The following is a 72,089-nucleotide window of genomic DNA, read 5'->3' on the forward strand; positions in this document are numbered from 1 at the left end:
CTTTACAATGGTGTGTTAGTTTCTGCTTTATAACAAAGTGAATCAACTATACATATACATATATCCCCATATCTCTTCCCTCTTGTGTCTCCCTCCCTCCCACCCTCCCTATCCCACCGCTCTAGATGGTCACAAAGCACCGAGCTGATCTCCCTGTGCTATGCTCCTGCTTCCCACTAGCTATTGGTTCTACATTTGGTAGTGTATATATGTCCATGCCACTCTCTCACTTTGTCCCAGCTTACCCTTCCCCCTCCCCGTGTCCTCAGGTCCATTCTGTAGTAGGGCTGCGTCTTTATTTCCATCCTGCCCCTAGGTTCTTCATGACCAATTTTTTTTTTTTTTTAGATTCCATATATATGTGTTAGCATATGGCATTTGTTTTTCTCTTTCTGACTTCACTCTGTATGATAGACTCTAGGTCCATCCACCTCACTACAAATAACTCACAAGTGCTTTTACACATTTTATCTTGTCTAAACTTTGAAATGCTCTTAGACACTACATATTTTATTTTACAGATGAGGAAACAGGCAGAAAGAAGTTAAAAATCTTCCCCAAGTTTGCACAGCTAACAAGTTGTAGATACTGGCTTGAACTTGGGAGGTCTGATCCCTGAGTCTGCATTGTTAACCACAATTCTGCACTTCCTCCTACTTCCCTCTGCCAGCACAGAGTGTAGAAAGATCATGTGAACATTATCTTGAATTTCCCCAATCTCCATTTTTCATCTTTTTCCATCCTGCCCTGTGAAGTGGAAGGATTATGGAATAGACTATATGAACAGGTTCCTATGTCCTCCAGCTACTGATTGGGTTTTGTCAATGGGGAGCACTTTGCAGAAGAAGGGAGAGAGACAGTGATGGTAGAGGGTTTATTTCTCTGGTCCTCTCCCTGCTGAGAGGCTAAGTGCTGTGTCAGTCTACTGAAGGGTACTCTTCCTTTCAAGGGGGCTTCTATGAGACTCTTTCCTTCCGTTTTCCAGTAGCCATCTCATCTCTTTGGGCCTAGGGATGGCTAACTGCTGTGCTGTCTTGTGATTCCCCTACCCAACAACTGTTAAATAGTCCCTTTGTAAATCAGCTCTCTCAGTCATCCCATTTTAAGTGTCCCAGTTAGAATCCAAACTGATACAAGTCGTGATACCTGTTTTCAAAAAGCTGACATTAAGCGTTTTGGGTATACACCACATGAACAGGAAAGTTGAAGCTAGTATAAGAATAGATCCTCTGTAGGAGTAAGGTTGATGGTTACAAACTAAGATATTTTACATTGCATGTTCATGGCCACCTTCACATTATTCTATTCTCCATTCCTTACTTTCCTCTTTTAGACAGATGGGCTGTAGAGATATCTGTAAAGCATGCTGCATGGTGATCAAAATGCTCTCTGAAGTTTTGCAATCTTGCTGTCATAAGTAATTATATCAAAGTAATTCTCACAGCAGTTTTCAGAGAAATTTACAGACCTTGTGACACACATGGTCATCGAATCATAGAGCATTTTATAGACAGCTCTTCATCTGGAACAGATTTATGAGGTCATTAGATAGGACCTCTGTAGAAACTGAGAAACAGAAAATAGAAGCTGAGACAGACTTGAGTCAAAACATTTGTATAGAGTCCTTATCTTCCACTCACAATAACATAAAGCATAATATAATAACACAGTTCTTTCCCTGCTTTCTCAGTCCTCTGATGTTGAGGACCTTCTCGTGAACTGTTGAACTATTTCACAAGTCTGAGCAGAACAGACATTTGAGGACTTGCAGAAAAGGTGTGTCTATAGCCAAGCATCACAAGTCATGACCGGGTCACTCTTCCACTCCCTTGAGGCAGCTGCCTTCTTCTTTTGTACCCAACATGATTGATGGTGATAACATATAAAAGTTTCATAAAAACAAAAAATAAATATATATTTTTCTAAATTTGAGGCAAGGAGAGAGGCTTTAATTTTCTGCTCTGACAGCTTAGTTCTGACTCACCCAGGAAGGGAAAGGGTTGGAGGAGGAGGTGGAGAATAAGGAGAAATTCTAGAAAGTTGCCTACACAAAAAAGGAACAAGCCAGCAGATACAAAGGTACAGAACATCTTTTAAAGCTAATGCTGCATCTGCTAGTTCTGTCTATAGTTGCTTCCTTAACTACATTCAGATCTGTGCTTTCTATAAAATGCACATAAATTCTGCAATACTTGGAAAGACTGATCTTATGAGAGTAATTGTGAGACTGGCCTGGTTGTCTATAATTGGTTGGCACTTAGTATTGGCACTGATTTCCATATTCCCAAGGTTTACAGGGTAACCAGGATCTTGTGGGAGAACCCAGCACTGCTGACCACTGTGGCCTTTACTCAGGTCTCAGTCTGCTCCCTTTCATGCCTTCTTTTCTCCTAAAGATCCCAGGGATTTAGCCTGGTTCTTCTCTTCTTTGGAAGATTCCTTCTGTATAATGAAATGAATGGTACAGACAAAAAGTGTAATTGCCCTCTGTCTCTCTACTTTAATAGCTCCTCTGAGTTTTTTAGTTTGTTTATTTGTTTTTTCATTTGTCTGGTTTTTGTTTTGTTTTGAACCATGAATCATTTTTAAAATGAGAATATGTTATAGAACTCCAACAGAAATTTGTGGAGTATAATGTTACAAGGGGTATAGAAGGCACTGCAAACAAATTGTTTAAAGACATAAGCACAATTTCATTGTTTTAAAATATCATGTAAGTGTATCACAGGACAACCACAAACTCAATAATAAGCAATATTAAAATAAAACAACAAAAGCATTTTCAAATCAGTAGAAGCCAAAGTTCTCGCAAGGTTTTATTTGGCCATACATGGTGGACTTCCCCATCCTTACCTCTACCCCGGCCACCCTCTGAATCTCCACCTGGAATGCTCCCCTGCCCCAATATTGACAGGGCAAGCTCCCCCATTTCCTACAGGACTCAATTGGCCCCTTCTTTGTGACAAAGTGAAAAATGGCCTGCTGGCAGTTAAACTATTAAGAGGGAATGGAATAGAGAGCCCAGAAATAAACCCACGCACCTATGGCCAATTAATCTATGACAAAGGAAGCAAAAATATACAATGGAGAAAAGACACTTCAACAAGTGGTGCTGGGAAAACTGGACAGCTATATGCAAAACAATGAGATTAGAACATTTCCTCACACCATATAAAAAATAAACTACAAATGGATTGAAGACCTAAATGTAAGACGTGAAACCATAAAACTCCTAGAAGAGAACATAGGCAGAACATTCTGTGACATAAATCATAGTAATATATACATATATTTTTAGATCTGTCTCCAAAGGCAAAGGAAACAACGGCAAAAAAGTGGGGGGGAACCTCGTTAAACTTAAAAGCTTTTGCACAGCCAAGGACATCACTGACAAAATAAAAAGACAACCTATGGAATGGGGAAAAATATTTACAAATGATATGACTAACAAGGTTTTGTTGCCTTTCTCCTGAAAACCTTCCAATGGCTTCTTATCTTGGTCAGAAGAAATAGCAGAGTCCTTCCAATTGGCCCCCGAGGCACCTCTAGGACTTCATGTTCTACCACTCTCCACCACGCGCATTCTGTTCTAGCCACGCTGACCGAATTTCGCTGACTAGAACCTACTAAGAATATTCCTGCCTCAGGACCTTTGCATTTGCTATTCTCTCATCTCAGAATACTCCTTCCCCAGTATCCACATGGCTCTGAGTCACCTCCTTTTTGTTTGTGCTCCGGTGTCACTGCATCAGAGAGTGCTTTCCCGATAACCTTGAACATAACGTAGCACCCACCTTCATTATCCCTTTAGTTTTTTACTGCTCTTCATAGCACTTTCCATTACCTCATTTTTTTAATTTATTCATGGTGTTTCTTCCCATTAGAATGTAAGCAGGAGAAGAGGGCTCCTGTTTGGCTACTATACCCCTAGTGTCTTAATAATGCTAGGCATTTTAGCAATAAAAATAAAATTTACAGCAAGATTGCTTTGCAGTAGGCACACCGCTAAGGGCTTTATACGTAGCATATAATTTCTTTTCATCTGTAGAGGCCATGTTTTCCGTGCTAGGCGCAGAGAGTGGCGGCCCTGCAAGACCCCTGGGGCAGAGCCAGGGGCAGCCACTAGGAGACCGGGCGGGTGCGGCCTGCAGGTGGAGCTGGTAATCGACTCCGCCGGGGAGGAGGCCGCCTGGCGCCGCACCGTGGCGCATGCTCCGCTTCGGCGGAGGACCCTCTCAGAAGCGGCGGCGGCGCTAGGCCTGGGCGGTGTCTCCGCGGCACTTCCCGGCGGCCGGCTGCTCTGATTGGGGACGCTGGTAGCCGGAGGCGGGAGCGGGCCCTGGCGTCCAGCCGTCTCCGCCCCCTCCAGGTCCCAGCTGGGGACACAGCCCCGCGAGCTGGCGCTGCGGCTGTGGACAGCGGCCTGGGAGGATTGCCCCAGGTGAGTGCCGGCCCCGTTGCACTGCCAGGTGCGGGTGCCGCAGCTTCGGCTTCCCCCCACCGGCTCTGAGGCCAGGGCCCCGCACCGCTTCCGAAGCTCATTCCCGCCGGCCCTGAGCCGCTGCACGCCGTCAGGACCCTCTGCGCTGGTCCCCGGCGCGTCTTACCTGGAGCACCTGCGGGTGCCTCTTCTGCAGGCGGCCGCCCGAGGCATCTCGCTGTGACCCAGGAATTGAGGGCTGTCTTGAATTTGCCTGCCCTTTCCCAGGTGCCCTCGGGCTTCCTGGGCAGGCGCGGTCGCCCCTGGGCTGCAGCGACACCCAGGATTTCTGATTCCCAGCTTCCCTCACCTCCTTCCTCCTTGTCCTTTACTCCCATTAAGTCCCCCAGGCAGCCTGCAGACCACTCTAACTTTTTAGTCAAGGTGTGGTCGAGAACGGTTTGACATCGGTCCTGGTGAATATCTTGGCGATCCTATTTAACCAGTTGACATTTTGCTTCCAGTACTTAACTTGGGTGAGGCTGAGTTTCCTGGAAAAAGGACTTAACGGTACTGCAGAGAGTTGGCGAGGCGTAATTAACATAATAGGTCGGAAGCGCTGCCTGCGGAAGTCTGGAGCATAGCAGGAGCTTAAATGGGAGCGGAAATTATTAGTGGTGGTGTTATTATTAGAAAGCTGAATGACAAGCTGCTTTGGAGCTCTTCTTCAGCCACTGAACTCTGGACCGCCCCAATCCCATTTTTCAAAATCTGTCTTGTGCATCTACACTTTGCTAGGTCCTGGGGGTTCAGAGTTGACTCAGATGCTGGCTCTGCCCTTGGGCTGGGGTAAAATGAAGACAGACAAGTACTTAATTGGATTGTTACAGTATAAAAAGGATTGAGCTAAATAAAAGTTGCTGAGAGAGCCCAGCAAAGCACATTGCATGCATCCTGGAGGAGGCCTTTTCTCTTCTGAACTTCTCAATCCTCATCCTTATGACAATTAGTGGACTAGTAGGTTGAAAAACTTACTAGTGTTTTGTTGGAAGGAAAAATCAACTGGGTGACATTTCCAGTTGAGTGGCTTCAGCTGTTATCTTCCTGGAGCTTCCATTGTGGACAGCTGGTCCAGGTCGCGGAGGATAGGCCTGAGTGGAAACGCAGGTACTGCCAGAGGCTTCACTGTTTGAAATTGTGGTTACAGACTTTCACTTTTCCTTTCAATATACTCCTTATTCCCGAGGAATAATGGGCTTTTGGAAGGTTATATTTATGATAAAAGGTAGCCCGGAACTGTACAGCCCTCCCCAACCACTGTAGAGAAATACAAACTTGTGAGTAAGCACAGTGGGCTTGCTTTGCCAGTAGAGACTCAAGATAACATCCCCTCCTGTCTAGAAGTTCCAGGTTCACCACTGCTGGGAGAAATCACTGTAGCACCATCAAGAGGTGCATCGACAGAAGGGAGTCAGTTCACTTTTGCAATCTTCTGAGAACCAATTTCTTAAGACTTGTGGAATACTCAGTTTAAGCCCAAGTCTTAAAAACAGCTGTATTGTATTACTGACGTACAATAGCAGGGCATATTTAGAATGTACAATTTTATGTTTTGATATGTATACACATGTGAAACTGTGATACGCTCAATATCATTAACCTGTTCATCACCCCCCAAAGATTTCCCTTTGCAATGCTTAGCTCCTGGCCCTCGTCTCCCCAGGCAGCCATTGATCTGCTTTACGTCAATAGAGATAAGGTTGCATTTTCTAGAGTTTTATAGAAATGAAATCATACATATTTATTTATATGGTCTGGCTTCTTTTACTCACCATAATTGTTTTGAGATTCATCCATGTTATTTTATGTGCATTCCTTTTTATTGCTGAGTAGTATGTATATATCACAATATGTTGACCCATTCACCCATTAGGGGAATTTGGGTTTTTCCGGTGTTTGGCTGTTGCACATAGAGCTGTTACAAACATTTTTATGCAAGTCTTTGTATGGGTATACACTCATGCATCTTTTTGAATGATTATATCTATTTTAAAAAACGTGGGAGGCCTGGGCTGTTGTCCCAGCTTTGCCTCTAACCATCTGGGTGTCCTTGGAAGAGTCACTTCATTTTGCCTTTAACATCCATCCTCAAGGTCTTTGCTACACTGTGATTTTGTGCCATCACTGCCAGAAACTAGATGGTCTTTGTTGATGGCTGGAGGGTCTCAGAAGCAAAGAGGGGTGGTCTCCTTTCCCTCTGTTTCTCTTGCAAACTCTCTTTTCTTTCATGACACTTTTTCCCTTGGGTGTAATTTTATGCAGGAAGGGAAGTGAATAGCTAGTGGGAGCAAGAGCTCATATCGCTGAACTTAAAAGTGTTTAAATTGCAACTAGGAAAAGGTGGGAGGTTAACAGGCTCCGGAATTTGGGGGATCTTCCTTTTTCTCAACCTATTCTCTTCTGAGTCCTCCTTTCTGCTATTTCTCTGGGAACATTATGTTTAACCACCTGGTGAGGAGGTGAGTGGGTGTTCTGGGCTCCAAATGTCACATATGAACTGGGAGTGGCAGGTGGGAGGTTTCCCAGTAAAAATGAATTCCTCAATTTTTGCTTCGAGGTATGGCTTGAGTCATTTGTTCTATATTTGCCCTTTACCTAACTTTTACCTGACCTAAACCTGGTTCAGAACTTTGTATGGGAGCATTATTTACCAACATAATTTTGTGTAGTAAAACCTTGTGTAGACAAGTAACAACAGACTGTTTTATACAGAATGAAAATGTGGCTCTGGTGTTTGGTGGTCTGTTTGGTCCTTGGGACCCTGCATTCCGAGGTATCCAGAGGGAAGCTGGCACCTGTGGATCCTGAAACAAATATGAATGTGGTAAGTTTCTCAAAGTCATCTGTTTTTTAAAAACGCATCTGTGATCAATGTTAATTATTTTCTGAAATCCAGTTATGTCGCTACACGAAGCCACGAACTCTATTCTCTTTATATCTCATTATGTTTTTCCTGTTCTCCGAATCTTAGATTCAGCTAGCTGGACTTTACCTAAAAGGTAATGTGTATTTTACAAGCCTCATTTGCTGTTAAAACATATACTTCTTAGTAAGATAAGTGATATTTTTTATACATTCATTTCATTTTTAAGTCTCACTGAATTTGTTTAAACAACAATAAAAAAAAGTGTCAAAACTTTGGAAGAATGTTAATACTCAATGTGCTGAACAAGGACAGATTACCAATGTCCATAGTTCAATACAAAAATCAAAGTATCTGAAAAAAATTTATTAGAAGAAATAAGCAAAAATAATCCCTTGAGTAATGAAAACATTTCAAAGTTATTAATCTTACATAAACAATTAAATCTGGAGATACCTTATTTAGGCATAAAATATCAGGAAAGTACATGTTGCTACAGAAAACAGCAGTTTTAAAACAGATGATGCATGAGGCTTCCCTGGTGGTGCAGTGGTTGAGAGTCCGCCTGCCAATGCAGGGGACATGGGTTCGTGCCCCCGTCCGGACAGATCCCACATGCCGTGGAGTGGCTAGGCCCGTGAGCCATGACCTCTGAGCCTGCGCGTCTGGAGCCTGTGCTCCAGAACAGGAGAGGCCACAACAGTGAGAGGCCCGCATACCGCAAAAAAAAAAAAAAAAAAAAAAAACAGATGATGCAGTGACGCAACTGAAGAATCAGGCAACTTTGGAGATGGAGATAAATTTATAGAAAGCCAAGAGAGTATGACCTGATATCAGGGTCTTAAGGTTACATTTTATTTCTTGTCCCAAATCTTTTCTTTTCAAATTTTTTTAAATTAAAAGCATTTTTATTTTTAAATCTTTTTCTGTAAGAATAATAAACTTAAATCCTTTCAAGTGTTTGTGGTAGAGAGAATAATGAGTACTTATTTACATTAAGTCTTCTGGATAATTGAGTTATGCATATGCCACTGAGCTCCCAATTAAGAATTGCCCCATGGATTAATTGGTACAAACTGCTATGTATAAAATAAATAAACGAGGATAAGTTATACAACACAGGGAATGTAGCCAATATTTTATAATAACTATAAATGGATTTTTTTTTTTTTTTTTTTTTTTTTGCGGTATGTGGGCCTCTCACTGTTGTGGCCTCTCCAATAGTGGCGCACAGGCTCCGGACACGCAGGCTCAGCGGCCATGGCTCACGGGCCCAGCCACTCCGCGGCATGTGGGATCTTCCCAGACCGGGTCACAAACCCATGTCCCCTGCATCGGCAGGCGGACTCTCAACCACTGCGCCACCAGGGAAGCCCCTGTAAATGGAATTTAACCTTTAAAAATTGTGAATCACTGTGTTGCACACCTGAAACTTATATAATATTGTACATCAACTATACCTCAGTTTTAAAAAAAAGAAAACAAAAAACAATTGCCCCATGGATCTTTCCTTATGGAGTAGTGAATTTGATCATAATTCCTTACTTTTCCTCTTTTCCCTCCAGTTTTATTGAGATATAATCAACATATAACATTGTATTAGTTTAAGGTGTACAACATAATGATTGTAAAATGGTTATTGTAAAATGATTACCACATTTTATTTATTTATTTATTTAACATCTTTATTGGAGTATAATTTTTTTACAATGCTGTGTTCGTTTCTGCTTTATAACAAAGTGAGTCAGCTATACATATACATCTATCCCCATATCTCCTCCCTCTTGCGTCTCCCTACCACCCTCCCTATCCCACCCCTATTTACAATAGCCAGGACATGGAAGCAACCTAAGCATCCATCGACAGATGAATTCATAAAGAAGATGTGGCATATATATGCAATGGAATATTACTAAACCATAAAAAGAAATGAAATTGAGTTATTTGTAGTGAGGTGGGTGGACCTAGAGTCTGTCATACAGAGTGAAGTAAGTCAGAAAGAGAAAAACAAATAGCGTATGCTACCACAATCATTTTATCTTTTCTTGTTCAACTCTAGCTTGACATTCTAGTGTAGTTTTATTGGTCCATTGGTTAAAAACAGATTAATACTTTTTATGCTTCATTTCCCAGGATGGGGTCTCTTAAAACAAGGAAAATGGTAGATTACAGTATTACCTGGCATATTTAGAAAAGAAAGAAAGAAGTGTTTATTTGTACCTGGGAGCCAGGATGGAAACAAAGAAGCCCAAAGCTATGGTAAAATAAGACACACTTGGTGTAGAACATGTTAAAATGGTTTAGCTGGACATCTATGAGTAGAACACAGAGGTAAAACAAGTGGAGGATTTACTTTTACGATGGGTTGTTGGCTACTAGGTTGAGCAGACTGAAATTTCAGTAACAATTCATTTCTTAAGTAAAACCTGGAGAATGTCATTGACACTTTGTCTTCTTCTGTGCTCCGCAGAGTGAAATTATCTCTCACTGGGGATTCCCTAGTGAGGAACACCTAGTTGTGACAGAAGATGGATATATTCTTTGCCTTAACCGAATCCCCCACGGGAGGAAGAACCATTCTGACAGAGGTATGGCTGTTTTCTGTGGTGAGAAAGGAAAGCTCTGAAAATTTAACAGCATTGCTGGAATTTGGCTCTTTTTTTATATCAGTAACCAAGTTCAGATTTAACTTGAAAACATTGAAATGGGATTATTTTTTAGACCAAAGTACTCAACACGTTACATTTATGCAAGGTGTATAAAAAACACTTCTTCTTTTAAAGAAATAAGGACAAGAGTCATCTAATTTCATATTTCGCTTAAAGGTTCAAAGGTCAGGTTTGTTTGAGGATATGCTAAAATCTCTGCTTTCTTTGTTATAAGGAAGCATTTCATTTAATAAAATGGTTTGAGCATTAAGTAGATAGCTCTTGCTGTTTGAAAATTACTTAATTTTTTGAGTAGGTAATGTATTCACATAGTTCAAAAATCAAAGAGAATAAAAAGATACACAGTGAAATACCTCCCTCCCATCTCATTCTCCACCTCCCCCGTTTTTTATGTATCTTTCCAAAATCTCTTTATTTTAAATTTCTTTCTCTCTAAAAAAATCTCTTTAGAAGCAAACATGAATTATTGTTTTTCCCTGCTTCCCTTTTAATATAAAATATGGCTTATAATGCACATTCCTTTGTTCCTTGAATTTTTTACTTAATATTTTGGAGATTTTTCCATACAATACAGAGAGCACTTCATCATTTATCTCTGCTGATACATAGTATTCCACTGTATAACTGTACCATGATTTATTTAACAAGTGTCCTCTTGATGGGCATTTAGACTATTTCTGGTCTTCGATTAACAAATATTGCTGCTGTAAGTAACCTTGTATGTGTGCAAGTTTATTTATAAGATACATTTTCAGAAATAGAATTTTTGGGTCAGAGGATATATGGATTTGTGATTTTGAGAGATATTGTATAATTGCTTTTCCCGTGGTCTTGTTCTGGTAATTACTCTCATAAGCAATATATGAAAGTTCTTATAGTTTTGGCTTAAAATCTATAGATATTTTTTCTTTTTCTCATAACTCAAGCAAAACTGTGGTTTCCAATGCAGATTGAGGAATTTCTAGATAGCTTACTTGAAATTGTTAGATATCAGAATAAGGATCTGATCCTTAGTCAATCATCTCTCCAGATGTAGCTTATTTTTTTTCTTTTAACATTTTCTGATTTTAGAAACTTTCCTTAGGAAATTAAGGTGAGATTAAGGTAATTGGATAACTATCTCTTCTTGAATTAAAATTTTATGTGAGTAGAAAATTTTTATTCAGAGCGAACTTAAAAGCCCTCTGTGTTAATGTGAGCTTTGTATCATTATCTGTTTTTCTCTTAATATAATCTGATTTGTCCATGTTGTTCTGCCATAAATTCTAGCTCTAATGAGCCTTTCAGTAATGTTACCTGGTCAAGACAGCCAATGCTGTTTTTGAAATTTATTTCTAACTCTTGAGAGTTTTATGATTTACAGATCCTCTTAAAAACATGTTTCCAAAATGAGCAATGAGTTACAGCAAGGGCTTCTATTTTTTCTTCTGCTCAAGACACACAAAACATATTTTATTTCAGAGTGAACATATGATCTTGATTTCCTTCCTTTTTTTAAAAAAAGTAAACCCTGTGTACAGATTTCGGATCCCATATAAAGAAAAATAGGTATTGATATTATTTCTCTTAAAAGTGGTTAGTTGACTAATAATTAGTAGTGTGAGCCATTGTTCAAAAATGCAGGGAACCACAGTAAAAACATGCTTAGGGAACGTGCCTCCTCATCTTTTTCTATATCCACCTCTAGGCTTCTCTTTCCTACAGCAGTTACAGCAAATAGTGCCAGATGCCCTATGGTATATATCTCAACCACTGCAGGTGAAGGTGCTGTGCCCTGGGAAGTGAGCATCCTTTTTGATTTGCTCTCAGGTGGTAGGAAGAAGAATGAGGAGAATTCCACCTGCCCCTAAATACTTCTGTGCTTTCTCCTGTGTAGGCCTTGGATTCTTCATCTGTAAACACAGTCGATTGGCTGGGATGATCTCAAAGTTCCCCATTAGTCTTTATCACTCTCTGGTTCTACGGGTTATATTCTATATTCATTCATTCATTCATTCATTGTCAGGGGTGTGTGGATTGGGGCAGTGGATACCCTTGGTTTTCAGAATGGGGAACAGACTGAATGCACTCTAAACTAAGTCTGGTGATAGCATTAAGTCCCCACCCTTTTCCTCTGTCCTGAGGAGGCCTCCCTGTAGAGGATCAGTGGTACGTATATAACACCTGCTGTGAGCTAAGCTCAGAGGCGAGTTTTGGAGGAAACCTGTGACAAGTGACTTAGTTATCTAAAGGAATTTGTGATTCTCCTGAAAACTGCATAGGTGTTTCTCTGATGGTTTGCATTTCCATGGTCCAAGGCAGAGTGCGGAGCTGAGGCTCTGCACTGTCCTTCACTCCCATCCAGGAGCAGTGTTGTCAGTGGTGCTAATTTGGCTTATTTAAGCCAGCTAGACAAAAAGAATACACACAATCCTTCACACCCAACATGGAACCCAGCTCATCCATGCCCCTTCCTCTCCTGACTTCCCCCTCTATTAATCACACCCTTGTCCTCCTGGACCTAGACCAGAAACTGCATAGTCACTCTTGACCCCCATCCTGGAGGAGCTGTCAGGTCCTCTCTAGGCTCCCCTGTTATATGGCTTCAGTTCAGCCCTTTCTTCTCTTTGCCAGGCCACCATCGTACCTTATGCTCTTGTGACCATTTACTTGGCCATCTGAAATAAGCTCAGAACCTGAGAGAGAGAAAGAATTTCAAAACAGGAATAGGGAAATTCAGTCTGCTTATCTTTTAAGAAATTAATGCTTTTAAGAAAATAATGCCATATATCTGTACTATTTATAAGTCATTACAAGCTACGTTAAAACATTATTCATTTATCAAGAAATAAATGAAGTGAAGCTATTCCTCTTACCCTTCTTAATGTAGTTTTTCTCAGTTTTTGTGTTCTTCTGGGATGCTGTAACCTTACCCCTGGGCTCAGGGATGCTAACAAAGGCATTCTTGTCTGTGGATAGTTGCTAAGTTGGAGTTTCTGTGAGGGGGCTAGGGCTGGGGATCTCCTATTCTGCCATCTTGCCGATGTCACCTCCGTTATTTATTTATAGGTACCACATTCCTTATGGGACCTTAGTTTAAAGCTGTGTGGTGAGCATCTTTCAGTCCTGTCTCAGTGACCCCCTCTGATTGTATGTAGAGCCTCACTTGCGGGTCATTGGAAGTTTTTTATGATCACAGGACTTGGCCACATGGCTCCTCTACCCATGCCAACTGCTCTCCTTTCTGCCAACCTCCCTGTTCTCATCCATCTTATGTAGTTTTGCAGGATTAAGCTTCGTAGAGCCCAGGTATAATTATATGATATTGCCACTCAGCAATCTTCATGAACCTAATAAATGAAGATAACACCATTCCTTAATATTTTGTCCTAGCTGTTGTCTTTACTGTTCACCCTCATTTTATGCAGCAGTGGACCTTTGAAGTTCACCATGGATATGTGCAAGAACTTCATGATTCCTCAAACTAGTGATTACAGTTGTAGGCTGTGATGTCTACGGTGACTTCTTCTGTAGAATGGGATAGAATACCTCTTTCACAAGGTTTATGAGGAGTGCTTGAGAACCACTGGTTGCCGCTGTGTTTACCCATCATCTAAGAAACATTTATCATTTGTCAACTGCACAGGTTTAAATTGGCACCATAGCCAAATTGCAAACGGTATAACTGAAGTTGTGTCTGTGATAAGTATCAAAGAACTGCTCTCTCACGTGCCGAAATCCAAATGAGTTATTTCCCTTTCGCTAAATTCTCCCTGGGCCTCAGCTGGTGACACAACCCTCTGGATTGGTGTTCACCCTGCCCACCATCTTTATTTCTATACATTCCTAAAAACATTTTTTTTTTCTGTCCTTCCAGCCCCACCCAGCTTAACTGCCAACTCTCCATGTTGCTTGAGCATGAAGGAGACACACTTCCTCCAAACTCCCAGATGCCTTGCTAACACCCCTCCTGAGGTGCTCTTCTTCCTCTGCTTCGGGGTTAACTCACGCGTGTACTTCTCTCTCCCCACCATCCCTCCCTGCAACCACTCTTTGAAGGCAGAGGCTGTGTCTTTGTCACCTCTGTGTTCCTCACAGCAACCAGCAGCACCAGGTAGCCTGCGTGTGTGGCCTAATTAAGAGATACATCGGGCAGTCTTCAGAATTGGGATTCTGAAGTGCATGAAGGGAATGGATCCTCTGTCTAGTAAAATAAAATAGACACTTGTGCACACACAAATTTTATATTAAGATGCAGAGGGTGTGTAAAGAATCCCCTGATTTATTTTTATTTAAAAAAATTTTCTTTATTGAAGTAGAGCTCATTTACAGTGTTGTGCCAGGCTCTGCTGTACAGCACAGTGACTCAGTTATACACACATAGACATTCTTTTTTCATATTCGTTTCCATTATGGTTTATCACAAGATACTGAATATAGTTCCCTGTGCTCTACAGTAGGACCTTGTTGTTTATCCATTCTAAATGTAATAGTTGGCATCTGCCAACCCCAAAGTCCCAGTCCATCCCTCTCTCTCCCCTTCTCCCCCTTGGCAACCACAAGTCTGTTCTCTATGTCTATGACTCTGTTTCTGTTTTGTAGACAGGTTCATTTGTGCCATATTTTAGATTCCACATATAAGTGATATCATATGGTATTTGTCTTCCTTCTTCTGACTTACTTCACTTAGTATGATAATCTCTCGTTGCATCCATGTTGCTGCAAATGGCATTATTTCATTCTTTTTTATTCCATTGTATATATGCACCACATCTTCTTTATGCATTCATCTGTCGATGGACATTTAGGTTGTTTCCATGTTTGGGCTATTGCGAACAGTGCCGCTATGACCATAGGGGTGCATGTATCTTTTTGAATTATAGTTTGTCAGGGTATATTCCCAGGAGTGGGATTGCTGGGTCATATGGTAATTCTATTTTTAGTTTTTTGAGGAACCTCCAATACTGTTTTCCATAGTGGCTCTAGCAACTTACATTCCCACCAAGAGTGTAGGAGGGTTCCATTTTCTCCACACCCTGTCCAGCATTTGTTATTTGTAGACTTTTTAATGATGGCCATTCTGACCTCTGTGAGGTGGTACCTCATTGTGGTTTTGATTTGCGTTTCTCTAACAATTAGCGATGTTGAGCATCTTTTCATGTGCCTACTTGCCATCTGTATGTCTTCTTTGGAGAAATGTCTTATGAAGGTCTTCTGCCCGTTTTTCAATTGGGTTGTTTGTTTTTTTGTTGTTGAGCTGTATGAGCTGTTTGTATATTTTGGAGATTAAGCCTTTGTCTATTGCATCATTTGCAAATATTCTCTCCCATTCCGTAAGTTGTCTTTTCATTTTATTATGGTTTCCTTTGCTGTGCAAAAGCTTGTAAGTTTGATTAGGTCCCATTTGTTTATTTTTGTTTTTACTTCTATTGCCTTGGGAGACTGATGTAAGAAAACAATGGTACAATTTATGTCAGAGAATGTTTTGCCTATGCTCTCTTCTAGGAGTTTTATGGTGTCATGTCTTGTTTTTAAGTCTTTAAGCCATTTTGAGTTTATTTTTGTGTATGGTGTGAGGATGTGTTCTAACTTCATCGATTTACATGCAGCTGTCCAACTTTCCCAATACCACTTGCTGAAGAGACTGTCTTTTTCCCATTTTATAATCTTGCCTCCTTTGTCAAAGATTAATTGACCATAGGTGTGTGGGTTTATTTTTGGCTCTCTATTCTGTTCCATTGATCCATATGCCTGTTTTGTACCAATACCACACTGTTTTAAAGAATCCCCTGATTTAGGCAATCGTTTGCCTGTCTGGTCAGACCTCTACTAATTAGGAAGCTTGAAATGTGTATTTAGAAAGCTGTTAGTGACCTGTGGAGTGTATGTGGGCTGTTTCTCAATGTTCAGCAAACTTCTCTATCAAGTGTTGAGCTACCCCTACTTTGCACTAACTCCAATAAGGGAATTGAAATTCAGAAATCCATCCTTTATAGGGAAGTGGTTATATTTTAATCTGCTCAGCTGTATTTCAGAAAGTCACGGGATGCTGGCACTAGAAGGATCTCAGAGTCCTGCCTGGGCCGGCAGTTTGGAGAACTTGCATTTTTTTTTTTTTTTTTTTTGCGGTATGTGGGCCTCTCACTGTTGTGGCCTCTCCCGTTGCGGAGCACAGGCTCTGGATGCGCAGGCTCAGCGGCCATGGCTCACGGGCCCAGCCACTCTGCGGCATGTGGGATCTTCCCGGACCGGGGCACGAACCCGTGTCCCCTGCATCGGCAGGCGGACTCTCAACCACTGCGCCACCAGGGAAGCCCGAAATTACATTTTTAACATAACTCCCTAGTGGATTCCAAGGGAAAATCTTGGGTTTGGGAACCCAGGTTCTAGAGCAACACTCTCATTTTACTGGGCATGACAGTTAGGTTCAAAGAGGGAAGGGGATTTGCTTTAGGTCAAAAGATAGTGGCCCAGCCAGTTTGACTCCGGGTTCAGTGTTCTTTGAACTGGAGTGCGTGGCCTTTTGTAATAAGTATTGAGCAACTTGATCCTATGATAGTCAGCGTATTTATTTTAGTTGGTTAAAACAAAGAAATAGAGAAAGGCCTTGCCTAAAATACATAAAATAGCAACAGTAACAGCGAGGCCGACTTACTTCTGCCTAACTAGGAAATAAACTGTAAAATAAAGCAATCATCAAAAAAAGCACCAAACATGGAACGTTTATATCTGAAAAGCAGTATGTGTCTGATGGCCTGGTGAGTGAAGTGCATTCTGGAGTGTGAGTAATTGCCTTTGTGCAGAAACAGGGTTTTTGAACTTTGCCGTGGGGTTTTGCCCATTGAACTTTTTGAGTCATAATTGAAAATTCACAACCTGGCTTGTGAGTTAGGTTTTGAGGGGAAAGACCATCAGGCTATATGGTTTAAAAAAAAAATTTCTTTGTTTTGATTATATGTTTTAGGTTTCTGACCAATTTCTGGGTTTTCTGTTCTTCCCTTGTACATGGTTCCTAAGGAAAGCATTTCCTAAATGCAGTGCTCTAACAAGCTAAACAGAGGCCTTGATCAGCTGGGATGTAATTCCTCGCCTCCCAGTGGCACTGGACAGATGTAGGGCCATTAGTCAGCGCCTGGGCTTGTTCACTCTAGCTCCCTGAGCTCACGCCCAGGCTCGCTTGGACCTTGATGGCATGCTGGGCAGCGGGCTGTATTCAGACTCTCTGTGTCACGGAGCACCACAAGGCAGTGTCAGCTGCACAGCACAGTTTGTCTCGTATTGGCAGGTTGGAGCTGGGGCTAAGAGTCAAGAGTGGGAAGGAAGAGAGTGCTGTGCTGGGCACCCCTCCCTCCTCCAGTGCTCCCTCTTTTCCTGCTACCTAACCTCGATGTCGCTTCAGGGAGGAGCTCCCCAGCTCTCACACCCGCTCAGGGTGGCCCCTGGCCACATATTCTCATAGCTCTTTGTGTGTTTCCTTCATAGCAGTTAAGACAGGTAAGATAATAAATAATAGCGTATTCTGTCAGTGATGATGCTTATAACCTCGGTCCTCCCCACTAGACCATGAGCTCTTGGAGAGCCCAAACCTTTTCTGATGACTCGATAATCTCTCCGGCCCAAGGCTTCAGTCTACCTGCTTCTACAGTCCTGGTCCTCCTGGGGACCGGGTTGACCAAAGCATCCGCCCTTTCTAATGTTCCTTGCCCAAGACCACATTGAACTAAGGATCCTCCTGAGCTCAGAGGCACCGTACCTCTGTTTGAAGGCAGGCTGTGGTCGCAGAGAAGGGCAGGGGAAGCAGAAAGGCAGTGTGGCATGGAGATAACAAGCACTTTGGTGTCACGTGATCACATGGTTCCCAGTTCCACCATACACTAATTGTACTTACATCCTTGGGCAAATCATTGCTTTTTTCTATGCCTCAGAGTCCCCGTCTGTAACGTAGGAAGGATAACATAAATGGCGTAGTGCCATCCCGGATACACAGTAAACTCTAATTAAGGCAGTGCCCTGGAAAGTGCACATGGTATATGTGGGGTGGGTATCTCTGCGTGTGTGAATATGCACTGTTGTGTGTTTTTTTATTTCTTTCCTTCCTTTATTCCTTCATTGTTGCTTTTATTCATCGAATTTGCCTGGAGCGAGCACCACGTGGCAGACTCAGCATTGGGTGCCACGGAGGCTGCTGTGAATGAGACAGACCGATTGCTGCCTTCTTGTTGCTTAGTGATCAAAGTGACCACCACTGCTGCTGGTGGGGCGAATGGCATCCTGAGGATGGGGTGTTTTTCTTCCCTGCTCTGTGATCCCAGCACTATTGTGTTTCCTTCTGCCGAGGGTCACCCCCTTTCCAGCAGGGTGACTGTGAAATGTGAGTGCAGTGATCTGGGCAGTGGCAAGGTCTGCATGCCTTTCTGAACGCTTCCTGTGGGTGGGCCATGTGCTGCACTCTGTGTGAACTGTCACATGACTTGTCACACAGCTGTTGGAGGTCAGGACTCTTACTACCCCCTGTTACAGAGGAGGAAACCAAGGTTACACAGGTTAATTAACTTGCTTATTATAAAGTAGCTGGTGGTTGGTAGTAAAGACAGGATTCCCATGGCTTGTGATGGCATGTCTGCCCGTTGGGCTCTTAGCACTGCAGCAATGTCTCTGATCAAGGGACACTGTGCAAAGTGCTTGATTTAGATAACCTGCGTACCAGCTTCCATTGCTTAAGTTCCTGGTGATGAGTGCTTTGGAGATAAGCCTCTCCTTATTTCTTCCTCCAGTGAATATAAGGTGTTGTGGCCGAGTCTTCCCATTAATGTTATTTGTTGACAGTGTTTTGGGCTGTTTTTGAGGCCAATTCTTCAAATTAGAATTAGACTACAAAAATTCACCCAGTCGTCCCCTGTTGTGGATAAATGAAAGTCTGCTTTTGATAATTCTGGAGTAGGAGGCCCTAGAATTACCTTCAGGGGCCTCTTGGATGCTGGACCCGGGATCTCCGCGTCTGGTTGGCCTTTTCTCTGGGCCAGCCTGGTGCAGCAGAGGGCTGGACATGCTTCCCTTTTAATGAATCCACTTTGAACACAGCTATGGATGGGCTACGTCAGGAGAGCTGAGGGAGCTTGCTGAAAATAAATATTTCCAGGCTCCATCTCTGGACTTCCTGATTCCCTAAATCAGGACCAAGGGCAGAAATGTGCATGAAATGCCCCCAGATGATTTTGATATGTAGCCACTTTTAGGAACTAGTGCTTGGCTTGATTTGAAGTGGCCACGTACAAACGGAATATTTATAAGCACTCCCCCTGCCCCCTACCTCTTTATTTTTGAATGAAGTTTTCTTTAGAGTAGTGGTTACAAGCAAGGACTTCAGAATGTGGCTGACTTGGGTTTCAATTCTGGCTCACTGCTGAGGTGATTGTTCCAGGGCAGGTTACCTGACCTTTCTCTCCAGGCATCGGTTACCTCATCTGTAACATGGGGGTGGATCTTAACAGCTCTCTTGCAACAGTGTAATCTATGTGAAACGTGGTGCATGATAGGTAGCTGTTACTGATGAATGGTAATAATAACAATAAATCCACCAGATGCCACAATGCTGGCTGGGGTTTGTCTTAAGCAGTCAGGGCAGATTCAGGAAGCCCCCTGGGCCCTGGCTCTTTGGGTGATCGACAGCCTGTCCTTGGCGTGGTTGAACCAGCCCTTGGACTTTGGCTTTGTCCAGTCCCATGGATGGCTGCAGGGAGGTCTAAAGTGAGGGGTGATCCTGACTTTGCATTACTCAGTGTGGGGTGCCAGGGATGCCTGTGCACCATAAGCCAGCTCCTTGTTGCCATTTTGTCTAGAACCTGCCTTTGCAGAGGAGATGGGGGGCCCTTATGCAATTTACAGCCTGTCTTCTAAGCTTTTCTAGAAGATTTTAGGTCATGCAGGCTCCTGCCAAACTAGCAAGCAGCCAGGTCTCTCTCTTCTTCAGGCCCAGGAGACATCCTGCCCGCCTCTGAGTCCTGGTTTGGGATTGGTGGCTGTGCAACTCTGCACAGGCTACTTAGCCACACTGTGCCTCAGAGTCCTTATCTGAAAAATGGGGGTGCAAACTCGTCCCCAACTGTATTAGTTTCCTACCGCTGCTGTAACAAACTACCACAAACTTAGTGGCTTAAAACAGCATAAATTTATTACCTTACTCTTCTGGAGGCTAGAAGTCCTAAGATCAAGGTGTTGGTAGGGCTACCTTTTGGAGGCACTTGGGGAAGATCCATTCACTTGCCTTTTCCAGCATCTGGACGCTGCCCACATTCCTTGGCTTCTGGCCCCATCCTCCATCTTCAAAGCCAGTAGGGTAGCATTTTCCAATCTCTCTCTGATTCTGACCCTCTTAGAAGGAGCCCTGTGATTACGCTGGGCCCACCCGATAGTCCAGGATGCTACCCCATCTCAAGATCCTTAATCACGTCTGCCAAGTTCCTTTTGCCATTAGCCTTTTCTCGGCTAAAGAATGCCACTTCGTCTTGTCTTTCTTCACAGAGCTTGCGTTCTAGTAATGATTTATTATTACATTTGTACATTTATTATTACTGTGAGTCACTATGATTTATCAGCCATTGTATCATCCCCACTTTAGAAAAGGACATCGATACTCCAGAGGGATTGAGTAAATTCTGAAGGGTTTCATATCCAGTAAGAACCAAAGTCTGTTTCATGTCAACGCACGGATCTTTGTGATCTCCTCCTCTTCCTCCTTCTTTTGGTTCTTTGTTGGACCTCAGCTGATTTCTCACACCATTTTTGAGCATGGTGGAGGCCTGTCCAGACACTGCCCTGGTAGAGAAGGCCAGGGCTTGGGAGGCAGGAGGAACTTTCCCATGCACCCAGTTATCTTCCTCTTGTGAGACTGTGGGCTCAGCAGATTCATTTTTGGAGGCTGAGTAATCCCCTCCTGGCTTCCACCCACATTTGGCCCCATCCGGCAGGCAGCGCCGTGGCGGCCCGTCACTGGGCTGCATCTCTTTGCTGGCTCTGTGCAAACTACGTAGGTGACTGTGATGAAGTCACTTGCCCTCTCTGGGCCAAGGTACTTTTAGGCTTTTCCCTCAGCCCCCAGCCCTCGTACAGCCAGTTTGGACAAGCTAATTGCAGGGTACAGCAGGAAATGCAGCCCTTGTCCTGACCTGTTGGTTTGTTGCTCAAAGACAGACCAGGCTGCAGGTGCTGGAGTGTGTGGGCTAGGCTGGTCCTTGGAAGAATTGCCTGAGCAGGCAAGGTTGCATATCGTGGCCTGGCCTCCTGTTCTCTGTCTCCTCCATCCATCTACTAGAGATTCCTTTCTTCCAAGCAGTTGGTCCAGCTCCCTCCAAAATAGCTTTCTCTCTTTGGCTTGTCATTCCCTGAGGGCCTCTGTATGTTGTAGAATGACTCTCTCTTGTTAGCCTTTCCCGTAGCAAAACCGCTAAGAGCATGGACCCTGGCATTAGACTTAGGTGGATTCAAATCCCAGCTCCCCCACTTTTTAGCTCTTATCTAATCTTGTGCAAATTACTTGACTTCTCTTAGCCACAATTTCTTGTTCTGTTAAATGGAAATAGTACTAACTTCATAGGATTTTCAGCACAGTGCCTTAGAGCACAGGGGTGCATAATAATATAGCTAGCTGTTAATTCAATCGGCTCCTCTCAGCAGGATGACAAGAAACCTGATTAAAGTAATTCACTGGAAGATGTGAATGGCAGTAGGTTTAACCCTCCTAGAGAGAAACTTCTTTTTCCAGCAAATCCTTAAATCCTTGATTGGTGGCGGGATGGGAAAGATGACATAATGCCTTCCTTTCTCCCCACTCCCCCCCTCTTAGGAGCAGGTGGGAGAAGCTGGCAGACATGTGGGTAGGCCCGTCACAGTGCCCTTGTCTATTCTGTTGCCCTTTTGCATTCACGAAATGCCAGAGGGAAGGGACAAGCAGTTTAGCACTCATTTTCCATCCCAGGACAGGATTTGTTAATATTTTCTCTTTGTTGGTGGCCCATCATGTCTAATGGAATCACGGGCATGGGAAGCCCAGTGGGTTGTATCCTCTGCAGCTTCGTCCTTAGAGGCCCTTTTTGTTCTGGGAGGAAAGGGAGCTGGCCACACCTGCAAGGATGTGCACCCCTGAAGGAAGTCCTTCATCTCCCCTCTGTGCCCAGGTCAGACAAGGCACCATGCCCTACCAGCGGTTCCCCAAGCTGCCTGTGCATCCTATAGGGAGTGTTTACATTTTACAGTACACTCTGGGGTCCCATCTGGCTGAGGCCTGGGATGCAGTGTCAGTTCTCTGCCAATCCAGGCTGCCGTTTCTTCACCTGAACCCTTTGTGGGGCAGTCTGTCTCTTACTTAAGAACCAGCTCGAATATTCCTCCCCTGGCTGAGTACTTTTCTCTTTCCTCTGGGCTTTCCTGCGTGGTGGTCTGGTCTTTTCCACACTGGGCTAGAAGGTAATCGTGTGTCTGTCTCCTTCACTAGAATGGAGCTCCGTGGGGGAGGGAGCATGGCTTACCCACTTTCGTGTCCCTAAATCTAACACAGTGACTAACACATAGTAGGTACCAGGACAGGTTTATACAAAATGTGACGTGTGTTTTGAATCACTCGATTTTTTTTAACTTCTAGTGCACTGCTTATTATACAGTAAAATTCTCAGTAAAAACTCTTCAGATGAATGAGTAGGACCCAGCTGAGATGCCTGAGGTTGCTGAGGTGCCATTTCTCAGCCATGTGCCTTCCCATGCCAGCCCCTTTGCTCCCCTGCTGGCATGTCCCACGAGCAAGCCGTGGGGTCTGCCATATGCTTTGCAGTTCTTGGCCCGGATCCTCCAGATTTGAAAACACCTGGCTTTTCAAGAACAGATTCACTATTTTCTTCCTATGTGGTGCCATCTTTTATATCTGTTCATTGAGCTTTCATATTCAGCTTGAAGTGAGGGATGGGGGAATCCCAACAAACAAAAAGAGAATTAGAAAAAAAAGTGACTTCGATCCTCTCCCTTCCCCCTTGACAGGTGTCTTAACAAATCACTGAGTTTTCTCCACCACCCCCTCCCCCGACACACACTGGATGGCTTTGCTGTCACCCTGGGGTCTGCATGGTCTGGCTGTGCGCGCATGCGCGCGCGTGTGTGTGTGTGTGTGTGTAGCTGTGTTCTCTTTGTCCTTGTGCAGTTACTTTCATTTTGTAGGTACCCAGCTGATTGTGGCATAGAGTTAATGGATGTCCACAGATTACCCTTTAATGTAAACAGTTTATTTAAATTCCAAAGTAATTAAACATATTTTCTTTGTTTCTTTTTCTGTTAAACAGAGACTCTTTATAACCTGGATTGCAATAGTGGTTGTTTTAGGCAAAGCCAAGTCCATGGAAATTCAATGTATGGGGCAAATATAGGAACTTTGGGAAACCCTTCTATGGAGTGTAGGGTGAGGGGTCTGGGAATGTTTTAAGCCTCGAGCAGGGGTGAATGGTAGGTACGGGCTGCAGTGGGGGTATTTGCAGGTATTGTTGGAAGCCCCTCAGCCACCATAATTGGCACGCGTGCATGGTGGGCACACATGCATGGTGGGCACATGCCTGAGTTGGCCGCCTGCACTTTCCTGGGCTTCACGCTCACCTCCTGGGAAAGTGTCAGTGGCTCCTAATTGCCTGTGGGAATCCCGAAGTTATTTATTGGCTATGCTTAAAGAATTTCCTGGTATATCTTCAACTTGCCAACTCCCAGATTTCTCCCTTGAAGCCTTCTGTGGGGTTAGGGATGGAAGTGCAGAGAGATTTCAGGGGAATTTGAAATATTTCCCATCAAGAAAAGGTAGGCAGAGAAAAACAAATACCGTGTGCTAACACATATATATAGCATCTAAAAAAAAATGGTTCTGAAGAACCTAGGGGCAGGACAGGAATAAAGACGCAGACGTAGAGAATGGACTTGAGGACATGGGGAGGGGGAAGGGTAAGCTGGGACGAAGTATGAGAGAGTGGCATGGACATATATACACTACCAAGGGTAAACTAGATAGCTGGTGGGCAGCAGCCACATAGCACAGGGAGATCAGCTCCGTGCTTTGTGACCACCTAGAGGGGTGGGATAGGGAGGGTGGGAGGGAGATGCAAGAGGGAGGGGATATGGGGATATATGTATATGTATAGCTGAAACTAACTTTGTTATACAGCAGAAAGTAACACAACATTGTAAAGCAATTATACTCCAATAAAGATGTTAAAGAAAAAAAGAAAAAGAAAAGGTAGGCAGCTGACTCCTGGTCCCTGAAAACTGGCACCTGACCCCGCTTCCAGCTCAGTCCTGGCCTGGCTGCCCCACTCTCTATCCTGCTCTCCCCTCCTCGGTTCTCCCACCCCCACTGAAACCCGTCCTCCTTTCTCAGGACTCTGCCCTGTGAAGTCAGCTGCACAGCCTCAGGTTTTCCACTAAGTGTCTGGAGAGGCACAGGTTGGAACCAGCACAAGGAATCTGGCCCCCAGCGTGCTCTCCTTCTGCCTTGCTCTAACTCTGCTTTCCCTGGCAGAGGCCACCGCACTGCCGACGCTCCTTCTCTCTGACTGATGACCCGCGGCAGCGCCTCTTGGAACAAGGCAGTCCTGCCCTACTGCTCCCCATATGTTGCCAAGGTCTCTTCTTGGTTAGCTTGACTTCCTGGTCTTTTAAGGTCACGTCTTCTTCCTCATGGCCCAGCCCCAGAGCACCTTGGATGGGTAAGAAGTGTCTTAATGTGCCCAAGGAAAACATACAGCTCCCAAGCGCCCTTCACACAGTATATATAGTACAGTTACCACGGAATGATAATGCTACCTCAGTCTTTTGTTTCTGTTTCATTATTTGCTTTGTGATCTTTTGTGACTTTTCTGATTAGCAAGATATCATGTTTGTTTCGAAGCTTAGTGCTGCTAACTCCTAAACATGATTGCTTTCCAGGTCCCAAACCAGTTGTGTTCCTGCAGCATGGCTTGCTGGCCGATTCCAGTAACTGGGTCACAAACCTGCCCAACAGCAGCCTGGGCTTCATTCTGGCAGATGCAGGTTTTGATGTGTGGATGGGGAACAGCAGGGGAAACACCTGGTCTCAGAAACACAAGACTCTTTCAGTTTCTCAGGATGAATTCTGGGCCTTCAGGTATCTTTGAATTGATTATGACGGGGGGATCTTTTTCCTTGGTACGCTCAACGTAGACACTGGGGAGGCAAATAGTTGGGAAACTCAAGATCATATGATGGGAAATTAATGGTTTATGAAAGGTTTTATACCTTGTTAGGAATTTAATAAATAGCAGTAAGGTAAATTATAAATAAATGATTACATTTATGGATTAGATTCAATAAGGGATTTTTAGTTATTTTGACATTCCTGGTGGTGTGGGTGTCGCTGTGTAAATTGTATACCATACCCTTCTCCCTTCCTCCATAAACACGTTCTGAAAATATTCACTCTTCTTATTCCTAGAAGTTCTCCTCTTCTTTCTCTTACTTCTGGCTATACCAGTGGATCACTGCATGATATCAGGCATGTGGCATAAGCCCTGTGTCTGTTGCCTTTTTGTAAAATGGGGCTAATAAATACCTTTCTCATAAGGTCACTGGGGGCTTAAAGGAGAGGATACAAGGAAAGAGGCTGGCACAGAGCCTGGCACAGCGCAAGTGGTGGTTACAGTCAGTACACATGTGTACAGGTTCAGGGCTGTGTCTCTGTACCAGGCATTAGAGAAAGTCAGCACCATGCCTCCTTCAGGCTTGCTTCCCCATTTGTAAAACCAGAACCTACCCGAGGCCGTGAAACACAGGAATGAGAGCTTTTACCAAAGGCATCTCCAAGAATATACTTGTTGTTACACTATTTGTAATAGCGAAAAATTGGAAACTACCAAATGCCCATCAGCAGTGAGTGAACAAATAAAGTGTCATGTATTTACACAATGACCAGCCGACAGCTATATGTGACGGCAAAGATGAAGTCAGATGCAGAACGATACATGCTGTTTGATCCCATTCATAGAAAAGTTCCCAAATGGATCAAACTAATTTATGGTTTAAGAAAGGAGGATAGGGCTTCCCTGGTGGCGCAGTGGTTGAGAGTCCGCCTGCTGATGCAGGGGACACGGGTTCGTGCCCCGGTCTGGGAAGATTCTGCATGCTGTGGAGCGGCTGGGCCCGTGAGCCATGGCCGCTGAGCCTGCGCGTCCGGAGCCTGTGCTCCGCAACGGGAGGGGCCACAACAGTGAGAGGCCCGCGTACCGCAAAAAAAAAAAAAAGAAAGAAAGGAGAATAGTGGTTATTTTGGGGAGGCATGGTTAGCCAGGAGCCCAGGGAGGCTTCTGCAGCACTGGTAATGTTCATTTCCCTGTGCTCAGGGCTGGTTTACCCAGCTGTGTTCACTTTGCGATAACTCATCAAGCAGCACACTTGTATGCTGTTGTATTTGCATGCAATGTCTCAATGAAGGATTTCCTTTTTTGGATTACAGTTATGATGAGATGGCAAATTATGACCTACCAGCTTCAATTAGCTTCATTCTGAATAAAACTGGCCAAGAACAAGTGTATTATGTGGGTCATTCTCAAGGCACCACGATAGGTATGTATAAAATAAAGATGAGAGGTTGATGTAATGTTTTATTACAGTTTGTATTCATTCTTAAAAGTGAAATATAAAAATATAATGTTCAGATAGAGTTTTGTGTTTGTTTTTTAATGCCAGGCAGAAATAATGAATAGGGCAAAGAATTTTGGTAATATTGAGTCTTCTCTGGAAATTCAGACAAGCATAAATAGATGAACATGATGTATGGTTCCCTTGATTGAAGGAATCAATGTAAACCACAGCCTATTACATATTTTCCTAGTTAAGTGATATGGGGATGTAAGAGAGTAGAAAACAGAAAGTTGTGTAAGTGCAGAGACTTCTATAAAGAAAACAAGGAAATACACTGATTTTTTAAAGTGAAGTGGAATAAAGCTAGCTACAAGGATGCCATAGTACACTTTATTTACAAATAATATTTAAAAGTCATATATATTTTTAATTTATGCTGATGATAAAAGTATTGTGTGTTCATTGTAAACAGAAACAGAAAATTTAGCAAAGTTTAAAAAAAATAAAAATTGCCAGGAGTTCTCTGGTGGCCTAGTGGAGGACTTTGAACTTTCACTATCTTGTCCTGGGTTCAATCCCTGGTCGGGGAACTGAGATCCTTGAAGCCACGCGTCGTGGCCTCCCCCCCGCCAAAATGCTCATAATTCGAGCAAACAAGAGTTCCTCTGATTAGGGACTAGAGACCTGTCCCATAATTTATTTAATTCCCCCGTTAGTGTTTACTATGACTAATATCTTTGTGTTCCTATCACACAATCTTCTTAGAATACATTCCTAGAAGAAAACTATGATATGAAAGGTATGAATGCTTTAAAGCATCTCCTTATACGTGGTTAAGTTGCCTTGCCCTCACTACCACTCCTCTTTGTCAGCTTGAGAGGCTTCAAGCAACAAGAAACATGGACGTAATTGCCCTTCTTATTAATGGATTTAAGCATTTTTTTCATCTATATTTGTTCTTCCATGACTTGTCCATTGGTGTCCTTTGCCCCACTGCTTTCAAAATTGACATTCTGGGGCCAAGTTTAAGGCAAGAAGTGACCTGAGAGGAAGCTAAAAGATATTTTAAAACTAGAGGATACTAAATGTGTAAGTTCCTTTCGAGTCCTTGGCGACTGCTTTGAGCACGTTCGTACATCATTCTTGGTGATGGAGTGGGGGCAGTAGGGGATGGACACAGTGGGGTGGAGCTGTTAGGAAGAGTCTTCCATTCCCTGGCTTACATCATTAAAGGAACGGGGAACATCTTCTGGTTCTAGCAACCCGGATTTCTTCCGGTGCATATATATGTAGGCTGAAAATCGAAACAAGCACTTAGCAAAACTTGATTTACTGGTTTAATCAAATTCAGTGTTTGTGTGCATAGGAGTTCAGAGGCCCTCGTTTCACGAGTTTTGCCTCCTGGCATCGCTTGCACAGTTCTCAGATTGCCACTAGAAGGCGACACGCATGCCTGCCCTTGCCTCTTCAGAGAAAAGTCCCAGAAGATGGAATTCTGTTACTTTCCTTTTGTTCCCACAGGTTTCATAGCATTTTCACGGATCCCGGAGCTGGCCAAAAATATTAAAATGTTTTTTGCCCTGGCTCCCGTGGCCTCAGCCCAGTTCGCTACTAGCCCTTTAGTTAAATTAGGACGATTTCCAGATCTTCTCATTAAGGTACTTGGATTCCCCCCACCTCTACTCCCTTCCCTCACAGATTTCCCTTTTGGTTCTGAAGAATTGGCCTTTAGAGGAAGAAGGTGTGCCTTCCTCCCCTGTGTTTTGCTTTCAATGGAACAGTGGGTTTTCCTCTGTCCGTGGTTTTTCTTTCCCCCTTCACCCCTACTTCCAGATCCGGGGGAGCCAGGGAAGGTGTCCTTGACTCCACACTGGAGCTCCCTGTTCTCGTGGCTAACACGTCAGTGCAACTCCCCACCCACCTTACAAAGAGAGCAGCACGAGGAAGGCCGGGAGAAGGCAGCTTAAACCTCCCTGAATTTGCCCTTTATTCCATAGGGTGGGTCCGTGCCTAGGAGTAGGCAGGAGATGGGAGACAGGCGATGTGCTATTCCACATGCCCGACCCTGACCACACTGAGGGTGATCTATTATATGGCCCCTAAACAGAGGCCAGTAACTTCATCGGAGCTCAATGTGTGAACCCTCCAGGCTTTGCTCAAGGAGGAAGCAGTTTTTTTTTGTTTTTTGGGGGTTTTTTGCGGTACGCGGGCCTCTCACTGTTGTGGCCTCTCCCGTTGCGGAGCACAGGCTCCAGACGCGCAGGCTCAGCAGCCATGGCTCACGGGCCCAGCCGCTCTGCGGCATGTGGGATCTTCCCGGACTGGTACACGAACCCGTGTCCCCTGCATCTGCAGGCGGACTCTCAACCACTGCGCCACCAGGGAGTCCCAGGAAGCAGTTTTTTTGAGGAGTTGAGAGCCAGCTGAGGCCAGATGGTCCGTTATGCACGCACTATCTATGTTTTATGTATGATAGGTTTGTACACACACATATGAAATCCTATACAGAAATATATACTTAACTTATACATATCTCTTGGCCATTTAAGAAATATGTTCACTGGACATATAGACTATATACTCTGACCTCAGAATCTGACTCTCACCTAAGATGGGATTCTCTGTACCAGTGATCAGACAGGCAGGTAAGATGTGGGCCCCTCTAACCACATTTATTTTAAATACCTTGGATAACAGAACCTTCGATTTTCATTGTATACAATTCGGAGATTACAAATAAAGTACCCTTCAACTACCAAGGCTTCTCCTAGCGCCTTCCTCAGAATTAAGCACCGTGCTCAGCCTGGGGTCTTTTCCTATAGGCCTTGTGTGTGAATTTATATACCTGTATAGGTCCAGAGAGAAATGTATTGTTTTGTTTCAATGTAGACAGTATCCAACTATGTAACTTGAGTACCTTGATAAAGACCCTATTTCCAAATAATGTCACATGCTGAGATACAGGGAATTAGGACTTCAACATATCTTTTTCAGGAGGGACACAATTCAGCCCATAAAACTGCCTTTGTAGGCATTTGAATTTTTCACTCTGCTTGTCCCTCCAGAGGGTAGGCATCAGCGAAAGTGTAAATTATAAGGAGACAAATTTGGGTTCACTATAAAGAAGATCTTTTTCCTATTTCCTATTACACATGTACACGACGATCTGCCTTGAGGGCATAGTGGTTGCCCCAGAAATACTTGAGCACAGGTCCAGGGGCCATTGGTCAGGCCTGATGTACACCAGGAGTCAGCCAACGTTTTCTGTTAAAGGTCCAGATAATAAATATTTTTGGCTTTGTGGGTCATATGGTTTCTGTTTCAACTACTGAACTCTGCCTTTGTCTTTTTATTTTTGGCTGCGTTGGGTCTCCGTTGCTGTGCGTGGGCTTTCTCTAGTTGTGGTGAGCGGGGACTACTCTTCATTGCAGTGCATGGGCTTCTCATCGCGGTGGCTTCTCTTTTTGTGGAGCACGGGCTCTAGGCGCGTGGGCTTCAATAGTTGTGGCACATGTGCTCAGTAGTTGTGGCTCGCGGGCCCTAGAGCACGCGGGCTTCAGTAGTTGTGGTGCACGGGCTTAGTTGCTCCGTGGCATGTGGGATCTTCCCGGACCAGGGCTCGAACCTGTGTCCCCTGCATTGGCAGGTGGATTCTTAACCATTGCACCACCAGGGAAGTCCTCTGCTTTGTCTTGTGAAAACAGCCAGAGACAATGTGTATAGAGAAAAGCATGGCCGTGTTCCAATAAACTTTATAAAAACAGGCAGTGCTGGCAGAGGAGGCATGGGGAGTTATTGTTTAAATGGGTACAGAGTTTCAGTCTGAGATGTTGAAAGAGTTCTGGAGATGGATGGATAGTGGTGATGGTTGCACAACAATGTGAATGTACTAATGCTGCTGATCTGAACACTCAAAAATGGTTAAAATGGTAAATTTTGTATTAAGTATTAAAAAACCCCAAAAGGCAGTGGGCAGGATTTGGCCCACTGGCCAACAGCATCGGATCAGATGTATGTGTCCTAAGCAGACACATTGCTGACCAACCACAGTTTCAACTCTTTCTCAGAAGTCACTAGCAATCCATCAGAGTCAGATGAAACTTTGGGAATGGCCCTGGGATCAGGGATCATTCAGGCCCCCTCCCACTGTAGAAGTCTTCTGTGGACCTATTTGATTTTTTGCCTTCTTTTTTTCATTTGACACTTTAAATACACATCTATAACATCTGCTATTGCCTTAGTAAACGTATCGCACAGGTGTCCTAGTTTGAATGCCCACTGGTTGCCATTTCTCTTTCTGAGGCCGTCCGTAGACAAGGTTGGCATGTGTCTGCTTGTGAGGTGGGACGTGGAGGCCATACACCAGAAGGAAATGCTGAGATATTCTTTTTATTTTGCAGGACTTATTTGGGGTTAAAGAATTTCTTCCCCAGAGTATGTTTGTGAAATGGCTGAGTACACATGTTTGTACTCATGTCATTCTGAAGGAGCTTTGCGGAAATGTCTTTTTTGTTATGTGTGGATTTAATGAGAGAAATTTAAATATGGTATGTATGTTTACAATAACACTTACTTTAAACTGTCAGTGATTTATTTTATCTGTGAATGTGCTTCTTTGTGTTGGAGGGTGTGGGAGAGGCAGGAATGACCTCATTAGAGCTCTAAAGGCTCTTTCATTTAAGGGGTATAAGAATCAACCTTGGCAGGTACCTGGAACACCATTTGTGGGTAACCTCAGGCCAGCCATTGTCAGCTTCCTACATTGTACCTATGTGGAAACTATGGAATGAGGAGATCGGTCATCATTTAAATTGCAATATTTATATTTATTCTAGTGATCTTTTTCTTCAACATAATTACTATAAATGTGTTTAAATTTGGAATGGCCATTTACACACAAACACAGGCACATACCCACCCAAATATATATACATTTATTTATTTATTTTATAAAATGTAAACCCTTGGCCAGCAATGTGCTGGCGTTTCTAAATGCATTCGTAGTTTGTCATGTTGTATTTTGAAAACAGGTCTTAAAATTCTGGAATGAAGGCTCTAGGGAATTTTTAAGGGATGTTAATTTTTCTTGTTTCTGATGAATAAAAGCAAGGTATGATTGTTATATAAAATTTTGGAAATTCAGAAAAATATGAAGAAGAAAATAGAAATGAGCAGTAATCTCAACCAATACAGCCCCATGGTTACCATGTTGCTGTATATCTTTCATGTGTATTCTGTGTGTGTATGTGTGGTTATTCATATTTTTACAGGACGTATTTGTAGTCAAAGAATTTTTTTCCTGCTCTTAATCTCACGTATTTGAGATTGTGGCTCTGTAGTTTTTAATGCTTCAAGGTGAGAACTGTGTTTATTATCAATGCCTCCTTCAGGCTGTTTTCATTCTTTATTTCCACATGTTTATTTTGCAGTCTAGAGTGGCTGTGTATGCCACACACTCTCCTGCCGGAACTTCTGTGCAAAATATGTTACACTGGAGCCAGGTACGCATTCCAGGAGTACAGTGGAGGGTTTGTGGAACATCGGCCTTAGAAAGTTCTGTGCATTCCATGAAGCAAATAGAAACATAGTCTACTTACACATCTGAGCTGCTTTCCTTCCTGAGTCCTGGGCTCCTGTCACTATGTTTATGTTGCTTGTGTTATCCTCCCCGGGGCAGACTGTACTAAGGTGTGAGTTCACCAAACAGCTATTGGGGTTGACTTGTTTGTTCTTTTGTTCCCCCTCCCCTCTGGCAGTTTTTCACTGAGTCCCAGATTTATTTTATTTCTGTGTTGCTCCAGAAAGCAAGATTTTAGAGCAGCTTTGGAGATAGAAGCTGCTATTTTAGCATTAACCTATGAACACTGTATGCCTGAAACATCAGTGGAGAAACAGAGCCAAATCAGTCAAGGATATAAGTAAGAGACACTAAATTTTAAAATAGAGTTTTGATTGTATGATCACACATCACAAAAGTATGCATGTTCATTCTAGAAAATTTATAAATTACATATGGGTATAATAATAAAAATTCTCATAAGGTGAAAAATAAAATTGTTCTGTAATCCCACACAGAGATGGAGAATGTGTACCAGGGATATAAAATGTCTCTACATTCTACTCCATGTCTCTTGCTGCGTATCATTTCAGAAAGAAGTGGTTAAAGATATAGATAGAAATCATAATTGTAGAAATAGATTGATTACTTTTCTTCTTACTCTTTTATAGCTGTTTTTTTTCACCTGACAGTATGTCAGGGACTTTTTCTACCTCAGGACATGTTTTTGTATAATTTTTCCCCCAAAATTCTTTTTTTTTTTTGCTGTACACGGGCCTCTCACTGTTGTGGCCTCTCCCGTTGCGGAGCACAGGCTCCGGACGCGCAGGCTCAGCGGCCATGGCTCATGGGCCCAGCCGCTTCGCGGCACGTGGGATCTTCCCGGACTGGGGCACGAACCCATGTCCCCTGCATTGGCAGGTGGACTCTCAACCACTGCGCCACCAGGGAAGCCCATTCCAGCCCTTTTGTCAAGCAGCTGACTGGGGTCAGAGGCTGCTGGCTGTGGATCAGAGCACCACTCTCAGGCCCAGTGGTGACCATGTGGTTTTAGGTCCTCACCGCATTGCAATGTGTGCCACGAACGTTTCTGAAGCCCAGATTCCCTGCAGAAGTCAGCCCTGCCCTTTGTTTTTTCTGCTCCCTGTGTCATCCCTTTGTTAAGAAAATGGTTGCTTTGTGCAGTTGTTTCATAGGATCTTCTTGATTCTCCCTCCTCTGGGCTGTTGGCCAAGGGCTGCCAGCCAGGGACTGCCACTCTCTGCCTACCCAGGACATGCTGGGGCAGCAGCCCTGGTCCCTGCTGGGAGAGGCTTCCGCTGAGGGTGTGCAGGGCCTGGATGCTGGCAGGCTTGAGGGCTACAATTCAGATGTGAAGTTGGGAGGTTTCTGTGGCAGGAGTTTGGGGGTGCCCTTAAAGGCCATTCTATTCAGAGTAAAATTTGAAATGGATCTTTTGTATAAGTAATTAGCATTCAGCATTCTCGAAGTTCTAAAACCTAGTACTTCACTGGGTTTTTTAAATTTAGCTTACAAATCTTCTTCTTCTCTTTATAAGCCTCACACATTTCAGAAACCCTCTGGAATCTCTAGCCCCCTTGCCAACTATGCCCAGAGCCCAGCTACTTGCTCCTGTTTGAAGAAGGCCGGTCCTAACATATCTTTACAGTGCTGTTCAGAATTACTTAGGGTGCTATAAAAAAAATACAGTTTCTTGGGTCTACCCAAGACTTGTTGAGAATCAGAATTCCTGAGGGTATGGCTCTGGGATCTGCATTTTAATAAGCACCTTGTAAGATCTGATGTTCTCTATTGTTTGAAACCTGCTGCTTAAAAAAAAAATGCAAAATATACATTAGCTAGGCTCTTCAAAACACTGTAAGAGACATTTAGTAAAATTTTTGTTATACATATATGTTCATTATGAAATTTAAAAAATATGTGAGTACAAAGAAGAAAATACATTACCTGTATGTCTGCCACCAGGGATAACTACGATTAGCATCTGCGTATTATAGGGGAGGTAAAATTTTTCCTTTACCCTCTTTGGGTTTCTGACTGGGACTGCCATAGGACAAATTAACTGGAGAAAAGCATATGGATTTTATTTACGTGTACATGGGAGCCCTCACAGAAATGAAGACCCAAAGAAGTAACTAGGCCTAAGTGCTTATATACTAGGTTGAACAAAGAGTAGCAGTTTTAGAAAAGTAACTAAAATATATGGGGAGACTTACAAGACATAAGAGTTATTTTTACAAGGTCTTTTTGTATAGATTTCTGTCAGCCTCCTCTTTTAGACTCTGGTGATGAGCACGCTTCTTCCTCCTGGTATAGGGAGGGCTTCTTTCACATGGGAGTTTTGTGTTCTCCTTTTAGAAAGAAAAAGGAAGGTCAGCATCCTCTCCACATCTTCTGTTTTTCAAGTGCCTTTAACTCAAAATAATCATTATGCCACAGCGGCATATTTTGGGGTGGCATGTCCTGAACTCTTACACTGTAATCTTATAATTTTTTGGTATAATTGTTTCCATTACAGAAGAAGGATTATGCTACATTCACTTTTTAATAATTTTATTTTTTATTTGATTAAACAGCATTGTATTTCTGAGGTGCAGGCTAAGTTGCTGTATCAAAGACCCTAAAATACAGCATCTAAATAAATAGTTTTCTTCCTCAGAATCCAGTCCAGACATCAGTGGCACACAGTTGTGGAGGAGTTGTGACTGCTCCGGGAAGCCATGCAGTGACCCAGTCCCCTCGGCACTATAGCCTGGCCATCTCTGGGGCGCTGGCCTCTTCTGCCTGGTTGAAACTGGGTCACTTTCATGGCAGTTCCAGCCCCCAGGAAGAAGGCACATGAGGGATATGGTTCCTACCCTGGCAGCCATGTGCTTAGCAAAAACTTTAGAAATTTTATTACTGAAAGGAAGAAGGCAAGAATGGGTACTGGGGGGCAAATAGCAGTCTCTGCTATAATCAAAAATGCTTTTCTAGGTCAATAACTACACTTAAAAATATTTGTAATTGAGGACAACTTTTTATTGTTTGAATTTATTATTATTACTATGATAGGTTTTTTTGGCAATGAAACATTCTGGGATAAATATTCTTGAATTAGAGATCTGTTCTTATACATTAGGCAGATGACTTCCTTAGGATACAGTCTTAGTAGACTTAGTGATCAGAAGGTAGGCATCTCTTAAAGACTTCCAAATACGTATGGTACTTTAGAAAGGTTGAACCTATTTACATTTTCAGTACCAACAAGATGTTAAAATAAATTTTTAAAATAGTTTAAAATTAATTTAAACTTAAAATATTCATATGTGGATAAAGGTCAGGTGGAAATGCTTATAATATTAGGAGAGACTTTAAAAACTGTCTCTCCTAGTATTATAAGCATTTTCATCTGACCTTTATCCACATAAGATTACCACTTAAGTATAGCCATAGTGCATGTTCAATTTTACTTTCTGACTTTTCTCTACTTAGTATTATTTATAAACAGTTTTTCTTTCTATTGTATTATATTTACGACAGTGGCATACCATGTGTATATTGATGTAATTAATATAATGTATTTAACCAAGTATCTGTCATTGGATGTTAGCTTATTAGCAGGTTTTTGTTACTATAAATAGTCTTCTTCACATTTCCCTCCTTCTGAGATGCCCCTTCAAGGGCGTAGTTTGAAGTCCTATGACGCTGAGCACAAAAGTCAAATCTGAAGTTTAGCCTGAACTCTCGGCACGTCTTTCCTTTGTTTCTACACTCACTCTGGGTGCTTTATATAAAAGCCAAAGACATATGTGAGAAAGTGACAAGCTGATGTCTGTCTACGGGGGCAGAACAACTTGCATTGATATTTTCACTGGCAATTAGAGCTAGAGAAGAGATACAGTAACAGGTCCTGTAAATTCATACCTTATTCTGCTTGTTAAATGTGCTGCAGGTATTAATATCTGTCATTTGCAATGGCAAATGCAGATGCTAAACATTCCCCTGTAGTACCTCATCTCACACTGTTGTTTATTGTATAAAACAGTAGAAGTTTATGCATTTGATAAGAACTGAAGCCAAAGGCAGTTCTGACAAAGAATGCCTAGGTTTTTCCTGTTTACCAGGCGCCACCCTCTGGCCAAAGCTTAAACAGTTTCCAATTCGTTTGGTTCGCCAATTTTGGATTTAATTCTTGACATTTTTAATTGGGGGATATAGAGGAGGTATGTATTTGCATTATTTAAAAATTTATGAATAAGTGACTTTCTGTTAATATTTTTATATCATGCTATCCTAAATAAGCATACATTTAAATTTCATATACAATATCATTTCATGGCTCTAGTATCCTCAACTGATTAGAATTGTTCAGTGTGCAGTACAATTTGGTGATTTTACTGGTACTGGTACTCAAGAAAAAGTGTTAAATAAATTAAATAAGTAAAATATTAAATAATATAACTAGTCAAATCGGATGGATATATAAGAAATATGATGGAGATTATATGTAATATAATTACATATACAATTTATTTCCATACTAATATAAATATATTTATCCATATAAATACACATTAATATATTAATCCATATGTTATATGTAATATGTATTTCTTTCCCAAGTGAGATAGTTAACTCTTTGGAAAAGTTTAAGATTCAAATTCCAATAAAAAAAATCAGCGTAAAGTTTATCCAACGGATGCAATGCTGATCCAGGATCATTTACGGCACATGTGTGTAGCTGCTTTATTGTGTCATGTAATAGCTACTTTCCCATCATACAGTGAGGAATTGAGTCATTTAGGAAAGGAGAGCAAAATTATGCCGTTTTATTTTAAACTGCAGTTTGGAAATTAAGAGTGAATCTGGGTATCGGTGTAAACTTGGTATCTGAGAGGGTGGCTAACTCTTGCAACCTGTGATGCTATATCAGATTTCTGTGTTAGATAACTTTATTTCTCCCCCAATTATCTTCTGTCTAGCTTATTAAATTGCAGAAGTTTCAAGCCTTCGACTGGGGAAGTAGTGCCAAGAATTATTTTCATTACAACCAGGTAAAGTCTTCAGAGTCTTTAGAATTAAAATGGGCCCTGAAAACTCATCAAGGAAGCCAGCCTGAGTTATGAGGATTCTGGCTGGGCTCAGGTGCAGGGGGAAATGGTCGGGAGGGTTGACTAGGTAGCCTTTGTTTTCCCCCAGTCAATCCTAGAACAACCTAAGCATCCTGGTTCATGCTTTGGACCTTGTCCTTTCCCTGGCTCTGTATAAATAGTCATCTCTGTCATCGGTCATGGATAGTGATCAGGTACACAGACCTTAAGAGTCAGACAAGCCTAGGGCTGTTACCTGGTGGCTGGGGGGCCTTGGCCAAATTGCATTGCCTAAACCTTTTCTTCCATATACAAATGAATTGACCACTTTTTGGGTGCTAAGGGCTCTAAAATGTGAGGCACTCTGCTCATGTTTTTCTTATTTAATTATCAGAATATCCCTGTGACATAGATGTGATGATGATTGAAGAGGAAGAAACAGAGGCTTAGGGAATTTCTGTGACTTGTGTCACACCCCAGAGGGAGGGGAGGTGTGGGTATGACTCCAGAGCTCCTTCCCAACCACTTGGTTTGGTTCTACAGCTTGGCATCAACTACCTGGGAGAATGACGCCTTCCTCCCAGGGGATGAAACTCGTTACCTTGCCCAGCACAGGGTAACAACTCGATAGCTAGCAGTTGTAATGGCTAGTATTCTTTTCTTGTGGGTTAGGTAGGCTTCTTTTTGTTCTGGTAATAGCAACTTAAAAAGTAAACAGAGTGATTTTCAAACTTTAGTCTTTGATTCTCAGATGAGATTTACTAATCAGTGTTTACTGGGGATTGTATTTTTGTCAATTAAAACAACAAAGACAAAGCTTTCTATGGGTTTTCATTACAGAGTTACCCTCCCTCTTACAATGTGAGAGACATGCTGGTGCGGACCGCTGTCTGGAGCGGGGGGCAGGACTGGCTCGCGGACGTCAGCGACGTCAATATCTTACTGACCCAGATCTCCAACCTGGTGTACCACAAGCACATTCCTGAGTGGGAGCATCTTGACTTCATCTGGGGCTTGGATGCCCCGTGGCAGCTCTATAATGAAATGATAAATCTAATGAGGAAGTATCAGTGAACGCCAGACTGGAGACATTTACTGTCAAGTCATGTTAAATTTGTTTGCTTAATTTCTCTAAATATACTTGTTCTCCTTTCCCAGGCATTTTGTGCTTTTATATCCAAGAAAATTTTGCCGTTGAAGATGTCCAGTTCTCTCCAGTTAGGATAAATGCTTTCGCTTTTTCTGTTCAATCAAACAAACTGCCCGCAAACCTTTGATCCTCTCCCATGGGGAGGAGAGTGGTCTTAAACCTAAGGAGGGGTGGGTGATGGTTTGGAAATCCACAGTTTCCACTGAGCGAGGCCGTGAGTGGAGACTGATCCCTGATTAGCCCATTTGAAGGTAGTGGCTGTAGGTGGGACCCTGGATTCAAGGACTGTCCATCAAATGCTCTCCTTGGACAAATGAAGCAACCAAAGCTGGCAGAGGCAATGCCATAGGGCCCCCAAAACATAGATTTAGGGGTCTAATGTGATTTCTCCCACTACTCTGTAAGCTTGAAGATATATCTTACTTATCTCTGTATGCCCAGAATCTAACACAAAGCCTGGAATATTAGTGAGTTAATAAATATATGCGGACTGACAGAATGTGTGACAGGCGATGGACTTTGTCGTTTAGCTATATGAAATTAGATGCACAAGTAACATCTGGGAGGGTCTGAAGTGGAATCTGATTTTTCATGGCAACTAAAGTGAAATTGTAAAGAAAAGAGTAAAATTGTGCTAGATGTGAAGGATATACGTCCCCAGGAGGATGCCACTCTCCCCACTGGCCTTATGTCCCCCTAAAGAAAGGACAATTCTTTCTCCTTTGACCAAGGCAAACTGGTTTGGCCAACCAGGTACAAGATTCTTGGGTCAGGGCCAGAAAGAACAGGACAGTGAGTGGATTTTTTTTTTTTTTTTTTTTTTTTTTTTTGCGGTACGCGGGCCTCTCACTATTGTGGCCTCTCCCGTTGCGGAGCACAGGCTCCGGACGCGCAGGCTCAGCGGCCATGGCTCACGGACCTAGCCGCTCCGCAGCATGTGGGATCTTCCCGGACCGGGGCACGAACCCATGTTCCCTGCATCGGCAGGCGGACTCTCAACCACTGCGCCACCAGGGAAGCCCTGAGTGGATGTTTTTGTTTGTCGTTTTCCAGTAGTGGGAGAGAGCTCGTCAGAGAATGGCTTCTGTGTCGTAGGTGACTTGGTTTCCCTTCTTTGGTTGCTGCCATGGAGTCTCCTTCAGATGTCCTTGAGAACTTGTGGTCAGTAAATCTGCCACTCAGACCACGGGAATGAATGAGCAGGGGCTACATTCTATAGAGTCCACCTGTTGTTGGAGTGTTTTTCTCTTCACCTCCTTCCCAAACTTTTCTTTGGGGATTTTTCTTCAGTATGTGGGCCAGTCCAGAAGTGGAGATGTTGCATGGTGGGTTTTGCTACAGTTGGGCTACACGGTGTATTTGCCTTTATTGCTGGCCTCTTGCTCCTGATGCAGCTTTGTAGGTTCTTATATCCTTACAACCCCAGCTGCATTCACAGTTTTGTTTCACCGTTGGCTGACAGTGCAGAGCAAGATTGGACCTTGTGCCTTGAGAAGTCCTGTAACAGGTTGGGAGGAGTTCTGACTCTCTTCTTTTCCACTGGGTTTGCCATATATTCTTTTGAGCAGAACACAAAGATCTCCACAGACCTCTAGGGCAAGGAGAAGACTAGTTAATATTCCGTCAACTTGGAACTCCAAGATCTTGTGTTTACTTGGGTAAAGCCACTACATGAAGTCACAATTGAGAATGAAGTCATTTTTTTCATTCGCCATAAGGGGGCACTCTTGGCTCTGCTTCCTAACCTTTTCTGGGCTAGGCAGAGAACTTTGCTGATTTAGGAGCCAGCTGGTAATTTGAGGACTGGAAGACCAACCATGTCTGTGGTCATTTCTGTCCAGGATTATAACTAATTCTTGCCTAATTCGTAATATCTGAAAAATGTTCTCAAAGAATAACTGTGCCCCAAATGGGACATGAAAATAAAAACTTGCCGCATAGCTAAGAATGGTCAAGAACCTCAGGCATGAGGAGGAAGTGCGGAATGCTTTAACCAAGGCTTCACACTTATTAAAGACTATTGATATTATCTCCAAACGATTATTTTGTGTTTGTGGGTATGAAACGCGTTAATTTGTTAAATGTATACCTTTAAAGTATCCTGTAATTTTAACTCATCATTTTTTTTGATATATGGAGAGATTTTCAAAATGTGACCCCTGAAAGACAACATCAGGTTATCATAATTCTGATTTTAAAAAAGTTTGTCAGTGATTCATTTAAGAGTATTTTTTGAGTATTTATTGTACTGTGCAAGGTATAGATTTCAAGATCAATTCCAAACTAAACAAGTAAAACCTTCTCTACCAACTTGGTTTAGTAGTACTAAAACAAATACCTCGCATTTTTACACTGTGCCTTCTGGGGTTTTGAAGCCTTCTCATAAGGCTTTGATCTTTACAGCACCCCTTTGATGGGTAAGGTGAGTATTTTCTCTGCTTTACAGGCAACGGTATGCCTTTTAATGGGGATGATTTTATATGCTTTATATATTTTAAGCAGGTTGTCGAGAGTTCCAACAATGTCAGTAGAAGCACCCACTTACATGTGACACAGATGGATCAAAATATAAAGAGAACACTTTTAAAGCCAAATATGTATCAGCATCTGTGTCAAATAAGGCCATCAAGGACTCTCTTGGGGGAGCTTATACCCTCCCCCCACCATGTTCTTCATCAGCATCCCCTACTGTTTTGGTGTTGATAATTATTGTTTTCTGAGTCTTTTGTAAACTGCCCTATAAATGCAACTTCGATGCCCCACTCCAACACCAAACTCCTCCTGAAGAGGTACCTACCTTGAAATTGACACTGACCAAGTTCTGCTCTCAGTCTGGCCCTTACTTCCTATTGAACCCTAGCTAGTCTTGACTTTTCTGAGACTGAGTCTTCATTTTTACAAGGAGGGATTAGATTTTGATCTTTGAGTTTGCTCCACCCTCTATGCGTTTTATGTGTTACAGCTGTAAAATGTTCAAACACTTCTCATCTCTGATACCCAGGAATAATCGTTTCGGTTAGATAGATGCCAACACAGTCTCACCTCATTATGGAGAGAAAAAATAATCGTAAAGGCCATGCAAAAAAAAAGAGATTGTGGGGCTTCCCTGGTGGCGCAGTGGTCGAGAGTCTGCCTGCTGATGCAGGGGACACGGCTTCGTGCACCGGTCCGGGAAGATCCCACATGCCACGGAGTGGCTGGGCCCATGAGCCATGGCTGCTGAGCCTGCGCATCCGGAGCCTGTGCTCCGCCACAGGAGAGGCCACAACAGTGAGAGGCCCGCGTACGGCAAAAAAAAAAAGATTGTGTCATTGGTAAAGGGTTTTTCCAACTACATCTATTTTTTCTTGAGGGGGGTGTGGGGGCATTACACGTTGTCTTTTGGTGAGGTGGTACCAAATAGCTTTGAGATTGTGTTAAATATGCATAGACCTGATGGGTGTACTCTCAGAAAAGTGATTGGATCTCTGTCAGAAAGACCACGCCAAGATACAAATACACAGAAGTCAAAACCAACTGGAGAAGCACAAGAAATAGTGTGGCCAAAATCCTAATACCATCACAAGTCAGTAAACACCCCCTTCTATGGAAAACCATCCCAGTAATCCCAGTAAGTAAATGGACTTAAATGATATCAACCAGTGCCCCAGAAAAAATGATTCCTTTTTAAGCCTCGATTTAAAGCCAATATCTTCTAAAATGAGCACTGAGTTCACAGATATCTTTTGAACCTCATTATGTGCAAGGTATGATGCTTGACACTGTGGGAAAAAAAATCCTAGAAGATAGACTCTGTGCCCTAAAAACACCTATTCATCTAGCAAGCCATTAGCTAAATTTTGTGTAAGTTTAAAGTGTTTAAAGGTGCATGTTTGCCAATGCAGGAAATAGCACCACTTAAGGCTAAATAGGGCTCAATTTTATTTGTGTCCATTAAGTGATGCTGGTTTTGATCGGTCAAAACGTTGTGCCTACTGTTTCAGCATCCTCCATGAGAGAGAGTGGACAACTGATGAGATTTTAACTGACCACTTTCCTCGAGACAATTGCATTTGTAGATAGGAGGACACAGACTTCTGTCCTGGAGGGCTTCATGGGCTGGAAAGGCAGAGAAGCTGGTGGCTATTCTTCAAAGTGCTACTGCAAGTAAGAGGGGAGAGCCTGGGCCAAGCAGGCTGAAGTTGTGGCTTTAGGTCTTGCTGCTCAGGGTTTTATGGAGCATATTCTAATAGGCTTAGGGATAGAGGATGGAAGAACCAAGTAAGGAAAAGAACGTGTTGGTTGGGGCTGGGGCCTCAGAGGAGGCAGTCCTGATAGCAATCTATTAGCTAAATCCAAATTAAGCAAATGAAGCCACCCACTTAAATCTGAGAGAATCCAAAGCATTCAAGCATGAGAGCTGAAACCAAAGAAAAGAACAGCATGTGCTGAATGGAAATTTGAAGGTTGACTTAATTTCTGTGGAGGGCAAATATTAGTAAATGGCATAAGAGACATTCAATTGTGTGGTGTAATTCTCAAATAAACTTCTTCTTAAAAATCACCCCGGGCTTCCCTGGTGGCGCAGTGGTTGAGAGTCCGCCTGCCGATGCAGGGAACATGGGTTCGTGCCCCGGTCCGGGAAGATCCCACATTCCGCGAAGCGGCTGGCCTCGTGAGCCATGGCCGCTGAGCCTGTGCGTCGGGAGCCTGTGCTCCGCAACGGGAGAGGCCACAACAGTGAGAGGCCTGCGTACCGCAAAAAAAAAAAAAAAAAAAAATCACCCCACCCGACCCCAACACCCCCCAAAAAAAGTAAAGGAGAAAAAACTCTCCTCTTCTCTCTGAGATGCTGCTTGAGTTATACAAAATTCAAAGGTAGGGTGATGTCTACCAGGAATGGGAATGAAGAAGGTGCCTGGGTTGTCCTAAAGGTGAACTGCCAAGAGCAGTGGAGGAGGGGGAAGATTGAAGAGAAGCCTAGAAAGGACAGGCTGTCTAACTGGGAGAAACCCCCCGCAGGGAAGCCAAGGGCCTGCATGGTACCTGTCTCTACTACCATCCAGATATCCAAGCAACATTAGAAAATTCACCCCCTTTCCTTTTTTGCATTGGCTGTCAAGAAGCTCAAAGCTGCTTCTGAACATTTATCTGATCAAGACATAAGCAGAATATCATAATATTCTTATGGCCAACTGAGTCTAAAAAAAATTAAAAAGGCTGCGGTAGGGCCAGAGGCTGGGGGTTCCAGAGAATGAGCATCTAAGGAATATCCATATTCCATTAGTGGCAGTTCAAGGAGGTTCTGAATTATGAATTGACCTATTATAGGGAGGTGTGTGTGTATACATACACATAAAACATCCCATATATATCATATATTAATATATATGTTATGAATTGGACTATTACATATATATTTTAGGCCCATATATTGGTCTATATTTTTGTTGTACTTATTTCCTCATAGTATATGGCTTTATATCTTTTATTTCTCTTTACATAACTTTATTTGATTTTAAATGCAAACTTCCTCAATTATTCTTTAGGTAAAAGGTGGAGTACACATTTAAAATAATATGTCTCATTCTGTAACTCTGTTCCAGGCACTATACTTTTCCTTCTGTAAGACCATGGCAATAATAATCTTGGCAGTGTGGCAAACCCTGCTCTTCTAAGGACTGGATGAAATCACTTCAAGTAAAACAGTTAATGCCTGGCAGACGTTACATAGTAACTTTAACATTATTATTATTGTTTTCTCATTTAATGCTTGCAGTAGCCTCATGCGATGGCTGCTATTGTTATTTCCCTTTGGAAAGGAAGGGGTGATAAGAATACGCAAAGCTTCATGGAGAGAGGCGCTGGCCCCAACCTCATGGTCTGTGAGGCAAGAAGAGGCAAAGCTAGGGGTAGGAGTGATCCCTGGCTTCGAAGTTTCCGTCCCAATCTTCTATCCTCTAGGCGCCCCTTGTGTCTGGCCCCCGGGGTCAAACGCAGAGGTTTCTTTTCATTCAAGTTCCGGGGTCACACCCTGCCCCCGCCCCGACCCAGCAGAGCTCTCCTAGTACCGACTTTCTCAGGCTCAGTCCAGGCCAGTCGACTCCAGCTGATGGTGGAGAAACGCAGAGGTGAGCGTGGCCTCGCCGGTGGGCTCTCTGAGTCTGGGATGGTTTGGGGAAATAGGCCTCATGGACGTGGGGCAAGTTGGCGTCGCGAAGCCAGCAAGGGAAAGGTAGGGAGGGCGTGACACCATCTGTTCAATCAACAGCCTCCCCTGAGGCTTCCAGAATGCAAAAATATTCCCTTGATTCCTCAAAGTGGGTGGTTTACTGATTTCACTGCTTCCACCCCAAACTGAGATGCAGCCAGATCTGGGCAGGCTCTGGATGTTAAATCCAGCCCTTGACTTTTTTTTTTTTTTTCTTTTTTTTTTTTGTAAAGTGAAGGGTAACAGTCGCGGTCCCATCTCTTCCCTCCGTGCCTCCAGGTTCCCTTCGCTGGTCTGGGCGACCCCGGCGCGCCGCGAAGGGAAGACCCGCCCGCCAGGTTTTGGGGCTCCTCCGGGGGAGTCTGCGTGAGGTGGGATCTGGAGCAGTCCGCGAGCTGGCGGGCACAGCTCTCCAACGGAGACACTGAAACTGGAGGAGGTTCCCGTCCCGCCAGTCTGATTTCCTGCGCTGCTCGCCGCCGCGCGCCGCCAAAGACCCGCGGTTAACTGCGAAAGGTTAGTTTGCTGATCACTGCTGGTTAGATCCATACGGCGAGAGCAGAAAGAAAAGACCCGAAATACGAAAGGTACGTGGCTTTTTAAAGTTTTTTGTTTTTTAATGCAGTTACACTTGTATCTTTATTAAAACACATAGACGCAATTTTATGTATGTATGAAAAAACACAAGTAATTCTGCATTGGTGGCAAAGGAGCTCTTCCCGGTGATGATGGAAATATTCTTCATCTTGTTTGGGAATGGTGATGATCCATGAATTGAGTTGTCAGAACTCGTAGAAACTATACTGAAGATCTGTGCATGGTATCGTGTGTAAATCGTACGTCAATTAAGAAATCAGAACGTAATCCTGCATGCATAGAAAGTACTGCGTGCCATTGCGTAACTGCATACAGGAATGCCGATTAAATGCAGCTGTAGATGAGTATTTATAGCAACTAAGCGCAACTCTGTTTGATTATTTAATTATGCAAGCTCCCCGAAGCCGGGAAAGGGAGAACGGCGGCTGACATCACTCGGGGCGGGGCCGAAAGCCCTAAGAAAAGTCGGTAGGACCCGAGCGGCAGCCGCTGCCAGACACCACCTCATCATGAGCAGTCACAACGGCTCCGAGCTCCACGTCCTCTGCAGCTCCGGCCAGCTGTTCTTGCAGCCGCTCTGGGACCGCCTGAGGACCTGGGAGGCCCTCATCCAGTCGCCCGTCTTCCCCGTCGTCTTCTCCATCACCACCTACGTGGGCTTCTGCCTTCCCTTCGTGGTGCTGGACGTCCTGTGCCCCTGGGTGCCCGCGCTACGGCGCTACAAGATCCACCCGGACTTCTCGCCGTCGGCTTGGCAGCTGCTGCCCTGTCTGGGGCAGACCCTCTACCAGCACGTGGTGTTCGTGTTCCCCATGACACTGCTGCGCTGGGCGACCAGCCCCGCCCTCCTGCCCCCCGAAGCCCCCGAGCTGCTCCAGCTGGTCCGCCACGTCGTGCTCTGCCTGCTGCTCTTCGACACCGAGTTCTTCGTGTGGCATGTGCTGCACCACAAGGTGCCCTGGCTGTACCGGACCTTCCACAAGATGCACCACGAGCACTCGTCCCCGTTCGCGCTGGCCACGCAATACATGAGCGTCGGGGAGCTGTTTTCCTTGGGTTTCTTTGACATGATGAACGTCTTGCTGCTTCAGTGCCACCCGCTCACTGTCCTGACCTTCCACGTGGTCAACATCTGGCTGTCGGTGGAGGACCACTCGGGCTACGACTTCCCCTGGTCCACGCACAAACTGGTACCTTTCGGGTGGTATGGGGGCGTGGAGCACCACGACCTGCATCACTCCCAGTTTACCTGCAACTTCGCCCCTTACTTCACACACTGGGACAAAATACTGGGAACTCTGAGGTCTGCTCGCGCCAGGTGACATGCAGGCACCCCTCCCGGCGTAGTAGTGTGTGCTGTGGTGAGGGGTGGGTGTACCTCAGACATTGTGCATTTCACCCTTGAATCGGGAGAGACACCCTTGAGGTTGCTTTTTTGTTTTATTTGCTGGAAACTTATAGAGAAAATCTGATGTATTTTTCACAATCTAGTAATTTATGTAATGTTTGTATATCAACAATTATATTCTTGATGTGGAATTCTAGCTCATTTCAATAGCCTTGATTTCTGGGTAGAAAGTATCCAAAATCACTGGCGTATTTAAATAATCTCTAAAAGGGTTTGTTTGTAGAACAAGGAATTTTACTCTGTTTGAAGGTGTCCTAGAACTAGGCTAAAATATTTTTATGGAGAATCTGATCTCTGACTCTGTAAACAATGAAACATGTTCCTGCTGGACAGTGACTAAGATTATTGTACCTTTTTTCTTTGTTTTCATAGAACTGTACATTTATATAGAAGGAAACGTTATTTATGCTTGAAAAAAAGTAAAAAAGGACATAAACCAAGCAAGTACTGGCTTCTGGCATTTTCACTGGCGTTTTGACTGATAGAAACTGGAATGAGAAGAGGGAGCTGGGGTGGCAGGTGCTCCTCAGAGTCTGCATCAGTCCAGCTGTGGAAAGAGGAATCTGGTGGTGGCAGGTTTGGGGGAGGGGGAGCTTGTAGGAAAGGAGGTGGGAGAAGGTATCTGTTTGTTGGTTTTGGTCTAGAGATTTCACAGAGGGAAAAACACTGTTGTTCTGGATGTGTTTTAGTTGATTTCTGTGTAACAGAAAACTGATAAAACTTACTCTGTAAAATTTTTCAGAGAGATTAACGCTGGGCCACCACTGCATTATTTGGGGGGGAAAGGGTGGTGTTGGGGGATGAATAGAATTAGTGAAGTGCCTTGCTTTGCAAAACCTGTAAGTCAAGTATGTGCTTTAGAGGGGCTGATAGGTAGGGGAGGGATTATGAGTGAGCCCCCCCCTTTCATAAAGCCATCTAATACAAATGACCATCACACATTGTCTCTGCAATCTGAGATTTTTGTATGTTCACTTTTCTTTATGAAGATGTACATGCAAACTGCATACTCCTTTCTCAAGGAAAGAAAAAAGTGAAATTTGGCCCTAGATCCCTAGTTCCTCACCTGCAAAAGGAGATTGATTGTGTCCCAGATGTTCTCATAGATTACTTGTGACAGTAAATGTGCCTACAACTGACTGCACACCTGTCACCCATCATGTACCCCATTCTGCTGCTGCATAATTGTTTTAATTTTATCTTTGGAACACCATTTAGATAGATAGGGTAAAGTTAAAAAATCAAGGCAATTTAGACAAAAGATCTAAAGAAAGGCAGCTTTGCATGGAATTCTAGGCTCATAATATATGCACCAAACTATCTTGTTTAAAGATGAAAAAAATCCATCTAAAGACTTTATATCCATACTCTGCCAAACGAACCTCCCTAGAAATATGTTTCGGTGCTCCAAACCTTTGAAAGACGCAATCAGAGTGCCTGGCTGACCCTCTGATTTTCTCACATTCCTTCCCAATGGGCGTGCCCTCTTGGCTTCTGCTGAAGTCACCTCCTCCTCTGTCCACAGCAGGACCATGCTGGGACTTAAAGATTATATCATGAATAAAAGTGAAATTCACAAGCGCAGGTGGTGAGGGGAAAATGCCTCATTGGAGGTAGTATGTTAGTATCATGAGCCAAACGGTGAGCAGAGAAAGAAAAGGGGGATGAACAGGCCGGTGTAGAATATATACTATTAGTTGCTTTGAGCAGCTTTAGGCATCCAAAAGCAGTCTGCAAATCTTGGATAACGACAATTTGTTACAGCTCACTCCCAGAGAATTTTTGAAATGGGTCATAATGCCTCACTGTGTAAGGGAATTTCCCATTTAGGACAAATTGTACACGTGGAAATTACTTGGGTTCAGAACACTTTCTCAGAGTTGGATGTCTTAGCAGTTTTTGATACCTTGCGGGGTGGAACTGGGGGAGTGGAGAGGACGAGAAATTTCTTGGATAGTTTTGAGAGAAGAAGAACAATGATAACGAAATCATGCACATTTGCATGAACTTTCTCACATTGTTTCACTTGTTCCTTACACTCTAAGGGATGTAGAATAGTTATTACTTTTTTAATCTTAGCTTTTATTATCATTATTTTTCCATGTTATGGATGGAGAATTGGTATCTGCAACAGTTAAGTGACTTGCTCCAGATGATAAAATACTAGGATTTGGAGCTGGTTCTTGAACTTAGGTCTTGTAGTGTATACTATACCTGTCTTTGGATGGTGCTTATGGTAATCTTCACAACTGCCAGTGAGCTACAAACCCTGCAACACCAACAAATGGCCTCCCTCTGCTGTTCCTCCCCTGTCAAACAGAGCGTCTGCCATGAATTCAAAGCCTCTGCTTGGCAGGGGAGAAAGCCAGATTAATCTCAGCAGGACGTGGGAAAGCATGAAGCAGGTCAAAGGCTCTGTTTTCTGTACCCCTCATTGCACATCAGGGAAGAGTACACATGCTGAAGCCAGATTGCCCTGGGAGGGGTGTGAGGGGAAACTTGACTTGGGACTTAACTAGCTGAGTGACTCTGGACAAGTTACTTAACCTCTCTGTGCTTGGCTTCCTCATCTGTAAAATGTAGTTAATTATAGAACCTACCTCCTAGAGCTGTTGTGAGAGCACTCACACTCTGTGTGAGTGCTAGGTGGGTTGGAGGTCTGGACTGTATTTGTGTTTGCTACAAATGATGCTTCACGATGTGAGCTCCAGGACTGTACCAGGGTCGTAACCTTCGGTCCACACACATGTTTGAGCTCTCCTGTCTACAGGGAACCCAAAAAAGCCAAGTTTTTGATCCAGCTTTTATCAAAGCTGCTTCTCTCATCATCCTTTCAAAGCCAAAGTGTTGGAAAGAGCCAGAAGTCTGTGTTTGTCTGATTCTGTTTCCTCACCTCTGAGTCATCCCACCCTCACCTCTTCCTGAGACTTTCACTCCCTATTCACTGCTATCTTCCTAATGATCAAATCCAACGACTTCCCACCCCTTGATTTTCCATCTCTTTGGCTTTGTTCTTAAGGTATTTGTTTCTGCTCACCAGCCTTAGAATGTGGTTCTTGCTTGGTTTTAGTGATGTTTCTCTATGTTGTTTTCCTTCCTAATTCTCTAGCTGTTTCTCCTTCCCTCAGTGGCTGCACGCTCTCCTCAGCAGGGAGGCCAGCCTCAAGGTGCTTCTCATTTTATTAAAAAATATCTATGTTGTGTGTAATGACGATCCTTCCTGCCATCTTCTGGTGCACCCTCTAAATCTCCGCTTGCATTGCATTCCAGTGCACACGTGGGCACCTCTACGTGCACAGGCCATGTGAAAATGCATAAATGCATGACATATGTATACACACTGTATATGTACCTACCACGTGCAAACTGTAGGTCCACACACTGTTATACAGACACAGACATGCATTTGCCCACTGTATATGTGTATGTGAACATACACAGTATATGTATGAACACTATATATGTACAAACATACTTTATACACCCTATACATGTATATATGTACCCATAATATATATACACTATATATACATGTCAAACGTGACATATATGTGCACATATATAGAGACATTATATACGTACATCTACCATATATTATATATGCGTATGTAATATGCATATGTATATATGTGTGTATATATACAGATATGTGTGTATATGTATATATACATATGTATATACATGTATATGTGTATATATATATGGATATGTGTATATATATATACTCCTCTCTCTTTCTCTAACTACACACACATACTACTATTTCGGTCCTGTTTATCATTCATCTGTGCCCCTAGTACTGTGCCTCGTTCTTGATAAATACTGGTTCAGTGTTGTGTGAATCCTGGAAGCAGAAGAAACACAGATTTGCCATTAATCATGTTTTTCTTCATTCATTCCCTCCTCCATCACTAGTCCATCCTAGCTTCCTAACTAAGGCCATGTCCACAATCCATAATCTCTGTTCTAGAGAAGTTCACAGTCTACTGGGAAAGAGAATCAGGCAAGCAAATGCATCTAATCTAATGTAGTTAGTGCTATAATGGGGGTGTGTTAACAGGTTGTTAAGGGAGCCCAAAGAAAGACGGGTCCTTTGAACACTAGAAATCATGAAAAATGTGTATGCATTCACTGGGCGGGGTAAAGGGCATCCCTGGAAGAAGAAACAGCACGTAAATCAGAGAGGGATGAAATAACAGGATATGCCAGAAACATGGTGGGAAGCTCCAAGCACTGGGTGAATAAGGAAGGAACGTCAAGGCATGTTGTCTCACCACTTGACAAGCTATTGAAGCTGCTTCAAACCGCTTGCTCATTTGCCTATGTCACAGGGATTTGGGAGATTGTATGGAAAATTACTTTGAAATGAACATTAGGCCTTGCTATTATTTGTTGGTTTATAATGAGTACATGGATGAATTGAAAACTGGACTTGGAAATGACAGGCTAATAAGCTTAGGTTGTATTCTTTAGGCAATGATGGGGGACAGGGGTGAGAGTTCCACAGACCTTAAGCAAAGGGGTGATGTGATCAGATCTGGTGGAAGAAGATACGTGGCAGCAGAGAATGGTAGTGGTGATTCCAGTTAGGACGGTTGCAAGTTCTGCCTGGATTCTAATCCTGCCTCCCCCATTTATGAATTTTGTGTGTTTGAGCAGATAACTGCATCTAAGGTTCAGATTCCTCATCTGGAAAAAGAGGGTGGTAAGACCTACTTGTAGAATTATGGTGAGGAATAAGGAGGATATTTAGAGAATTTAGCACTCTGCCCCACATAGAGCAAAAACTGTAAATAGTAGTAGCTCTTTTGCTAGAAGTTGTTACAAAAGGGTTATAATTGCAAGTGTGAGATGATAAGCCTGCAGCAAAACAAGCCAAGAGAGAGGTGGAGACTAAGACATAGATTTCTCTTTTAACATAAAAGTAACACATGGTCATGGAAAAATTTCAAAGCTAGAGGACAGTGTGAGGTAAAAAGTAACAACCATCCCCATTCAATGAACTTACTTCCACCACAGATATAATCAAAGTTAACCCTTTTTTGGATGCCAAACGGAAAGTCAGTCATTCAGTGTCTTTTTCTCTTTCTCCCTTTCAGCTGGGATGCATTAAGTGGTTTGCATTGAATGAATGCATTAAAGTAAAAGGAAGTTAGTGTGAACAGAAGTTCTTTGGACAAAGGCCCAAGAGCATTTCCTCCTTCTAAATATCTTTTGCTTATTTCTTTTTTCTATTCCTTTTGATCACTACTCAAAACAAGAAGAGAAACTCAAGTTGTCTCTCTTCCACAGCGCACAGAACTGCCTGGGGCCAGAGGAAAAGTGAGGTTTTCCTTGCTTCCCCTTCTCACACCTAGAGCGTTTCTTTGGTGCCTCTTACAGTGATTTTACTTTCTGCCTTCCAGCGAAGCAGTTGCCTTCTCTGCCGGGGAGAAAGGTCTCTGAAAGAAGAGGTCATGTCTTACAGATCTTTGATTCCTTCAAGGATCTTACACTTGAAAAATGCTCAATAAATGTCTCTGGAGGGGAGGCTCCAGGGCTTGGAGTCTGAAGAGCCCGAGGTTGAGCTGCCTGATTTTCTGTTTGGAGAGAAATCATTGAATCACGGTAAACATCAGTTTCTCTCTCTGTGAAATGGGTGGAGGTTGGAGTAATAATAACTGGCATTGCCTACTTCCTCAGGCTGCTGGGATGCTCCAATGAGATAGAGCAGCAAGTTGCTGAGTGGGTGTGGGACGATGTGGACCTTCGGCAGCTGGGAGGCACCAAGGTGCTATGGCTGCCATCTCCCTCCGTCTCTGCCACACTCCTCCATGGATGGAGGGCTTCCTCCATCCAGCCCCTGCCTCTTGGGCTCCATACCTTCCGTTACTTGTATTCCTCTCCTCTGCATGCCCTGGCTCTTGCTGCCCTGCTGAATCTCAGGAGAATATAGGAAGAGAGGCGAGCTTTAGAGGGACCAGAAGCGGAGGAAGCTGGCCCCAGGGTAAGCGCAGTTTGCAGAAGTAGCCGGAGCGGTAGTATTTGAGCCAGTCAGAAGTCGTGTCAATCTGAGACACGCCAGGAGAGGGCTCTTCTTTCTGTACTAAGGACGGGCTCCAAGCCAGGAGCTGCAGCCTGCTGGATAAGTGGAATTTGGCTGCAAAAGGCTTTTGAAAGAAGAAGCCTCTTGGGAGTTGGACAGTAACTGAAAAGAAGTCACCCTTCGCTAGGCAGTTTGAGTTCCTTGTCATGAGGTGAAAAGGAAGAGTGACCCATGCTTGGCAGTGGGTTTGATCTGCCTGAGATCCAGCATCGCCGAGGGAAGATAGCTCGCGTGCTGACATTGTCAAGCTCGGAGATTCTACAAACGCTAAGGCTGAGACACCACTGTCCAGTTTCCCTACTTTATGAATAGGGAAAACTATTGCTCTCCTCTATTCTGGAGTTGAATGCTGCTATGGACAAATTTAAGGCCACACTGATTTTTGTCTCTCTTAGGAACTTGATCTTCTTGGCTGGGATGTCTGAAGGAATGTTTATCTTTCAAGTCCAATAACTTTATTAGGATATGTCTACACATCCAGATAAATTCTGAGTCATTTTCCAGGGCATATGGTATTCTTTCAATGTGAAGATTTGGAACTTCTTTTATTTCAGGAATTTGTTTAAAAATTATAATTTTTATAATATATCTTTGTTTGTAAATATTTGTTCTGATCCATTGTTCCTGTCTTCTTTGGATTTCCTTTTCCTATTTCTATATCTATTTATCCCTCAAATCTTGTTGAAAACAAGGGATATAGCTTCTGCCTTTCAAAGTGAACTCTTCTCTTTTAGAAAATTTATTTGCTGGCACATTCTAAGATCTGCCACTGATCAGCCTTCCTACCATTCTTTATGTTTCTTTTTGTGTGACTTCTTCCCGACCTCATGTATATTTCAAGACCCTACACATATGGAGTGTTTTAAAATCTCTTAGTTCTACTGAAAAGATACTTTTGTTGTTTATTCTTGTTGTCCTTTCTCCTCCTCTTTTCTCTGCGTGATTTCAGGAGTAGAAGAAAATGCTGCCTTAACAATTCATTTTCATGTGGCAAAATTATATTAATTTAAAAAACTATATACATACAATAGTCTTCAAAACTGTCAAATATGGTTTTCCTTTTCCTTTTTTTTTTTTTTTTTTTGCGATACGCGGGCCTCTCACTGTTGTGGCCTCTCCCGCTGCGGAGCACAGGCTCCAGACCCGCAGGTTCAGCGGCCATGGCTCACGGGCCCAGCCGCTCCGCGGCATGTGGGATCTTCCTGGACCGGGGCACGAACCTGTGTCCGCTGCATCGGCAGGCGGACTCCCAACCACTGCGCCACCAGGGAAGCCCTACTTTTCCATTTTAATCTTCTAGGGACGTTTGTTGATAATGATGTGTCTCTTATATTGTGGCCTCTAACTTCACAAATTTCTCTTTTCTCTGCCTTCTTTCTTCTCCTGCTTCTTCTTCTTCTAAATCTTGTGTTCTGTTCACACCCTTCAGCCACATAGCCACTGGGATCTTGACTTTGGAGTAAGACAGACCTGGGTTCAAGGGCAAGTGCTTGCAGCCCTGACCCCTTACTGTCTCTGCTCTTCTTAGCCCCTTTCGCCTCTCTCCATCATCAAAGGCACCACAGTAGACATGCTATGTGGTTACCACTGTTGTTTGGTCCACCAACAGTCATTCCCATTCCTTTTGGTTCCATGTGTACCTCTTACTATGAGGTTAAAAAAATTCTAGACGCTCACCTCTCTCTTTCTTTCTCTCTCAGCTGCTGCAAGTTGTTTTTCTAATAAGCTGATCATGCCAGAGATGGGTACTCTCTGACTTTCCCAGTAGTTGTTTCAACTTACATCAAAATTTTAAGAAAATACACAACCCATGTATGATTTCAATTTGCCTTACTCTTTTGATCCTTGTTTTTTATTAGCAAATAAAGGGTGTTATTCCTCTTCTTTTTGTGCAGTAATTACTCGAGAAACTGTGTTCTAGTCAGTGGTAAGTTCAAGGAGAGAAGGATATGAGCCCTAGGATTTAAAAAATCAGAGTTAACACATTTCCTTTGGAATCACCCACCAGCAACCCTTCAGTAACTCATCAATAACCATGAAGGCTTTGTTTTCAAACTCTCAAAGAGAAAGGGTGGGGAGAGGCAGGGTTTTAAAACACCAGAGCAGGGTGCCTGCAGTGGGTATGGTGGATTCCTGAAGCCATTTAGTTATATCCGTTTTCTTCACCTTCTCACCCCAGATGGGCTTGTGCTCTGCTGTGATTTTAGTTTCAAAGGCTCCTGCGTCCATGCTTTTGCCATTGTTGTAGATTTCTGCAGAGAGGAATCCCACAGGCAATGACTGTCCTAAGATAATGGAGGGGGAAAGGCAAGAGCAGAACTTACTCTGCTTTTCTCCAACTGATCTTTGCACAGTGCCAGCCACCCTCCACCGAGGCTGTAGCCATTACTCACTGCATTGGCCAAAACACACACACACACACACACACACGCGTGTGTGCACGCACACACACACCAGTTCAAAATAGTCTTCCATCTCCCAAGGGGTTTCTTCTCTTCTGCTCTGCCCCTCCCCCTTTCCTCACCTCTCTGCCCCCTTTCCTCACCTCTCTGCCCCCCTTTCCTCACCTCTCTGCTCCCCTTTCTTCCTCCTCTATTCCCCTCACCTCTCTTCCTCCTTTTCTTCATCTCCTCTTCCTTTTTAGCCCCCTTCTTTCTTCTCTTTAATTCCTAAAGTCTATATATTCTTCTATAGAAGAATATATAGTTTCTTTGGGTCTGATTTTGCTGAAGGAGCCAGCATCCTGTGAAAATTCACCATCTTTGCCGGCATCCTGCCTATTATGGTGACTGCAATAATTAGGCTGTTTTGAGTGTTGTTTACTTTAGTGAATATCATGCAATCAATCCTTTGAAGATCAGTAGAGTTTTGAGCAGTGTCTCTGCAAACAGTGAAAACATAACTTTTGTTCTGTTTCTTTTTTCTGGCGAACTTCACTTGTTACATTTTACTGAAAAAGTCCCTGAGGAATATTTGACTTTGTTTGGGACTATTGCTGAAAAATGTAAAACAATAATTTAACTGAAGACTTCAGTTAAGTCACACAGAAAGCTCTGGCTACTTAAGAGGTTGTGATAGTTAATTTTATAAACCAACTTGGTTAGGCTATGGTGCCCAGTTGTTTGGTCGAGCTGTTGCTGTCAAGGTGTTTCTCAGATGTGATTACTACCATCAGTTGACTTTAGGTAAAGGAGATTTCCCTCCATAATGTGGGTGGGCCTCGTCCAATCAGCTGAAGGCCTCAAGAGCAAAAACAGATTTCTCAGAGAAGGATTTCTGCTTCACAACTGTAACATAGAAATCTTACCTGAGTTTCCAGACAGCCCGCTTGCCTTACAGGTTTAAAACTTGGCAGTGTCTACAATCACATGAACCAATTCCTTAAAACAAAGCTCTCTCTATAAATACATACATACAGGTAGCTCCTGCTTTTCAAAAGTTTGCTTTATGCCACTTTGCTCTTGTGGAAGACCTACATTAGAACCTGTAGGTTCAAATGAAATCCAAAAATTTTTGCTTTTCAGAAAAAAGGCAAAAAGTAAAAATAGTGTTCAGCATTTGTTTTCCAGTTATTTTGGAGGGGCAGTGCGCGAGCAGGGCAGTGGGAGTGGTGCCACCAAGCTGCTTTCCCAGGAACTACACTCAGCAACTCAGCATACAGCCGCCATAGCTTTGAACTCTGTGAGCATCTGTGAGTTATCTCGATTTATTTTGTGCATCTGTTAACAAGATGTGTCCTAAGGTAATTGCTTCTTCACTGTATGCCATTTTGACTCACAAACGGTTTCATAGGAATGCTCTACTTTCAGAGAGCAGGGGAAACCTGTATCCTATTGGTTCTGTTTCTCCGGAGAACCCTGACTGATGCAGAGGTCATATCACATCTTTTCTTGAAAGTGAAAAAGGCTTTTAAATCAAAGTTGGTTAGATAAATTTCTCAGGTGTCAGTTTACTGGGCGTAAGTAGAAGCAGGTGGTAACTGCTGCTTGATTAGACCTGCCCCATTAGACAGAGGCAAGATAGAATAGCTTCCTTTGGAGCAGAACTCAAAACCAAATTTACCCGAGGTAAATGGACACTTAGATGAGAAATAATGAGGTAATCAAATGCTTTTTCCCAGAAATATATATATATATATATATATTTTTTTTTTTTCGGCCAAAGTGCACATCTCTTGAACCAGAGCCAGCAGCCCTTTAGGCCCTGCACATCTTTAGCTGTAATCATTAATTCTTACATTCATTCATTCATGCTTGAAACATTTACTGAATAGGGCAGGGACTCTCTCTGTCCTGTTCACCACTGTATCGCCAGCATGTAACACAGTGCCTGGGATGTGGCAAACATTCATGGAGTTTTTGTTGACTGAATGATAGACATCTTTTTTTTTTTTAAACATATTTACTGGGGTATAATTGCTTTACATTGTTGTGTTAGTTTCTGCTGTATAACAGAGTGAATCAGCTATACATATACATATATCCCCATATCCCCTCCCTTTTGTGTCTCCCTCCCACCCTCCCTATCCCACCCCTCTAGGTGGTCACAATGCACCAAGCTGATCTCCCTGTGCTATGCGGTGCTTCCCACTAGCTATCTATTTTACATTTGGTAGTGGATATATGTCCATGCCACTCTCTCACTTCGTCCCAGCTTACCCTTCCCCCTCCCCATGTCTTCAAGTCCATTCTCTACATCTGCGTCTTTATTCCTGCCCTGCCCCTAGGTTACGTGTCAACTGAATGAATAATTAAGCTGGAATATCTGTAGAGGGTTTTCAGCTTCTTTGCTCCAAGTCGCCTTCTGTTGTTAAGTATTCAGGATGACCTGCCTTGTTCCTTGCTCCCGCACTAGAAACCCTTCAAGTCGAAGGCCCTGGGGTCCCATCTGCTGCCTGATCCTGACTCCAGGTTTGGGTCCAGGTTTGAAAAGCGGTGCTTAAGAAGGTTTAATTCAGCAGCTTGTTCCTGTGCATGCCCTGCCCTTGGACTTCTGTGCCTGTAAGGGAGCATTTGAAGTCCACTTGGTTAGGACATGCTTCCTCTCTTTACCACGGATGATTAAGGCCATGGTAGATCCCTCCACTCCACAAAGGCAGGGGTGGTGCAGTATAATGTCCTGAGCTTTGGGCTCCCTTGGATGTGGGTTCAAATTGAAGTCCTGCCTTGAGCCCTGGTTTCCTCATCTGAAGAAATGCATGTGATAAGACCCCTCTTGCAGAGTTGTTGTTCTAAGTGTGCTTTAACACTAAAAAGCACATAGGGGACACTCAGTACATGTTGATTCCTTCTTCATTCTGGGATCTAGGTCTATCTTGCTTTTCCTTGTGCTTACAGTGAATGCCATGACTTGGCAAGCTAGTGTACGTCTGCGGGGAAACATTTTCTCACTATCCAAGAAAATGTTGAAACTGGATATTATATTCCAACATGCAACAAGAGGTGTTTTCAACAATTTATTCACAAACACTTACTGAGTGTTAAATTTGTACCAGACACTTCAATGCACTAGGGATTCAATGATGAACAGGAAGAAAAGTTCATGCTTGCATGGAGCTTATGTAATATAAGGAAAATTAAAATGTGTCATTAAAATATGATAGAGAGGGCTGATGGCTGGTTTAAATTTGGTGGTCAAGAAAGTTTCTCTGGGCTTCCCTGGTGGCGCAGTGGTTGAGAGCCCGCCTGCCGATGCAGGGGACACGGGTTCGTGCCCCGGTCTGGGAAGATCCCACATGCCGCGGAGCGGCTAGGCCCGTGAGCCATGGCCGCTGAGCCTGCGTGTCCGGAGCCTGTGCTCCACAACGGGAGAGGCCACAACAGTGAGAGGCCTGCGTACCGCAAAAAAAAAAAAAAAGAAAGAAAGTTTCTCTGAAAAAGCTTCACTTAACCTGAGATCCTAGTAACAAGAAGGAGGCAGTCATGTGACGATTAGAAGGAAGAGGATTCTAGGCAGAAGGAATCATTCCTTCAACGTCCTAAGATCCGTTGATGTTGTTAAAGAACAGAACGAAGGCCATTGTGAGTCAAGAGTAGTAATTGAAGGAAAAGCCTTAATGTACTCTTGTGAAATGTGAATGTTCAAAAGGGGGTGATTTCGTCTGCAATATTTCTCAAGTTTATTGGACCAGAAAACCCTTTTTGCATAGGGTATCTATTAACATTTCTTGGCAAATAATGTTCCTACACCAGTTTCTGATTTATTTCTGCTTCTAGACTTCCCTGCCCTTGATCCAGTTACAATTCCTGCTGAACATTATTTGGAAAGAAGTCATGCGATGCCAGGCGTTGAACAGATTTCTTGTCTCTCCCTATGGCGGGTGCTAGTCCCAGTTTTCCTAGCTGAGTGTTCTGAGGCTCTGGTCTGGTCCAATCAGGAGTCATTACAGGCTCCTTCCACAAGTGCACTGAGAAACCATCTTTTCTTCAGTAACAGCAGCCTCTAAGGCTTTCTTTCCAAGTATAGATTGCTGTTCATGTTTGACTCCTGTGATTAATTTGAGGGATGCATGGGGAAGGTCTTTGAGTTGAAAGAGTTTTGCTTGTGTCTCTGGCCATGGTAATCTACCTCTCTCCTTATCTCAACCCCATGCAACTGTCCAGACTCATTCACACGGTAATTATCCTAACAGAGAAGAAGATTTACTGTTATTCTTGTGTAAGTAAAATGGCTACTTAAGTTTAAGTACAAGGTATTTGCAGATGAAGAAATACATCCTCCACAAAAGCTATAATGCCACAGTTAATAATGTTGTACTTGGGCCTTAAGCCAGGACTTTCAATTCCAAAGTTTATTTCCCTTTACACTATACTCTGCTACCTTCCTAAAACGTAAGAGTTCTGCTACCAGTCAGACTCATGGTCTATCCCTAGTTTGCAAACTCTTTTTTTATGCCTCCACATTCTTTATATGGCCAATACATCCACAAGCAGTAACTTCTAGTTATTTTTATTTTACTATTTTCATTACACAAAGTAAAAGATGAAGGCATGCTTTCATGCTGATTTTATTTGTGAAAATAAATGTTTATTTCAAGTATGAAAAGTAATGTTTAAACATTATCCAAAAATTCTGTTCAGTTTAACAAGTATAAAGCAAGACTTCTGACAAAAATTCTGATACAATCTCACCAGGAAAGCATGCCGTCATATTTTATTTTGTGTAAAATGTGAGTAAGCCCCTATTGACAATCCCTGGTGTATCCAGTCCAATATTCCATTTCTCTGCATTAAGAGATGTGGCATGTGGGATCTTAGTTCCCCAACCAGGGATCAAACCCGCACCCCCTGCAGTGGAAGCACAGAGTCTTAACCTCTGGACCGCCAGGGAAGTCCCAAGAGATGTTTAAAGAGAAGATACACTGTGTTTCTTGAAATCAACCACCAAAGGAAGCTGCTGTTTCTCCCTCATCCCCCATCCCACCCCACCGGAGGAGCTTCTTGTAGACTCATCAACTGGGATCAGGGCTAATATATTTATTTCCTCCAATCTCTTCTCGAAGGAAGTTATATTTTTTCTTGTGCCATGGCTTAGGGCTACAAAATATCATACACTTACCACCTGCCATATAAAAGAGTTCTCTGTGAAGTAGGAGAGTGTAATCTGGCTTCTTATGACTGGCCTCTAATGGGTTGTCAGTGCCCTGGGAATTTTAACCATACTTAGCATTTTGGGGGGTCTGAAAGATGTTTGGTCTATCAAGGTTGTTTGGGGAGGCAACTGGCTGCCTATGAAGAAATCCTACAGGATAAAATTGCATTGCAGGCTCCATGAGAACAGGATCTTTGTCTTGTTCATCACTATTCTCAGAACCTGCCATGATGCTGGAAATACAAGGCTCAATATTTGCCAAGTCAAAGTGAGTCACCATCGCATGGCATCCAATATGCAGCCCAGACTCTGGTCTTAAACTGTATACCCAGACTCTTAGCTTTACTGACAACCCCCATGGATTAAGTAGCCAACTTTTTATTTAACAAGCGGGGGACATCCCTAGCCCAGGATGCAGTTTCCAGTATTTTGGTATCTAGGGAGCTGACCTAGGTGCCAGGTGGTTGCTTGTTTAATTCTGAGCCCCCTTAGCTACATTGACCCTAATGAGCCTCCTTGCCTCATCTGTGCTTCTCCAAACTGCACTTCTCTAAATTTTCCAGCCCATTAGTTGTTACATTCTTGCTTTACTTGAATTGTTATCCCTCCTTCATCAAGATAGCCATTCCCACAGAAGTAGTTATTTTTACGGACTTAGAATATTTTTTCCTCTTCATCTTAAAAGTGAAGTTCATCCTCAAAGGGCAACTTAATTTCCCTGATTTCCTAGTCCTTGGGGAGAATGGAATTTTTGCATTCATGTATATCTAAAATCACCCTGAAGAAACTACCAGTGTTCTTCATTTTTGGCATTAAGCAGAGACCTTTACTTACATGGTTTGTTTCTTGGCTCTATCATAGCAATGCTAGTTGCTTCCTCATTATTATAGTTGTTCTCAGATTTTTTTTTTCAGGATTTCAAGTCTTGATTCTTAGTGTCTTTCATGCTTATAAGCAAGCCTTTCTCAGGAATATGAGATTCACGTAGGAGATAGGACATGCTGCTCTATCCTCTGAGTCATTTTGGCCATGTTGTGTTACAACAGCCTAAAGACATTTGGAGAAAATGAAAGAGACTATTTCATCTATCTGAGTCATTCAACCACAGACTTTTTCCCCATAAATTTAAACTCAAGCTAAGGTGCCAAAGTTTCATAGATTTTCGCTTGCCTAAGGGTTCATGTTACATACAAATTAGGCTAAACCATATTAAAACTTAAATTCAGCAAACATGAATGTAAAGCTCTTTCTGTATGTAAATGGAGGACCAGAAAAGGACCTTAGAAGTATGTTCTCCTTAGGTGCAGAATAGAGTGATAGGTTAGTCTCTTCCACTGAAGTATGATGTTTGTCTTTACACACTTGAGTTGTTGGAACCAAGTGTGGGAGCTTACACTTACTCTTTTATATTATATCCCTTAAATTTGACCTTTTCCTCCAGTGGACTAGGATCTTTTTGGATTCTACTCAACTTGGCTTTTTGTCTCCTGTACATTTTGATAGGCAGGTTCTCTCTGACTGCATATGAGTCACTGGAGAAGAAGTGTAAAACAGGATAGCAAGGAGGACAGGTCCCAGTAATGGACAAGTGTCAGTGATAGGGATCCTCAATTCTCCTACATCTGTAGAGCAACTGTTCCCTCCCAGTTCGTTCTTCTTGATTCCCAACTGTCTGAAGAAAAAAAAAAAAAGAAAAACCCACTGTGCAACCAACAGGGAGAAAGCGAACAGATATTTGTTGAGTGACTGCTACATACTAGGAGCCTACTGGTCTGGAAGCTTTATGCTAATTGCTGTTATCTAATATCATCTTCGTTACAACCTAAAGAAAAATGTGTTATTATGGCTACTTTATAGACAGGGAAACTGAGGCTACAGGAAATGCAATAATTTGCTAAAGCCCACTTGGCAAATAAGTGAGGGAGCTAGGATTCCAACCTAGGTCACCAGGTGCCATATTGGTCCTCTAGCTCCTTTACTTTCCTCCCTTGAAACCTCATTGTCCCTCAAACTCTTCTGACGGTGTGATCTTCTCAATTTCAAATTAAACATTGAGTTTTTAGAATTTACCTTGTCTGTCCTCCATTCTTGTAGCACTTCTTCCATTCTCCATAATTTCTCAATAGTGTACAAACACCAGTTCAATAATTACATCTATACTTTCTCTTAGCATCCTGGGACCTATTTCAACTCCATTAGAAAACTTGGCTTATTTTGAATATTTATGTGCTTTCTAAAGGCCTTAAACCTCTCTTTAGCCATTTTTCTTCTATTTTCCTTGTCTAAAAATCCTTCTCCTTGAAAGAGATAAGTAAAATCAGTATCATTAGTTTCATGGTCACTTTATAATCTTTTCCCATTTGCCATGTGTCTCTAGCTGAGAGGCTTACACTTTTTTTTTTTTTAGTATCTTCTTGCTCTAAATACAACTTTAAAGGCTCATTTGAGGACAGAAACCTTCTGGAATATATTTTGGCACTTCAAGTGTGGTATACCCTTTGATCAAACAATATCACTTCAAATGTTGGTCAATGAGATAATCACACATGTGACAAGTTTTCACTTCAGGAATGTTCATTGCAGTGTTACATATAATATTAAAAAATTAGAAACAACTCAAAAGTTCAATAGTATGATATTTGTTAATTAATATGGTAAAGCCATAACATAATAATGATCAGTAATTTAAATTCACTTTGATACTTGATGACAAAAGGTAAGATATACAATGTGTTACTGGATGAAAAAGAACTTGAAAAGCTATTTAGAATAAAAGTACATTATTTGTAAAAACATACATAGAAAGAAAATTTGTAGGAGAGATATCAAAATGTTAACTGTGATTATTGATGGGCTATAGGAGTGTGAGATAATTTTGTTTTCCATTTTGCTTATATGCATATTCAAAATTTTTTATGAAGAACTTGTATTACTTTACAGTTAATAAAATTTGTTTTTAAATTTATTTTTAAAAAGAAATTTCTTTTTTTTTCCTGAGCTTTAGCTTTTTGAGACTCTTCTTAAGAAGTCCATTATGTACCTTTGACATGCATTTTCCTTTCATATTTTCTATCTGCCCTCTAAAAATAAGAACATAGTGAAGAGCTTCCTATCTAACCCCAGAGCTTTCTTTAACTGCCTTCTCCTTTATTTCTCACATGACTTTATTGTCTGAATTCCCTTAAGAATGTTCTGTCTTGCTAGAACAGCTTACATTTCAGATTCTCAGGTCATGAGATTTCCCTATCTTTCTTTACCACTTTATTTTTTGGCTTTTTTAAAAAACACACTGTATCTTTTAGAACAGTTTTAGTTCACAGCACAATTGAGAGAAAAGTACAAGAGCATTCCCATATACTCCCTGCTCCCTCACCCAGTCTCCCTCTCCATCAGCATCCCACACCAGAGTGGTACATTTGTTACAATCAGTGATCTATGCTGACACATCATGATCACCCAAATTCCGTAGCTTGCATTATGTGCACTCTTGGTGTTGTACATTCTATGGGTTTTGACGACTGTATAATGACATGCATCCACAATTAGAGTATCATACAGAGTAGTTTCATTGGTCTAAAAATCCTCTCTGCTCTTCCTATTCATCCTTCCCTCCCTCAAAACCCCATGGTAATCCCTGATCCTTTAATGGTCTCCATAATTTTGGCTTTTCCAGAATGTAATAGAGTTGGAATCATACAATATGTAGCCTTTCAGATTGTTTTCTCTCACTTAGAAATATGACATTGAGGTTCCTCCATGTTTTTTCATGGCTTTCTAGCTCATTTCTTTTTAGTGCTGAATAATATTCTATTGTCTGAATGTACCACAGTTTATTTATCCATTCACTTACTGAAGGGTATCTTCATGCTTCCAAGTTTTGGTAATTATGAATAAAGCTGCTGTAAGCATCCAGTTCAGGGTTTTGTGTGGATATAAGTTTTCAGCTCATTTGGGTAAACATCAAGGGGCATGAATATGTTTAGTTTTGTAAGAAACGGCCAAATTATCTTCCCAAGTGGCTGTACCATTTTGCATTCTCACTAGCAATTAGTTCTTGTTGCTCTGCATCCTCATCAGCATTTGGTGTCGCCAGTGTTTTGGATTTTGACCATTTTAAAAGGTGTGTAGTGGTATCTCATTATTATTTTATTTGCAATTCCCTAATGAAATATGATGCTGAGCATCTTTTCATGTACTTAATTGCCATCTGTATAAATTATTTGGTGGAGTGTCTATTCAGGTGTTTTGTTCATTCTTTAATCAGGTTGTTTGTTCTCTTATTGTTGAGTTTTATGAGTTTTTGGTCTATTTAGATAACAGTCCTTTATCAGATATTTCTTTTGCAAATATCTTCTTCCAGTGTCTATGACTTGTCTTCCCATTCTCTGGATAGTGTTTTTGCAGAGCAGAAGTTTTAAAATTTTAATGAAGTCCATCTTACCAATGATTTCTTTCATGGATTGTGCCTTCGGTGTTGTACTGAAATACCATCACCATCCCCAAGATTATCTAGATTTCTCCTCTAAAATCTAGGGGTTTTATAGTTTTACATTTCACATTTAGGTCTATGATCTATTTGGAATTAAAATTTGTGAGGCGTGTAAAGTCTGTATACGGATTCACTATTTTTTGCTAGGTGGATGTCCAATTGTTCTAGCACCAATTGTTGAAAAGACCATCTTTTCTTTATTGTGTTACTTTTGTTCCCTTGTCAAAGGTTAGGTAACTATATTTATGTGGGTCTGTTTCCCCTTTGTGGATAATTCAACCTGGAAATAGCTTTCACTTTCTTTAGTTTTACTTTCTTTGAAGCTGAAACTAAGCTTCAAAACTAAGCTCACAAATGTATTCAATTCTCTAATTTTGGCTAATTTAATCAGATATCCAGATAGGAGAGGCTTTCTGTTGCTACTATATTTCATTCTGTGCTGATTTAGTTATCTTTGTCAGGAATACACTTTTATGTCCTTTGTCTGGTAAGTGGGAATTCTAGACCTTATTCACTAATCATTATTTCTATACTTTCCCATTTTCTCTAATTCCCCACCATCAGATTTATGCATTTCTTCTAGGTATACAAACATTTATAATTTACCATATTTATATCAGCACCAACATCTTTCAGAGATTGAGAGAGGCCCAAGCCATTAAAGTTTTTTTGAAGTTAGCCGATTATTTAAAAATGATAAAAAATAAGAATACAGTGTTAAAAATCATGGTATATTTTAATTATATATATTTAAATACAGTTTTTCATAGAGAAAAAACAATTCAATTTAATTACTAAATAATAATTATAAGATTTTATTTAAAATATTAATTCCTATCATGATACTCAGTTTGTCTGCCTAGTTGTGAGGATCGTGGGATCTTAGTTCCCCGAGCAGGGATCCAACCCGGGCCCCCTGCAGTGGAAGCGTAGAGTCCTAACTGCTGGACTGCCAGGGAATTCCCCTCTTTATCCTGCTTTACTAAGATAATAATTTTTTTTTCAGAGCTGAAATGAGACCAGCTGAACAATTAGATTTCCTGGCAGTAAGGGGTGGTCTATGACAGTGACCTATTCGGTGGAGATAGCAGCCAGCCCTAGGGGAAGGAGTCCCCTTCTAAATAAAACAAGCAGCAACCTTTGCAACTGGCCTGCAACGATCCTCATCAGACCAATGCTTTTGAAAAAGGAATATCCTTCTTCTATTATCGCATTTTGGTTGTGAATTCCATTTAATAAAATAGTATTGATTATTGATATTTATCATATTAGGCTTGCGTCTTCACGTTAAGAACTCAAATGCACTGTCTTTATGTCCCTTGTTCTGTGCCTTAGCAGATGGACATCTGCAGCAGGAGGATGGTTCTAACTCTATTCATTTTCATTCGATAAATGCTTCCCAGTGATTTCTTTCTGTGGTGACTTCCTAGAGTTTCTTCCACTGATAACCTCCTTCTCCATGAGTGACCCTTAAAGTTCTCCACACCACCATCCTCAGCCTAGATTATATAGCCCCTTCTTTATCCTGTAACAGAGAAGATATAATGACCAGAATCTTCTTTCTCTCCTTTTTTCCCCCTTCTCTCCTTTTCTTTTAAAACTCTTCTCTTGCATTTCCCTGTTAAAATTTTTTTTTCCATTCTTCTTCTATTTCTGGTATTCATTTATAGCAGTCACCAATCCCTGGCATAATCCAGGGAAAACTATCCTAGGCTCAGATGGCTCAACCCAGCCCCCAACTCCCATCTGTTATGCGTTGGCTGCAATGGCTCTTAGAGTTAGTTCTTCTTTCTCCACCAGGTTCTACTTGGCTGGTGCCCACACCTGTCCTCTGCCTCCTGTACTTTCTGGGATGCCTCCTTGAGAGTCACTGGCAGCCCTCTGCCACTTTTAATCAGCTTGAGTAGCCATGATGCCTCCTTTCCATCGTACCCTTCCCTCTCACATAGACAAAATTTATTTTTTCCTTAAACTCTCTTTAAGGTTGGCTTTGCAGACATATTATTCCCAGAGAAGTTAAAAGGCTCCTAATACCACAAAGTTACTGGAAAAACCGCAAGTAGAATTTCCAATCTAGAACGTTTGAATAGATGCCATGAAACCAAACTGAACATTGCTACTGATTCAAATTCATGTCTGTGCAAAACTAGGCAATTATGTATGTTGGGAAGCTGACAGAGCAATGTTGGGACATGCTATCTGGTGAGTGGCCTCTCTTGTTTGGTTGCAAGTTTCCACTTCCTGACAAGTCTTGTTTTGCTGCCCAGATGGTACAAATGCACATCAGGGAGCCAGGATAAGCAGAAAGCCAGCACATACAGGAAAATATAACTCATCTTGCAGGTGGTGTTAGTTTTCAGACACCTACTCACTTTTTCCTTTCTGCAACTAGGTTAGAACCTGTTTGTCAACCTACTGGAGAGTTGACCACCAGCCAGATTGCAATTCCGATCCAATTTGCAGAGAGTAAGTCTTGATTACTTGCACGTAGGGAAGATGAGTGTCTATTTTAGCTTCTCAAGGCCACACATAGTTTGTTGTCTAATTTATGTAAAGGAAACCACTAAGATTGGACTTACTAGAAAGCATCCTGGGTGCTTGCCCCTGAGTAGTGCCAAGCTGTGACCCATACTTACTACATATACTTCGCCCAGGGCCAGTCATGCATCTGCTACCAGCACTAAAGATATCAAGGCTCTGATTTAGGTCATGCATATCTTCAATCTTCAGTTCATCAACTCTGGGCTCAATTTCTTCATCTGTGAAATGAGAATAATACCACCTATCTTGCAAGTTTGTGTTAAAAATTAAATTATTTCAAAGCATACGTTAGATGTACAACAGAAATTCTATTCATTATTTATGGAATATTTATTGAGCATCTACAGTGGGCCAGATACTATACTAGGGATGGAGTCTCTGCCCTTAGAATGCTTATAGTTAATCTAGTGGAGGAGACAAAAATTTTACAGATAAGCTTACAAATAATGCTATAATTACAATAAAAATTAAGAAAATAAACAGGACGCTATGTTAGTTCCTGCCATCACTTAACCCTACGTGTGGTATGATACTGGAAATCAGCAGTTTTTAATATAAGCAAGAAAGAAAACATTTTAGCATTCATTTCTTAGGAGAAAATTGGAGCTATTACATAATGGGTTTTATGATATATACCAGAAAAGTTGAAAGAGTTGTCCCATAGATAATAATTTGTTTTGCCTTAATCTTCTCAAAAAGGAAATGAAAATCAATCCAATTCAAACCAAACAAGCAAAGCAACTAACTCAACAGCAAATCAATCAGCCAACAAACATAAAATAATTAAACAGCAAGAGGTTTCTAACATTACAGAAATTGATTGCAGTGACACATTTCAAAATAAAATAATAATAATGAGAGTAGCTGATATTCATTCAGTTCTTCTCATGTCCCAGTCCTGTGCTAACTGCTTTCATGGATGCCCTCATTTATTCTTCATAACCCTTCCAGGTATGCAGTGGAATATTCACATTTTACAGATGAAAGAATTAAGAGTTAGAAAATAACCTGCCAGGAGTCTCATTGTACCAAAAAGACTGAGTTGGGTCTCCAGTAAAGATCCTTGTGACCATAAAACCTTGTGCTATTAACCATCACACAATAAAGCATTTATCAACAAATAAAATGATTGATGAACCAATTTTGGAAAGAATTAGACTCTCAGACCATTCATGAATAAATTCCAAGTAGGTAAAATATCTAAATAAAAAAACAAAACTCCATGAAAAGATAAAATGTAGAAAGTATTTTTATATTATTAAGGGTGGAGAAGCCTTTTCTAAGTATGACATCAGCCCATAAATTATAAAAGAAAGTAAAGACTGATAGGACTAATTTAAAATGTTGTTAGGGCAAAAGAAAACACAAACAAAATTAAAAAGGAAACAACTGAGAAAAAAATTTGTAATCTAGGTAACAAAGAGTAGAGGTCTATAAAGAAATCAATAAACCAAGTGGAAAAATAAATAGATTAATAATATGACTATAACTGTCATGGTAAGATTAAATTTACTGATAATTAAATAGCAAATCAAAACTGTAATTATTATTTCTTAAATGTTGTCAAATTAAAAAAATTCAATCAAATGTCAAACACAAATAAATACGAACAATTTGTCAAATATTAAAAAGCTATTATAATTTTAACTGTTTCATTTCTTGATCTCTTTTAGTTCTAAGATGTATCCTAACAAATATTTCCATATCTGTGCAAAAATTCAGGTATGAAACTTAAATATTAAATTTCATGAAATAGAGAAAAATAGAAAAAACTAACTACTGTCCATGTAATTTAGTGGAAACAGGTCCTTCAGGAAGAATGCAGGTGTTACCATATGATGGACTTTGCAGTTATTAAAAAAAATGTTCACCTATATATTCTGATAAGAAGGGTATGATTTGTTACAAAATAGAAAAACACATTGTTGAACAGTATTATTTCATTTGTTTTATAAAACTGTATCTCTGTATACACAGAAAAATAGCTGAGACATAAGTACTCAAATATTAGTAATAGTTACCTCTAGGAAATAGAGAGAAGAAGCTTCAGTATCTACTTTTGTATTGTTTAAATTTTCAACACACACACACACACACACACACCCGTATTTCTTCAAAAGTTTGAGACAAGTCAGAAATAAAACATTTAGTCATTTCATAAAATACAAAAAGAGATTATTTATTTAAGATCCAACTGACCAAAATGTGATTTTATTCTAAGGATGATGGTTGGATGGTCATTTTCATTCTGCTGTAGCTATTTTGGGGAATCTCTCAAGATTGTTTTCTTTTTCTTTCTGAGAATTTCAGTGGTTCTTTCTGGATTTTTTCCCCCTGGGGGAAACAAAAAGAGTATTCTATCTAACTGGTGATGTGGACCTGTCTATTGGCTTGGAGAGGTAACCAGGTGTAAGCAGCACCTTTGTTCTCACTGCACACACAGCCGCCACCCTCAGTGCTGAGGCTGCTGTTTACACATAGGACCACGTCTCTAATTCTTCACCTTCATTAACTCCCAAAGGAAATCCCAGTTCTTGTGAGCAGCTCCCAAGTTTTAACTGCCAAGCCTGAGACAGAAGAGTTGTGCCTTTTTAAGTAGATAATGTTCATTAAAAGACAACAGAATTTGATCAACTTTGGGCTGGATGGTCATCAGCTGGGATAGGAGGTTCTGATAAGAGCGGGGCTATCATTCACACTGGCCACAGGGGCACTCATGGGATTCCTAAACGGAAGTCATTAAAAAATATCTCATCATTAAGTTCAAGATGTTAAAAGTAGTCTATGAAATGGAAAAAGTTAATGGAATTTGGTTGGAATGAATGCTGAAGAGAGATGATTAATAAGTGAATCCTTCCTTCCTTTCCTTCTTTCTTATCAATTGAACAAAATTTAAATACTTGCTTAATCTTGCAAGAAAATATCTGAGGTGTGCTCGGACACACAAATGATCACGGCGATATTTCCTTAAAGTTTTCTTGAGTCATCCCTCTCACCCTCAAAGTCTGTTTTCAAAAGTCTCCTTTTACTTACTTTCCATCGCTCTCCAGTTGCTCTGGCCTCCAGCATGATGTTTTCCTTCCTCCCTGCCTGTCTTCTTTCCTTTATTACTAAATGTAAATTTCACCTTACTCTTAATTATATAAGTAATTCCTATAGAATTTACATGATATAAATTCAAATAATTCAGATAATCAGAATGTCCCTTTGGAAAAAAAAAGTCCCCTTGAGCACTGATCCCTAGTCTCACTCCCATTCCCAGGGGTAACCATTGTTATTAGTTGATATGTATCCTTCCATATCTTTTCTTCTACAATTACTAGATTGGATCATATAAAATTGTTTTTTTGTTTTTTTTTTTAGGACACAGATGTTTGAATATCAGCAGTTTTATATGATGTATCCTTCTCTCTCTCTCTCTCTCTTTCTCTAGATATATGTATATATACACACACACATAGACACACACGGAGGTGTAGAGTAATATTTTGTGGATTAAAAAAACATGAATAGAATCATTTCATACTATACATATTTTATTGCAATTTTTTCACATAGATCCTGGAGATCTTCTAGGTCCATGCATGTAGCTCTACCCTATTCTTTTTAACTGCAAGTAAAATTCTTTAGTATAGATCATTTATTTACCTTTTCCATTCCTCTCTCTCTCTCAACTTATCTATTTATTTGTTGCTATTATAAATCCTGTAATACCTGCACATGTCTCTTTGCTTATGTGAGAATATTAAACATTTTATTTTTGAAAGCAAATGTTTATGTAAGGAAACAAGTTAGAAATAAGTTAGGTATTATTCCAATAGAATCAGTGCATAGCATGGGGTTAGAGTAGTCAATATTGGGTCCACTCTTTTATTTTTCCAACTGGAAAATTGGAGATTTAAGCTTGAGATAGTGGTGGTAAGGTGAGTGATACTTTGAAATTCTCTTTGTCTAAGAGTGTCCTATCTGGGTTCGACATTTTTCAGTCTGGCTTTGAGGGTCTTCCAGTTCTGTGTGTCTCCTCTGCTATTTGGCCCTTAGGACGTTCTCCTTAAGGTCGCAAGTGGGTCATCCTTTTTATAGTAAACACAGAAACAGAATTTCAACAGCCAGATTCTGTGCTTCTTAATTTACTAATCTGTTCCATGGTGCCATGGGGTTTAAAAGATGTTAACTGTATGGCTCCAAATTTGTTTACCACCAATGCACTCCCCTCTTTGTAGTTTTCCTAACTATAGGCCTCAGAACTTAAAAGATTTCCTTTTGGCCCCCAAATAGCATTTATTAATCAATACATTTTATTTTGTAAGTATTTACCACAGATAGAGAAATATATCCATCATCTGAGCCGCATGAGGGTACAAGTGTGGTTGCACTGAGTTACTATGATTCAAAGTGAGGAAATCTAATATTTGAGTCTGTCTCAGACCCTTTTTGAAGGTTGATGTATCATTTCATTAGGCTATTCGAGAGACTGAAAAAAGATTTGGGCCTCGTTACTACTCATATAAAATGAATAAAAGCCAGGGAGGGGCGGGGGGGGGAGGATTCACAATGTCTAGTATAGAATCTCACTCGAAGAAACAGTCTGCCAAGTGAAAGTGATTCGAAGTGTTTCAAATGTTTATTAGAACTTCCTGTAGAACATCTATGAGGACTCAATTTATATCCTGTGGTAAAATTCTCATTTCCCATTCCTTCATGAAATTCTTGTTTCTCATCTCTCTTCCTCTCAAGATCTCTGTCAACCTATCACTACCATGGAGATTCTCTGTTTA

General features: G+C 42.0%; 2 protein-coding genes across 2 annotated transcripts; both read left to right on the forward strand.

Annotated features, from left to right (window-relative positions):
* Positions 1-4,256: 4,256 nt before the first annotated feature.
* Positions 4,257-38,910, forward strand: LOC308627287 (lysosomal acid lipase/cholesteryl ester hydrolase). The gene is made up of 10 exons (XM_081253217.1): positions 4,257-4,441; positions 7,193-7,304; positions 9,814-9,931; positions 24,941-25,139; positions 26,484-26,593; positions 28,133-28,269; positions 31,012-31,158; positions 32,041-32,112; positions 37,154-37,225; positions 38,102-38,910. Exons 2-10 carry the CDS (start codon positions 7,194-7,196, stop codon positions 38,333-38,335), a joined length of 1,200 nt encoding a protein of 399 aa, XP_081109343.1. The 5' UTR covers positions 4,257-4,441; position 7,193; the 3' UTR covers positions 38,336-38,910.
* A 6,797-nt stretch (positions 38,911-45,707) lies between these two features.
* CH25H (cholesterol 25-hydroxylase) lies at positions 45,708-47,038 on the forward strand (the record flags this gene model as incomplete). Its single annotated transcript, XM_081230826.1, has 1 exon — positions 45,708-47,038. The coding sequence occupies one exon, from the start codon at positions 45,708-45,710 to the stop codon at positions 46,518-46,520; it is 813 nt and encodes a 270-aa protein (XP_081086952.1). The 3' UTR covers positions 46,521-47,038.
* Between the last annotated feature and the right edge of the window lie 25,051 nt (positions 47,039-72,089).

The sequence above is a fragment of the Mesoplodon bidens genome (assembly GCF_964165515.1).
Source record: "Mesoplodon bidens genome assembly, chromosome: 1".
NCBI lineage: Eukaryota > Metazoa > Chordata > Mammalia > Artiodactyla > Ziphiidae > Mesoplodon > Mesoplodon bidens.

Excerpts from the sequence above, each read along its gene's own strand:
- LOC308627287 (XM_081253217.1), top strand. The coding sequence starts at position 7,194 with ATGAAAATGTGGCTCTGGTGTTTGGTGGTCTGTTTGGTCCTTGGGACC. Across the intron at positions 7,305-9,813 it reads CTGAAACAAATATGAATGTG|AGTGAAATTATCTCTCACTG; the intron begins GTAAGTTTCTCA and ends TGTGCTCCGCAG. Across the intron at positions 9,932-24,940 it reads GAAGAACCATTCTGACAGAG|GTCCCAAACCAGTTGTGTTC; the intron begins GTATGGCTGTTT and ends ATTGCTTTCCAG.